General features: G+C 36.6%; 2 protein-coding genes across 3 annotated transcripts; both read left to right on the top strand.

The window, feature by feature from the left end:
- The first annotated feature begins 54,499 nt into the window (after positions 1-54,499).
- On the top strand, positions 54,500-59,138 carry LOC122594368. Of its 2 annotated transcripts, none has more exons than XM_043766834.1 (3): positions 54,500-54,815; positions 57,503-57,611; positions 58,265-59,138. In XM_043766834.1, the coding sequence occupies exon 3, from the start codon at positions 58,435-58,437 to the stop codon at positions 58,960-58,962; it is 528 nt and encodes a 175-aa protein (XP_043622769.1). In that variant the 5' UTR covers positions 54,500-54,815; positions 57,503-57,611; positions 58,265-58,434; the 3' UTR covers positions 58,963-59,138. The 2 variants fall into 2 exon arrangements, with proteins under 2 accessions (XP_043622769.1, XP_043622770.1); XM_043766835.1 differs by lacking the exon at positions 54,500-54,815 and adding an exon at positions 56,677-56,792.
- Positions 59,139-59,641: 503 nt separating this feature from the next.
- On the top strand, positions 59,642-60,814 carry LOC122591619. Its single transcript, XM_043763879.1, has one exon. It carries the CDS (start codon positions 59,642-59,644, stop codon positions 60,812-60,814), a length of 1,173 nt encoding a protein of 390 aa, XP_043619814.1.
- Positions 60,815-72,089: the final 11,275 nt, after the last annotated feature.

The following is a 72,089-nucleotide window of genomic DNA, read 5'->3' as shown; positions in this document are numbered from 1 at the left end:
ACATCACCACGAAGATAATCACATTTTTATGATCAAGTTCGTGTATACGTCATCACAAAGAAGACTTTCCCTCGTGCTGACATCACACGAAGATAATCATATAATTCATATCAAGTTCGTGTTTACGTCATGCCTTAGTATTCCTTACTTCGCGCTGACGTCATGTTGAAGATGATATGTCGATCTGAAGCAAGTTCGCGCTTATGCCATCACGTAGAGGTTTGTCCCACGTGCTTGCATTAACACGAAGATGTCTACTTCCTTGTTTAAAGATAACAAGAAACAGATTGAGTAAAGAGGTTCCAAGTTGTGTGCATCCATATTCAAAGAAGCACACAAAACAGAGTTTTTTGGCGGGAAAAATAATTTTTGCCCATGGTCTTAAAATGGCATGATTCATGGACATTTGAAGTTTGGTAGCGTTCGAAAAAATTTCGGTCCATTTTTGTGCGTTTTCGGCACGTTTTGGATGAAAATTTTCGGCAATTATCAAAATTTTCCCACAGTCTTATTAATAAAAATTTATGTGAATACCAATGTTTCACGTAAATGTGTTTTCCCATGAAAATTTGGAGGGAAAACGGGTATACCCTGTTTGGCGAAGAGCTCTAAACGTCGTGAGCTCTAAGCATTTTTTAAGAACCTCAAAAATGAGAGATACAGTAACCTATGATAGGCTGATTTTCAGAGTATTTGCAGAGAAAAGGGGGGAATAAAAATTTCAAGGTTGTTCTTCGGTGGAATAATAATTTCAAGGTTGTTCTTCGATGAGATTTCTTCAATTTTCTCAGCAAAACTCTGCATGTTGTAGAATTTACGCAGAAAATAAGGGGGAATATAATGATTCTTTCGAATTTCTCAGAATAATTCTGCAATTACTCGAGTTATATTAGCAGCAAGGGTGTTACTCAAAGTGTTACTCAGCTCAGATTAGTTATTCTGTTCGGCTTAACAAATTGATAGTGTCATTTTTAAAATACTCGAGTATTGAAGATCATAGTGTTTTCAGTTTTGATTGACACTGTTTAACAAATGATCTTCTATATAGCAGTTATGGAAGCTTTTATCGAAGTATTGGAGCAATGAAGATACAAGACATAGCTGAAACTTTGTTGAAGTATTGAAATGATGAAACTGGTTATTTGTTGTTTGAGTATTTGAAGATTGAACCTATATATATTCCATGATGTAAGGATAATAATCAGGCGATATATAAGTTTCATTGCGAGATTAAGATCTTTATGTGATTGGCGGTTTATATAACTGAAGGGGAGATCAGATAAGAAAGACTTCAGGTGATTAGTAGAGTTGTGGAGATACAAAACGGAGTTTGATGCTGCTATGGTTGAGACAGGGTCTATGGTATTACATTTTGTGATGCAGGTTGTAGAGTTTCTTATCTTTGTGATAGCTGGTTGATTTGATGCTGATTGTTGGGAATTCAACTTCTCTATTATATGCCGATTAGGCAAAGAGAGCAACAATCCTAAGTGGAAGGTGGCAATGCTTAATTCGGAGGTGGTTAACTATTGAGGGGGAGAACTACAATGAGATGTGTTGGGTTAGTTGGTTGTCATAGAGGGACAGGGACTTTGCAGTTTGAAGATCAGGATGCAACGTTAGAAGATCGAATTTCAACAAGAAGACTCGATGTCATCAGCTAAGAGGGAGCCAGTGGATTCAGGTTTTTCGGTAGCTATTGATTATCGGAGTTTATCTAGAATTGATTGCAACGGAAAAGGGGGAGTCTGTAGATGCACGTTTTGTGCATAGATTATTGTCCGTTGCAATACAATTCTATGGGCTGATTATGAAGAAGAAAAGATATCTTCAAGGTCGTGATGACGTCATCATTACTTCGTGATGACGTCAGCACGAAGTTGCTAGTTCGTGTGAAGGAGCTTAAAGCCCATGAACGAGATTGAAGCCCAGCCCGTTTCTACAGCCTATATATACTAGAATTAGGTTACAATTGTGTTTTAGCGATCTTAGTTGCAACAGATTTCGTTCATAGCGCACGAGGTAGAGATCTATACCTCGTGCCGGTCAGATGTATACTGATTTGGTGTAATATCCATATGATTAATGATATTCACGAGTTTTACATCTGTTCTTATCTCTTATTCTTTGTTTAGTTCGTGTTTATATGTCCATTAATTATACAGAATCCTCAAAGACGATTATGAATGGATTCCGCACGTTTGTAGTTGTTTAGATCACGATTTGAACGGTCCTCGTGTTTCAACAATTTGTTTCCTTGGAATGAAGTATCAAAACTTAAACTCTCCCCCTTGATATATGCATTGATGTTTCTTGATCAAGTATTATTATATGACTTTGAAGATCTTGAATGAAATGTGTTGATGAAGACTCTTTCGAAGCTTTACTTCTTTGTCATGAATCTTCCAATCAATCTTTCAACTTTTGTAGCTTTGATCTTTGTCATTGTGACTTAAACACTTTGGAGAGTAAACTTTTAAACAAAACTTGAATTAATCATGCTCCCCCTCAATTCATGAGTGTAAGCATTTTGGAGCATCTTTGAACATCATATCCTTATCTTTGTAATTATCCTTTTTCCAAGTCAAGAACTCAATTTATAAAATGAACAACTCAAATCTGAAAATCTGAGCTCAATTGACTGAATTTCTATTAATTGCAAATTTTCCCATGAATCCCATACACTAAATATTCTCTCTTATCTTTTATCCGTAACCTCCATACACTCACTACAACCTTCTTACTAACTCCATGTTTGCACAAATCAAGCAAAGATTTTCTTTCTCAATCAATCATAATCTTTCTCTCCCCCTCATAATGACAAAGTTGGGAACCAATGTCATTATGCAAACATTGATTGATCAAATACGAAAAGAAATATCACAAGGTAAAACTAGATTTGCATGGAGAATTATCAAACAGCAACACATCAACCCAATTCAATAGTACTAACCCAAAGAATCCTAAGGATAACTAAAATGTAGGGTTGAAGTTGTTGATACAGATGTTATAGTATGATATTGGTGGTTTTTGTGTTTGTGAGATGAGAAATGGAAAAACCGGATAAGGATGATCCGTTAACATGTTCAAAAATCAAAAGGATTAATGAAATGACCGAAAGAAATGTATGACATTTTTCGGATTTCCTATGTATCATTGAATTATGCACAAAGCAATTTTCTAACATAGTTCGGTCTTGTAGCTTTTCAATTATGAGATTGCTTCAAAGAATACTAATCATGGTCAGTGTCACCTAAGGCGTTCGATAACCACAATCTATTATCCTTAAAGACTTGTTAGGAAACATCCGAGGTCACTGATAGACTTCTCGTTCACTCAATAATCACATAAATGTAATTATGAGACCTACGTTCAATGTTGGAAAATATGTTAGCATTGGTAGGATTTCCATTTGATCATTGTGGAATATCAATTAAGATATCACTACAAATGTTCCGGCTATATCACATAGATATGCAATAATATCACAAAGATATGACTCAAATGTGTCTTAAGAAAAATGAATAAGGATCAAAATAATGATCAAGCAAGATAGCTCTAGACACAACGTGATCAAATGAAGTCGGGGACCGAAGCAGAGTGTCACCCTTTTTCAATATCAACACCTTCCAAATGAAGAGTCAATAGAAATGAGATAATCTCCGTGAGAAATAAAACAAGCATTTGTTAAGAAACACTTAAGTGGTTAGGTAAAGATGTGCATCGCTTCACTGGGTTCATGAAGTCTTTATCAAGATATCAACAAATGACATCCGATAGAAATGTGTTGTACCCGGCGATTTGAGAGTTTTAGGGAAGGGTATCATTTCTTTTAACCCTTTTCTCACAACATATCACCATAACCTCTCACTTTTCAACTTTACTCCCTCCATCCTATTTGCACGAAACCATCATCACTCAAAATACCCTTACAATCTAAAGAAAGAGTTGAATACTCCGGGGTTAGAACTTATCGGTGATGATGAAGTTCATGGAGTGAATGAATCTCTCAAGTGCAAACTAAACACCGAACTTCAATTGATGAGAATCATTTGAAAATCATCAAATGTGTGTATGAAAATGATTTAAAAACAGATTTGAAGTTTTCGAAAAATTTGAAATCACAAAACTCCCCTTAATCTTTGCAAAGGTAGATCAAAAATGTTTTTCATAGAAAGGTAGAGCAAAAATTGGTTTTTGTGAAGTCAACTAGAGTAAAATCTTTGTTGTGATATATACATGGAAAAAAAATTTGAGAGTCTAAAAGTGAACAAGATTTTAAGAAACACAAAGTTTTGCGTCAACAACAATGTTCATAGTAAGATTACTAGGGAGTACACAAAGGCGTTCAATCCTTTGCATCTTACATCAACAAGTTGGATGCAAATAACACATTTAAGCACAAATTTAACTCAATCAATTGTTCAAGATGAGACAACTCGGGAGTACACAAAGGCGTTCAATCCTTTGCTTCTCATATCAACAACTGAGAGTTTTTTGAAACATGAAATTCATTTGAAAAATTTGAAGTTGTTTGCAACAAAATCAAGACTCTTGAAGAGAATTGTTTGCAATTTTAAACAATTGAAAAATTGTCATTACACATACATATTCATATAAGACCACTTGGAAATACACAAAGGCGTTCAATTCCGCGTTATCTTATATCAATCTATATGTATAACAACACATTTTATACCAACTTTGAAATATAAATAATTTCAAATAAGAACGGATTATGCACAGAGTATGCATAAGCCATTTTGAAATAAATAGCTCAATGAAGAACGGGTTGCATACAGAATATATGCAAGCCATTTTGAAAAAGATGAAAGAAAAAAAATAAAGAAAATCTTTTTGTTATTTTTCAAAATTTTATATTTTTGTATTTGATTTTGTCTTTTCAAATTTTATATTTTGTTTTTCAAGAATGTATCAAGAACAAAATAAGTTAAAGGTTCAAGATTTAACATGCCAAGTTTAGAGATCAGAAAGTTAAACCTTTTCTCATCAAGTGGTTTAGTGATCAAATCTGCAAGCTGATAGTCAGTTCCCACAAAGTAGAGCTCGATGTCACCTTTCTCAATATGATCTTTGAGAAAATGATATCTCACATCAATATGCTTTGATCGAGAGTGGTTTATTGAGTTGACTGCAATAGCAATGGCACTTTGAGAGTCACAATAGATGGGAATATGATCATATTTCAGACCATAATCAGTAAGTTGAGTCTTCATCCATAACACTTGAGCACAACAACTAGCCGCAGCCACATATTCAGCTTCAGCTGTTGATAGTGACACACAGTTTTGTTTCTTGAAAGACCAACTCACAATTTTATCACCCAAAAATTCTAAAGTACCGAAAGTGCTCTTGCGATCAAACTTACAACCTGCATGATCTGCATCTGAATAGGCAGTTAAATTGAATCCAGTATCCCTTGGATACCAGAGACCTAAGTTGGGTGTACCCTTCAGATAACGAAATATTCGTTTCACAACTTGAAAATGTAAATGAGTTGGAGCAGCTTGATACCTAGCACACATACATGTTGCAAACATTATATCTGGGCGAGATGCTGTGAGATACAACAATGAAGCAATCATACTTCTATATCTCTTTTGGTCAAATGGTTTCCCATTTTTATCAGCATTAATATTTGTTCGAGCAGCCATTGAGGTAGAAATTGAAGAACATGTAGTCATATCAAACTTTTTTAACATGTCATGAATATATTTACCTTGTGATATAAAATACCATTTGGTAGTTGTTTGACTTGAAGACCCAAAAAGTAGTTCATTTCCCCAATCATGCTCATTTCAAAATGATTAACCATTAGAGATGAAAAGTTTCGACAAAATGTTTGACTGGTTGACCCAAAGATAATGTCATCAACATATATTTGGACAAGAAGAACATGCTTACCTTGTTTGCGAATGAATAGGGTAGGGTCAATTGTGCCTTTGGTAAAACCACCTCTAATCAAGAAAGTAGATAAGGAATCATACCATGCTCGGGGTGCTTGCTTAAGACCGTAGAGAGCCTTGTCTAACCTGTAGACATGGTTTGGTCTTTTGGGATCAACAAAACCTTCTGGTTGTTCAACGTAAACTTCTTCTTTGAGATCACCATTCAAGAAAGCTATCTTCACATCCATTTGAAACACAGTGAAGTTTCTGAATGCAGCATAAGCTAAGAAAATCCGAATGGCTTCCATTCTTGCAACTGGAGCAAAAGTTTCGTCGAAATCAACACCAGGTTGTTGGCAATAACCCTTTGCAACTAATCAAGCCTTGTTCCTTACTACCACTCCATTATCATCCTTCTTGTTCTTGAAAATCCATTTTGTGCCAATAGGTTCATTTTTCCTTGGATTCGGAACTAATCTCCATACTTTCAGTCTTTCAAACTGAGCGAGTTCGTCTTAGCTTTAACCCATTCTGGATCTCGAAGAGCTTCAGAAACAGTTTTGGGTTCAATGTTTCTAAGAGAAAGTGCAACCAAACACTCATTCACTGAAGTACGAGTAGTTACTCCGGCTTGTGGATCTCCAATAATTTGATCTGTAGGATGATCTTTTCGCATACGTGACCATTTGCGATCATGAGGAAGAGGATCTTGTTGATTGACATCAACATCATCATCATTGAAACCAGAGTTTTGCTGAGAGATGGAATCATAGCTTGGTAGAACAGCATCCTCGTAAGATGGATGATCGAAATCAAGAGGCACATATACATTTGGAGTGTTTATCGGATTGGTAGTCTGAGTAAATTGGGTAGGTTGTTCTTAAACATTCAGTGGAGAAGAATTATCAGGAGAGGATTGAGAAGAAGAATCATTAGAAGAGGATGAAGAACTACTACTTGAAGAAGTAGCATTTTGCTCAGATGAACTTGATGATGATTTATGATGGTTGTTAGGAACTGGATCATTGTTTGAAACTGGTTCAACGATGACTTGAGGTAAATCATGAATCGGTTTAGAACTGTAGAATTCTTCAAAAAGAATATCTAACTCATCACTTGTTGGAGCTGGAAACTTCTTGAATTTAGATGCCAAAGTAGAAGTTCTTGATGTAGTACTTGAAGCATTTGGATCATTACTTGTTGGTAGCAAACTGTCTTGCTCAAATATCATGCCCGACATCTCATCAAACCAAACATTCATTGTTTCTTGAATCGTATTTGTTCGGCGATTGTAGATTCGGTAGGCAATCGATGTCTTAGAATAACCAACAAAGTAACCTTCATCACCTTTCTTCTCGAACTTTCCAAGATTTTCCCGATCATTCAGAGTATAACAAACACACCCAAAGATATGAAAATAGTTGATGTTGGGCTTGTGTTTGTTAACAACCTCATAAGGAGTCTTTTCAAAACGCTGATTCATAATGGACCGATTCTGAGTGTGACAAGCAGTGTCAACAGCTTCAGCCCACATGTTGGAAAGTAACTTAGAATAAGCTAGCATGGTTCTTGCAGCTTCCACAAGTGTTTGATTTCTCCTTTCAACGACACCATTTTGTTGTGGGGTACGAACCGCAGAGAATTGGTGAGTAATGCCTTTAGATTTACAAAATTCATCAAACACGGCATTCTTGAATTCAGTTCCATTATCCGAACGAATGTATCAGACTGGAAGTTGAAGATTCACTTGAGTTGAAGTGATGAAATTGATCAGAATCTGAGTTGTTTCATCTTTTGAGGCAAGAAACTTGACCCAAGTGTATCTTGAATAATCATCAACGATAATCAAAATGTATCTCTTCCCATTTCGGCTTTGAACTTTCATTGGTCCACGAAGATCGATGTGAAGCAAATGAAGAGGTGCTAAAGAATTTGAAGATTTCTTCGGTTTATGAGAAGCTCGTTTTATCTTCCCAACGGCACAAGAAGGACAGACATGCTCACTTTCATACTTATAGTCTGGCAAGCCTTCAACAAGATGCTTATTGACTAAAGTAATGATGGTAGGAAAGTTTAGGTGAGAAAGCCTTCTATGCCACAACCAAGTATTCTTTGAAGTAGCCTTTGAAATGAGACATATATTATCGGTTGGTTGGTTATCATCAAGATTGACGGTAAAGAGGTTATCATCGCGGTCGCCACACAAAATGTCAACTCCATCTAGAGTTTGAACCTTGCAAAGAGATTGTCGAAAAAGAACATGAAGATTGTTGTGACAGAATTGTCCAACACTGAACAAGTTATGACTTAATCCTTCAACATAATGAAATTTCTTAATGACAATTCCATTGCGTTCAATATCACCATAGCCTAGGATAGGAGCGAAATTGTTGTTACCAAATCGAACAGTTCCCATGAATCGTTCGATAAAGTTCTTGAGCAATGCTTTATTGCCAGTCATGTGTTTTGAACACCCGGAGTCGAGTATCCAAACACAGATGGTTATTTCCTGCAATCAAATAGAATTAACCGACTTTAGAATTAACCAACTTTAGCACAGGCAGGGTATATAACTTAGGAAATGCATACAAACATGCTTTCGAATCAACATACTTATTAACAAGCACATTATCAACAAGCACATTTGGATCAAACAAACGAATATTAACACACGAATCAAAAGTAACATGTCTACCACCATTCAAACCATACAAATAAGGTTGAGAATTAACATTGTTTACAACATCACAAGGCATTGCCTTGGAACCATTAACATTGTTTTTCAAAAAGGATTTAAAAGATAAATTGTTTGACACATCAGAAATAAGCTTCTTCTTTCTACTCGCTTTTCTCCTTTGCCTTTTCTTCCTTTTATCAACTTTAGTGATCTTAGGTACTAAAGACTTAGCTACCCATTTAGACTCACTAATCAAGTTCTTTCCACTTGTCGGATTGACACTAAGAAGATTAGAATGAGAGTTTTGAAGCACTTTTATCTTTTTAGACTCTTTTGAGGGTGTAGAAACTTCTTGTTTCTTAGGTTTATCATGAGAAAACCAGCCATATCTATCCCTATACCTAGTTGCACCATTTGAAGCATCCCTTGTTAGCAAAGCTGAGCTAGATTTAGATACTTTAGGTAATGAACTAGATTGAGAGTTAGATGAAGAAACATTTGAGTTGATTTCCAGAAGTTTCTCTTTGTTGTATTTGATTTTGGGAATGGTCTCAACTTGTTTGGTTTTGACATGCTTTTCAGAGGTAGGACACTTTGTTTTTAACTTATTGATTCTTGGTTTGGTGACAGTCTTTGGTTCAGTCTTGACGAGTTTGGAAATAACCCGTTTCTTTGAATAATATGAAGTTGGAGCTTTGGAAAACGATTTTGGAGATTCCTCTTTTGATTCTGGTAGATTCAATCTTTTTCTCAGTTTCAGAATCAAAAACATATTCTCCCTCCATGAATTTATCAAAATCATTTTTGGTGAATGGTGAAACCGGAGAGATTTTTGAAAAATCAGGAATCTTGTTTTCCAACTTCACACTATGGGTAATCTCAGGAATGAAATCAACTTGAACTGACACATCTTTGGTTTCACAAGAAATTAAAGTAGAAGTATCAACACCTATACTAGCACTAAGCTTAGGGTGAACATCTAACTCTTCAAAAGAATCACAAGTGAAAAACCTAAAGTAGTACCATATCAAAACTAAACTATGTGCAAGTTCGTCATTAGATAAATCAGATTGCACATAATCATCAGCTATAGTAGCAGCAGTTTGACATGAACGCTCAAGAGAATCAGTCAAGATCTGGGTGGAGGAATCAGTAGATGAAACACAAGTAGTCTGAGTGGAATGATCTACTTCAGCACTTAGATAAGTTTGAGTAGAAACATTCACACAAACTTTCTTGGTGTCTACATCAATTAATACATTCTCTGAACTTTGATTTTGAGACTTGAGATGATCAATGATTTGTTGTTGAGAATTCACCTTTTGTTGTAAACCTTCTATTTGTTTTTGCAAAAATGTGGATGGAACATACATTTTAGTAGGTTTAGGTGAAATGCCAATTGACTCTTGGTTTTGAAAATTTGATGCTATTTCTTCTAATTTGAAAATTGAAGATTCTTTAAAATTACATGAAGCATTTATAACATCATAGTTGACCAAAAATTCAGTTTGAGGTATTTTCTAAACATCATCAGTCTCAAATTCGTCATCCAGTGGACGAATAAATTGTTGTACCATACCAAGGCGAAGAAATTTTTCATCATACAGAGGTTCAATTTGGTCTTTTGCCTTTTGTAATGATGTGATATTCTCAAATCTCAACCCATGAAGAAGTTCCGATTTGTCAATTTTCGACTTGTTGAAATAGGCGGTAAAATCCAAAAGAGGGTTTTGTTCAACTTTATATAACTTCTCTTGATAGAAAAGTAAATTCTTTTTGAATTCCTCAATTTGGTTTTTAAGATTTTCAATCTCAACACCTTTCAAAAAACAAGTATGATTTAAATCAGAAATCTTTCTTTCTAGGTCAACATTGTTTGGTTTGGATTCTTGAAGCTTTTTATTAAGAATATCAACATCCATTTGTCTAGCATTTGCTCGAAGCCACTCATTGGTCTTTTGAATTTCAAGATCTTGATTGGCTTTTTCAAGATCATGAATGTTCTTTTCAAGATTGTGATATTTATGTAATAACTTAGAATCAGGAGAAGCATTCAACTCACATTCTCTAACCAACATTTGATCTTTGTATGTTTGAAAATCTTGTTTAATAGTATCATAATCAAAAAGTAATTTTGAATATTCTTCAAAGAGTTTTGAAAATTCACTTTTAGAGAATGAAATACTATTTTTCAACTTTTTATTTTTGTTGGTTAAAGACGTGATATGAGTTGTCAAACTTGATAAAGCTAAATCAAACGACTCTTTATCTTTAACTATTGAAAAAACAGAGTGTAGATTTACCTCATCATCTGGGTATTCATCATCAGTGCTTTCAGCCTCAAAAGCTTTGTCCTTGGCTAACCTCACCATGAAGCACACATTTGCAGAGAGATCTTCATCTTCATCATCCGAGAGCAACAACCATTTATCATCTTCAGCAAGCAATGCATGACCGGCTTTCACTTGCTTTGCCAACAACATCTTCTGCTTGTAGTACTCATAGTTTCTCTTACGAGGTTGCTTGCAATCAATTGCAAAATGACCAGGATTACCACAGTTGTAGCACTTTTTGTCAGAAACTTTACCCTTCTCAACAACTTGTTTGTCATAACCTTCAACTTTCTTTTCCACATGCTTGGATCCACTTGATTCACCTTGACCATTATTCTTTGAATGATAGTGTTCCTTCTTGGGAAATGCACTTGTGGAAGAAGTACGGAGATTGTTGTTAGTTGGCCTCGCTTTGTAGTACTTTTTCTTGAAGTGCTTGGTAACTACAGCAAGAGCTTGATATAATTCGTCAGAAACACCATCTCTTGGAGCCAACATATCATCTCTTGGAGCTTGATATAACTACCATTTGCCTTTTAAGAGCTTCATAAACCTTCTTTTCAACAATTAATGCCAAAGGATCAGAAGATACAACTTCTAGCATTTTGTTCGATAAAGCTTTGTTTAGGACTTGATGTTCATTGAGTTTGAAGGATTCATGAAGATTATGGATGGAGAACTTGGCCAGATTTTGATGTTGCTTAATCTGTGTTCCATAATCTTCCCATTCAGGACCAAGAGCTTTGATGAATTTTATGTTTAACTCAATCTCTGATTTCTTGACATTGTTCTTCCTAAGTTCATTTATGACATTGCAAAATCTACAGTAGACAGCCTCTAGAAATTCATTTGGCAATTTGCTGAAGTTGTCAAACTCAGTCAGCACATTTGTCAATCTTATTGTTGAAGTCAGGTCAGATCCTTCCATTTGTCTTGCCACCTCTTCCCATATCTCCTTGGCTGTATCATAAGAATCAACAGAACCATAGATTTCATCTGGTAGTGCTTTGTATAAGCATAATCTAGCTCTGTTATCTGCAGCTGTTCGATCTTTTTGTTCAGCATTCAAAAGATCAAGAGTGAGTATAGCACCAGTAGTGGGATGGCGATGAACTGCAAGTGCATTAAGAATGGAATCTTTAAGTAGGTGACCATTTGGTTGACATTCCACATAGTCCATGAATCTTTTCTTCCATAGTCCATAAGAACCACGGTAGAGAACTGGAGGTCTTCTAATGAATTAAGAGTTGGAAAATTCAGGAACTAAAACGATCTTGGAGAAGATCGTCCTAGGTGATGATGATCGTTTTGGAAGATCGTCCTAGATGAAAGAAGTAAGAAGACTTAGTGAATATCGTCTTAGGTTTAGAAATAAAGAGACAATTCAATAAAGATCGTCTTGGAAGAGATTTGTTGAAATTTGGCTAAGTGTGGAATGAAACTGAAATTGAATTATGATTTTGTGTTTTGGAAATGGAAACTGAAATTGAATTAAAGAAATTTGAAATGAAATTGAAGAATAAAAGACTTTGGAAATGAAACCGTCTTGAATAAGATCGTTTTGGAATTTTGAAGAAGAAAATGAGACGGTCTTGTTGAAGATCGTCTTGGGTGATTGGAAAAAATTTTCTAAGTATTTTTGTGAAATCTGGACAGAGTTTTGATTTGAATTGCAAGGAATTAATTTGAGCAAAACCAATCAATAATGATCAGTTACCCAGGAAGTGTGTGATTCCCAATCACAACAACTTCAATGAATCAACCACAACAAACCAACAACCAACAGACACTGAGACGATCTTGGTCAAGATCGTCCTAGAGTCAGGTAACTGAGACGATCTTGGCAAGATCGTCTTAGTTTCTGCCAAAATTTTCAAACACAAACAACCACTTTTCTCAACAGCCACTTGCTAGAACGATCTTGTGAGGATCGTCCAACAAGCTACAACACTAAATGAATGAAAAAAAGAAGAATCAAGCACTGAGACGATCTAGAGAAGATCATCCTAGTGAAGATCATTCTGTGGTCGTCTTCTTCATCATACCAGTTTTAATAAACTCCATTGATGACTTTTAAAACTTCAATATCTTTCGATTTAGTTGGAGATAGAACTTGAAATCACTTGCAAAACGTTTGTAATTATGTCCGCAACAAATCCTTGAACAAAATTCAGCTAATAACACAACAGAATTAAAATCCAAATTTTGAGCGCCAAAAACCAATAATTCAATCTCGAGAATTCAATTGAATCGGAACTTAAAACTTGACAGAATTATGTTTTGAGCTATGAGGAATCTATTGGTGAACAAAAATTGATGATTTCATGTGATTTGAACGATGATTGATAATGAAACAGCGACGGTTTGTGAAAAACGGTTTTTGATATGATTTTAGATGAAAATTGAGATCAAAATCAGTTATGGATCGATATCAAAGTGATGTTTTGCTCTGATACCACATGATATAACACGATTTTTGCTCTGGATTCGATCTCAACAATGGCGGATCAAGTGTGTGTGTTCTTGGTGTGTTTAGTGTGTGTAAAAAATGGATCAAAGGCTTGTTCAAGGTTATAATTTTTAAGGTGTTAAGGGACTATTTATACTTCAACTATACAATTAGGCTAATTAACACTCCTAGTCCCTAAAACCTTAGAAATCATTTCACCATGTTTAACTACAAATAAGTCCACTAACTTAAATTACAATTTATCACAAGGTTATAATTTTTCTCTACCGTGGTTCTTATGGGCTATGGAAGAAAAGATTCATGTAGTTATATCAAGCTCCAAGAGATGATATGTTGGCTCCAAGAGATGGTGTTTCTGACAAATTATATCAAGCTCTTGCCGCGGTTACCAAGCACTTCAAGAAAAAGTTCTACAAAGCGAGGCCAACAAACAACAATCTCCGCACTTCTTCCATAAGTGCATTTCCCAAGAAGGAACACTATCATTCAAAGAGTTATCGTCAAGGTGAATCAAGTGGATCCAAGCATGTTGTAAACAAAGTTGAAGGTTATGACAAACAAGTTGTTGAGACGGGTAAAGCTTCTGATAAAAAGTGCTACAATTGTGGGATTCCTGGTTATTTTGCAATTGATTGCAAGCAACCTCATAAGCGGAACTATGAGTACTACAAGCAGAAGATGTTGTTGGCAAAGCAAGTGGAAGCCGGTCATGCATTGCTTGCTGAAGATGACAAATGGCTGTTGCTCTCGGATGATGAAGATGAAGATCTCTCTGCAAATGTGTGCTTCATGGCGAGGTTGGCCAAGGAAAAAGCTTTTGAGGCTGAAAGCACTGATGAAGAGTACCCGGATGATGAGGTAAATCTACACTCTACTTTTTCAATAGTTAAAGATAAAGAGTCGTTTGATTTAGCTTTATCAAAATTTGACAACTCATATTACGTCTTTAGCCAACAAAAATAAGAAGTTGAAAAGTAGTATTTCATTTTCTAAAAGTGAATTTTCAAAACTCTTTGAGGAACATTCAAAATTACTTTTTGATTATGATACTATTAAACAAGATTTTCAAACATACAAAGATCAAATGTTGGTTAGAGAATGTGAGTTGAATGCCTTTCCTGATTCTAAGTTATTGCATAAATGTCACAATCTTGAAAAGACCATTCATGATCTTGAAAAAGCCAATCAAGATCTTGAAATTCAAAAGACAAATGAGTAGCTTCGGGCAAATGCTAAACAAATGGATGTTGATATTCTTAATAAAAAGCTTCAAGAATCCAAACCAAACAATGTTGAACTAGAAAGAAAGATTTCTAATTTAAATCATACTTGTTTTTTAAAAGGTGTTGAGATTGAAAATCTTAAAAACCAAATTGAGGAACTTAAAAGGAATATACTTTTCTATGAAGAGAAGTTATATAAAGTTGAACAAAACCCTCTTTTGGATTTTACCGCCTATTTCAACAAGTCGAAAATTGACAAATCGGAACTTCTTCATGGGTTGGGATTTGAGAATATCACTCCATTACAAAAGGGAAAAGACCAAATTGAACCATTGTATGATGAAAAATTTCTTCGCCTTGGTATGGTACAACAATTTATTTGTCCACTGGATGACGAATTTGAGACTGATGATGTTGAGAAAATACCTCAAACTGAATTTTTGGTTAACTATGATGCTATAAATGCTCTCTGTAATTTTAAAGAATCTTCAATTTTCAAATTAGAAGAAATAGCATCAAATTTTCAAAACCAAGAGTCAATTGGTATTTCACCTAAACCTACTAAAATGTATGTTCCATCCACAATTTCGGAAAAAGAAATAGAAGGTTTGAAACAAAAGGTGGAATCTCAACAAAATGTTATTGATCACTTAAAGTCTCAAAGTCTGAATTCGGAGGATAAATTAGCTGTTGTGAATACTAAGAAAGTTTGTATGGATGTTTCTACTCAAACTGACCTAAGTGCTTTAGTAGACCATTCCACTTAGACTACTTGTGTTTCATCTACAAATTCCTCTACTCAGACCTTGACTGATTCTCTTGAGTGTTCATGTCAAACTGCTGCTACTATAGCTGATGATTATGTGCAATCTGATTTATCTTATGATGAACTTGCGCATAGTTTAGTTTTGATTTGGTACTACTATAGGTTTTTCACTTGTGATTCTCTTGAAAAGTTAGTTGTTCACCCTAAGCTTAGTGCTAGTATAGGAGTTGATACTTCTACTCTAAATTCTTGTGAAACCAAAGATGTGCCAGTTCAAGTTAATCTAATTCCTGAGACTACCCATAGTGTGAAATTGGAAACCAAGATTCCTGATTTTTCAAAAATCTCTCCGGTTAAACCATTCACAAAAGATGATTTTGATAAATTCATGGAGGGAGAATATGTTTTTGATTCTGAAACTGAGAAAAAGATTGAATCTACCAAAATCAAAGTTGAATCAAAAGAGGAATCTCCAAAATTGTTTTCCAAAGCTCCAACTTCATATTATTCAAAGAAACGAGTTATTCCCAAACTTGTCAAGACTGAACCAAAGACTGTCACAAAACCAAGAATCAATAAGTTAAAAACAAAGTGTCCTACCCTGGAAAAGCATGTCAAAACCAAACAAGTTGAGACCATTCCCAAAATCAAGTACAACAAAGTGAAGCTTCTGGAAATCAATCCAAATGTTCCTTCATCTAACTCTCAAACCAGTTCATTACCTAAAGTGTCTAAATCTAGCTCAATTTTGCTAACTAGGGATGCTTCAAATGGTGCAAGTAGGTATTGGGATAGATATAGCTGGTTTTCTCATGATAAACCTAAGAAACAAGAAGTTTCCTCACCTCCAAAAGAGTCTAAAAAGATAAAAGTGCTTCAAAACTCTCGTTCTAATCTTCTTAGTGTCAATCCAACAGGTGGAAAGAGCTTGATTAGTGAATCTAAATGGGTAGCTAAGTCTTTAGTACCTAAGATCACTAAAGTTTAGAAAAGGAAGAAAAGGCAAAGGAGAAAAGCGGGTAGTAAGAAGAAGCTTGTTTCTGATGTGTCAAACAATTTATCTTTTAAATCCTCTTTGAAAAACAATGTTAATGGTGCCAAGGCTATGCCTTGTGATGTTGTAAACAATGTTAATTCTCGTGTGTATGGTTTAAATGCTGGTAGACATGTTACTTTTGATTCGTGTATTAATGTTCGTTTGTTTAATCCAAATGTGCTTGTTGATAATGTGCTTGTTAATGCGTATGTTGATTATAAAGCATGTTTGTATGCATTTCCTATGTTATATACCCTGCCTGTTTTAACTAACCACAAAGGACCCATCTTCAAGTGGGTACCTAAAGTCGGTTAATTCTATTTGATTGCTAGGAAATAACCATCTGTGTTTGGATACTCGATTCCGGGTGTTCAAAACACATGACTGGCAATAAAGCATTGCTCAAGAACTTTATCGAACGATTCATGGGAACTATTCGATTTGGTAACAACAATTTCGCTCCTATCTTAGGCTATGGTGATATTGAACGCAATGGAATTGTCATTAAGAAAGTTCACTATGTTGAAGGATTAAGTCATAACTTGTTCAGTGTTGGACAATTCTGTGACAACAATCTTCAAGTTCTTTTTCGACAATCTCTTTGCAAAGTTCAAACTCTAGATGGAGTTGACATTTTGTGTGGCGACCGCGATGATAACCTTTTTACCGTCAATCTCGATGATAACCAACCAACCGATAATATTTGTCTCATTTCGAAAGCTACATCAAAGAATTCTTGGTTGTGGCATAGAAGGTTTTCTCACCTAAATTTTCCTACCATCAATACTTTGGTCAACAAGCATCTTGTTGAAGGCTTGCCAGTCTATAAGTATGAAAGTGAGCATGTTTGTCCTTCTTGTGCTGTTGGGAAGATTAAACGACCTTCTCATAAACCAAAGAAATCTCCTAATTCGTTAGCACCTCTTCATTTGCTTCACATGGATCTTTGTGGGCCGATGAAAGTACAAAGCCGAAATGGGAAGAGATACATCTTGATTATTGTTGATGATTATTCAAGATATACTTGGGTCAAGTTCCTTGCCTCCAAAGATGAAACAACTCAAATTCTGATCGATTTCACCACTTCTACTCAAGTAAATCTTCAACTTCCAGTTCGTTACATTCGTTCGGATAACAGAACTGAGTTCAAAAATGCCGTGTTCGATGAATTTTGTAAATCCAAAGGCATTACACACCAATTCTCTGCGGTTTGTACCCCACAACAAAATGGTGTCGTTGAAAGGAGAAATCGAACGCTTGTGGAAGCTGAAAGAACCATGCTTGCTTATTTTAAGTTGCCTTCCAACATGTGGGCTGAAGCTGTTGACACTGCTTGTCACACTCAAAATCGGTCCATTGTTAATCAGCGTTTTGAGAAGACTCCTTATGAGGTTGTTAACAAACGGAAACCCAACATCAACTATTTTCATATCTTTGGGTGTGTTTGTTATACTCTGAATGATCGGGAGAATCTTGGAAAGTTCGAGAAGAAATGTGATGAAAGTTACTTTGTTGGTTATTCCAAGACATCGATTGCCTACCGCATCTTTAATCGCCGAACAAATAGGATTCAAGAAACAATGAATGTTTGGTTTGATGAGATGTCAGGCATGATCTTTGAGCAAGAAAGTTTGCTACCAACAAGTAATGATCCAAGTGATTCAAGTACTTCATCAAGGACTTCTACTTTGGCATCTAAATTCAAGAAGTTTCCAGCTCCAACAAGTGATGAGTTAGATATTCTTTTTGAAGAATTCTACAATTCTAAACCGATTCTTGATGAAGAACCTCATGTCAATGTTGAACCAGTTTCGAACCATGATCCAGTTCCTGACAACCATCATGAATCATCATCAAGTTCTTCTGAGCAAAATGCTACTTCTTCAAGTAGTAGTTCTTCATCCTCTTCTAATGATTCTTCTTCTCAATCCTCTCCTGATAATTCTTCTTCAGTGAATGTTCAAGAACAACCTACCCAATATATCCAGACTACCAATCCGATGAACACTCCAAATGTATATGTGCCTCTTGATGTCGATCATCCATCCTACGAGGAAGCTGTTCTACCGAGATATGATTCCGACTCTCAGGAAAACTCTGGTTTTAATGATGATGATGTTGATGTCAATCAACAAGATCCTCTTCCTCATGATCGTAAATGGTCACGTATGCGAAAAGATCATCCTACAGATCAAATTATTGGAGATCCACAAGCCGGAGTAACTACTCGTACTTCAGTGAATGAGTGTTTGGTTGCACTTTCTCTTAGAAACATTGAACCCAAAACTGTTTCTAAAGCTCTTCGAGATCCAGAATGGGTTAAAGCTAAGACGAACTCGCTCAATTTGAAAGACTGAAAGTATGGAGATTAGTTCCGAATCCAAGGAAAAATGAACCTATTGGCACAAAATGGATTTTCAAGAACAAAAAGGATGATAATGGAGTGGTAGTAAGGAACAAGGCTTGATTAGTTGCAAAGGGTTATTGCCAACAACCTGGTGTTGATTTCGACGAAACTTTTGCTCCAGTTGCAAGAATGGAAGCCATTCGGATTTTCTTAGCTTATGCTGCATTCAGAAACTTCACTGTGTTTCAAATGGATGTGAAGATAGCTTTCTTGAATGGTGATCTCAAAGAAGAAGTTTACGTTGAACAACCAAAAGGTTTTGTTGATCCCAAAAGGCCAAACCATGTCTACAGGTTAGACAAGGCTCTCTACGGTCTTAAGCAAGCACCCCGCGCATGGTATGATTCCTTATCTACTTTCTTGATTAGAGGTGGCTTTAGCAAAGGCACAATTGACCCTACCCTGTTCATTCGCAAACAAGGTAAGCATGTTCTTCTTGTCCAAATATATGTTGATGACATTATCTTTGGGTCAACCAGTCAAACATTTTGTCGAAACTTTTCATCTCTAATGGTTAATCATTTTGAAATGAGCATGATTGGGGAAATGAACTACTTTTTGGGTCTTCAAGTCAAACAACTACCAAATGGTATTTTTATATCACAAGGTAAATATATTCATGACATGTTAAAAAAGTTTGATATGACTACATGTTCTTCAATTTCTACCTCAATGGCTGCTCGAACAAATATTAATGCTGATAAAAATGGGAAACCATTTAACCAAAAGAGATATAGAAGTATGATTGCTTCATTGTTGTATCTCACAGCATCTCGCCCAGATATAATGTTTGCAACATGTATGTGTGCTAGGTATCAAGCTGCTCCAACTCATTTACATTTTCAAGTTGTGAAACGAATATTTCGTTATCTGAAGGGTACACCCAACTTAGGTCTCTGGTATCCAAGGGATACTGGATTCAATTTAACTGCCTATTCAGATGCAGATCATGCAGGTTGTAAGTTTGATCGCAAGAGCACTTTCGGTACTTTAGAATTTTTGGGTGATAAAATTGTGAGTTGGTCTTTCAAGAAACAAAACTGTGTGTCACTATCAACAGCTGAAGCTGAATATGTGGCTGCGGCTAGTTGTTGTGCTCAAGTGTTATGGATGAAGACTCAGTTTACTGATTATGGTCTGAAATATGATCATATTCCCATTTATTGTGACTCTCAAAGTGCTATTGCTATTGCAGTCAACTCAGTAAACCACTCTCGATCAAAGCATATTGATGTGAGATATCATTTTCTCAAAGATCATATTGAGAAAGGTGACATCGAGCTCTACTTTGTGAAAACTGACTACAAACTTGCAGATTTGTTCACCAAACCATTGGATGAGAAAAGGTTTAACTTTCTTATCTCTAAGCTTGGCATGTTAAATCTTGAAACTTAACTTATTTTCTTCTTGATACATTCTTGAAAAACAAAATACAAAATTTGAAAAGACAAAAATCAAATACAAAAATATAAAATTTTGAAAAATAACAAAAAGATTTTCTTTATTTTTTTTCCTTTTTAAAGTGGCTTACATATGCTATGTATGTAACTCGGGCTTCATAGTTTATTTATATCTTAGTGGTTTACATATACTCTGTATGTAACCCGTGCTTAAATGATTTATTTATTACTTCATGGCTTATACATACTCTATGTATAACCCGTTCTTAAAAGTTTTATTTATTTTCAAAAGAATTATTTTTCTTGTCAAAAGATTTTGTTACTCTCAATTGTTGATATGAGAAGCGACGGATTGAACGCCTTTGTGTACTCCCTAGTTGTCTCATCTTGAACAATTGATTGAGTTAAAATTTTCTTTTTGCATCCAACTTGTTGATGTAAGATGCGAAAGATCGAACGCCTTTGTGTACTCCCTAGCAGTCTTACTATGAACATTGTTGTTGACGCAAAACTTTGTGTCTCAAAATATTTTGTTCACTTTTAGACTCTCAAATTTTTCTGTATATATCACAAAAAAGATTTGTAAGTCCCAACTATTACTAGATGGGTGCTGAAGACACCTTTATGTCGATGGTGAGTGAACTTTGCAACACAATCAACTAATCTGGATATGACCAGTTTAGATTGATTGTGTACCAGGTTAACTGGAGATAATGTATTAAGGTGACAGAATACGTAAGTTAATACAATGCAAGTATAAAAATTGGTGAGACAATATGTAATTTTCAAGTGTATTTTATTTATTGATCGTTTAAATAAAATACAAGGTTGTTGCGGAACCAAGATAATACAAGAATGTAAATATCCTAACAACCCATGAAATACAATTGATCTAAACTTGGAAATTCTCCTAAACAATCGAAACACTTAAAGTTGTGAAATGTTCCTTTTTGCGATTGAGAGAATATTGCACAAGTTCACCAATATTGCAGAATATATGTATTTGCAAAGTTGTTGAAAATGCTTGTGCAAGGACCTCTATTTATAGTCGATGATTGAGCATGGGGATCTCAACTTTGACGTACAAATATGGTTGACAGCACACAAAAGTATTGTTAAATAATCCTTTGTGTGTGCTAAATAAAGTAAGACAAAAGGTTACTTTATTCAACCACTCTACATCTTTGCACTTTAATCCAGAGATAATATTATTGTCCGGTTAAAAGGATGTAGTGTAAAAGGTTCTCCTCGTAATCAGTGTAAAGCTTTGTAAGAGCATTTACACTGGAGGATTCTCCAGTTGATTGATCTGGTAGATTGTCAACTTGGCTTCGCTGCCATTGCCAATCTCTGTCTTCCATTTGTTGTCTTTGACTTCAACTGGAAGGTCTTCAGATTCTAGTCTTCAGATCTCAACTGGAGGAAGTCATCAGTTGCTAAAACTGTACAATGCAACTGGACTTCTAATATTTCGGACAATTCTGCATGTTCTCTAGATGTCGCTGGAGAGCTCCAGTTTACAGCTTAAACTGGACCTAACAAATTCCCCCTAATTGTCTTGAAATATTGCCAAGTATTTTCAAACTTGTTTCTATACAAGTTTAAGTTTGAAATACTTGAGTTTGATAAAACCTATTAAGTTTCCAAAATATTTTTATAGATCATCAAATGTCTTGGATTTAGTTTTAATTGTTTGTAGATCTTATCAGATATCTTACTTGTGAGTTACAATCTGGCAACTTGTATTTACACAACATTTACAAAGAAGTTACAAGAAAGTAAACAAAATCACAAGCAGATAGTTAGAAGGAAAACTTAAACAGATGGCCCTTCGCCAGTTTTCCTTCTTTTTTTAACTGATGAAATTGGCTGTGTGTCCTCAAGATCAAGGCCTAATCTTTCTTCAATGTTTTCCTTGAACTTGATCAGATTTTGCAGTACATATTCCCAGCCCTTTTCAACCTTGTTCTTCCTCTGCCTCCCTTCCAGCAGCCTCAACATCTCTACATGCTCAGAATGGCCATACTGATGGACATCCAGGTTCTCAGTCGTTCTCTTAGGTCCACCAAAGTATTGTACCTCAACAACAAAATGCTTAGCACCAGGCTTGATCGAAACTTTAATATCAGTGATCTTACCTCTATTGTGCCTTCGACGCTGTACATCAGACAAATATGTGCGAGCCTCATATTCATTTGTCAGTTTAATCTTGCTCGTGCTCAGCTTTTGAGTAGCAGCTCGAATATCATCAGTTGTGGGTTCAGATGGTTCTACCCAAGTCCTTAGATTTGCATCCCTTGACAAAGCCTTTTGTTTTCTTCCTTTGGACTTGGGTGGATTCAATACTTTGCTGACCACCTTCTTTACCTGCTCAATTCTCTTGAGAATCCTTTCTGACCTAATCTCTCCGGCCTTCTCCACCGACACATTCAAACACTTGGCATCCAGTTCAGCCTCATCATCCTGATAGTGTTTGTCCAGTTCAACTTCAAGCATCTCCTTCAGTGCATTAACTATCCTTGGATCTTCTTTGATTTTCTTGTATTCAACAAGTGTCAAGCCAAGGAGTTGAGCATCAGTGACATCAACAAGAGGGGTTGGAAGATTTTTTCTTGATTCGAATTGGTTTGCCTTCATCTGTTTCTTCCTTTCCTTGACCAGGTATCCCACTCTTGCTAACTTCTGACTCTCGCTTTCAGTAACTGGAGGCAATAAATCAACATTGCCAGTCTCCAACATGGGTGCATCGGTGGCCGGTTCCATAGATTCATCAGCAACAATGGCCTTTCCCTTATCAACACTCCCCTTCACCACATCATCAAACACTTCAAACACCTGCTCACCAGCCTCAGTACTAGTAGCAACCACCATCTCCTTCCCTGCACCTGAAGTCTCCACAAGAGTGCGAGGGGCATGAACAGACCTTTCCCCCTTGGCAGCATCTAGTCCTTGCCTGATAGCTTCAAAATCGGCATGACTGGAGGGCAAGCGATCTAGAGGCAAGCGATCCATAGATCATGCGAACTGTCCTCCACAGATGATTGATCTCTTGAGATTGAGTCATAACGTTGCCACTTGTTTGCTCTTGACTCTTTAAGATTTGTTTGAGTATGGAGAGATCATCTGGAGAAAGCCCAGTTGCAGGGACTTCCTTAACTCCTTCAGGAACAACCTCCCTTTCTTTGCCAACTTCAGCGGTCAGATTTGATATAGCAGTTGAGTGTTCGGACACTTTGCTGGCCAGTGTATCCAGACTGCACCTCAACCGATCGATCTCAGATGTAATTGGAGTGAGATCGACCTGGGCGCTGTAATCTTGGTGATCTTAGACATCACCTTTTCGATCAAATTATTCTCACTGGCAGCCAAAGTTTCTTCGATCTTTAGACCCACTGAAGAGGCCAACTGACTTCTAAGCTCCGTCACATCTAGGCCAGGTTTGTTACACAGCTCTTGCACCTGCTTTTCCAGATTCTTAATATCAACCTCTGATGATCTGACAGTGCTGTTCAGCAGGTTGGATATTGAAGATGTGACTCCAGATTGAGTCAGTGCGAATGCCTCCCTTAAAGATGTTGCCAGTTGGTTGGAGGATTCCACTAACTCGTTCAGTTTGCCAAACACCAAGTCCTCATTGGCAGAGAACTTGTTGATCCCCAGGTCAACCACTTTAACATTTTGCATATGATCCTTTTGGTACCTGGAGAGGGACTTGGTGTTTTTATCGAGTGTCTTTTGAATCTCCTCAACCTTCGTGAGAAGGTTTGAGAGATCGGCTTGGAAAGACACAAATTGGCTTTCCAGTGACGGAGGAAAAGGAGTCATTGGACCAGCCCTGAAAGCTACAGGTGCAACTGGACGAGGTATGACAATATTTGGTTCTCCAGTTGCAGTAGCGTCAGTTGATAGAAGAGGAGGGGTTGTAGAAATGAAGGGAAGAGATTCAATTTGTCGTTCATGCTGAGAATGCTCAGATGTGAACGACGGTGACGGTGGTGTTAGGATGTGTCTATTTCTAGGCACACCCATAGAAGAAAGTAGTTGGCGAGAGGCGAATATAGGAGGTATATCTAAGCTTTGTAAAGTAGTTGCGGAAACTGAAACATGTGGTTCTTGGTGTTGACCAAGAAGAGAAGGGAGTTGATCAAGTACAGTTGTATCAGCCATCTCCTGGTCAGATTCAGTCTCAGATGAGTCCAAAGACTCAAGCTAAAACTCACCCTCATTTATGCCAAGATCCATAAATGTTGGGGGTGGCTGAACAAGTTGTTCAGACTCCTGATGACCAGTTTGAGTAGCCTCAATGGTTTCATCAGTTATGGGATCCGTTGCCAAGGCATCTTCTCCCTGGACAGAGGTAACAGGTGCCTCAACTACAACTGCTTTATCCTCAGTTGCAATATCACTGGCTGCGGCTTCAGAGACCATAGTCACAGGCTGTGACTGGTCAGATGTAGCAAGTCATGATCTGGATCTCCTTCTGCTTTTGGAAGATCTCCTTGCTTTAGGAACCGCTTGGACTCCAACTTCTGCCACAGTCACAACACCGGCAGACGAACTGGTGGGTCCCTCATTATTTTGAGGCCCGCCCAGTTGCCTTTCTGACTCACCAGATGGTGGTGCATCAGTTCGAGAGAATGCAAAAAGCATTCTCGGGGAAATCTGGACTTCATCAGAAGTGGACACCAGATTGTCCAAATTCCTTAAAAGTTCTGGCACAGAGAACAAGGATTGTGTATTGTTGTACTCTTCTCTGCCCAGAACATGAATGAAATAGAGGGATAAAAATCTTGAGAAGGGGATACAAGGACCCCTGTTGTCTTTCAACTTAAAAACCAGGCTTCTGAACAGGATACCAGCAAAATCCACCCTAACTCCATTCCAAAGGCACTAAGCTATCTCTGCCTGGAAGGAGTTTATCTGGTCCAATCCACCAGAACTCCCCCCCAAACTTTCCACCAAGTGGACCATAAAGAACTTCCAGGATGGTGAAAGCCCTCTCATTATAATAGATCCCTTGGTCTTTAAAACATCTCCCTCTATAACCTCCTTATTCCCCATGTCAAGAAAGACCTGACGAAAATTTATATTTGAGGGAATCACCACTGGACTTTCACCTTGTCTCCAGTAGTTGAGGTTAAGGGCCTCCCTCAACGTTCCAGTGGTGATGGTACATGGGACTGACCCATCCTTTAAAGAAAAGGAGATGGATGAGCAGTCATCGGAAAGAGAAGCAGTGTACCAGAACTCGCACAAGTAGTCGTGAAACAGCTTGTTTGGGTTCAGAGAAAAGGCATCGCTGAGGGGAGAAATCCGAAGATAGGATTGGATTTTCCCAATAAGAGAGTCAACAGCCTGGTGCCCTTGAAGAGATGCCATTGGATTATTTGGATTTAATTTGATTAGTTTTAAACTAATGGGAGCACCAGTGGCACGAGTAACATTTTGTGATGGAGTATACTCAGCAGTGAGTAGATTCACATCACGAGAACGAGATGAAGAAGAAGATGATTTAGGAGCCATTTGTGATATTGGATTTAGGGTTTTGGACTTAAAGAAGAAAGAGAGAAAGGGATCTCGAATTATGAATGATTGGAAGAGTAAATGAAAGGAATTTTGAGTGAAGTAAATGAGAAGGATATTTGGTGGGGGTATATATATAGGCAGTAAAATATTGCTAAGATATATACGAAAAGATATTTTTAGTCCCCAAATTTTGAAATAATTTGTAAAAAATTGATTTTCAGAAATTTTGAGAATTCAAAAATAGTTAATACCTCCCATCAAGCATTTAATGCTACGACGGCTGGTATTCCCACTCACCCACTAACTTCATCAATACCCATAAAAAGTGCAGTACATTTCAGCAAAAAAGTCTTGACACGTAAGACATGTCAGGTGACGTTTGTGAGTGCGAGATGAGCACTCGAGTAACATCACGTGTCACAAGTATCCACCAAGTAAAACATAACGTTATGAAATCTGGCTGACCACCAATTTGAGACAAGACCAAACTAGCAAACTGGAGAAATTGAAAATTTTCAGATGCCAGTTTCAACTGATGACTGTCAGTTGCATTTTTCAATAAAACAAATTTTAGTTTGAAAAATATTTTGAGTCTTTTCCCCCTAAAAATATGATCCATTTGATTAATGACTAGTCTTTGAGTACATCAAGGCGTTCAATATCCAACCAATCAAGGATCACCTGGACCATCCTCAACCGAAGGGCCTCTCCAGTTTAACATACCCAGTTCACTGATGAGATATTTAAAAGTTTTCTCATCAAGAGGTTTTGTAAAAACATCAGCTAACTGTTTATCAGTGGGGATGAAATGTATTTCAATGTCTCCTTTCATAACATGATCACGAATGAAGTGATACCTGATATCAATATGCTTTGTCTTTGAGTGCATTACTAGGTTGTGAGATATAGCAATTGCACTGGTGTTGTCACAAAAGATTGGGGTTCTTGTGAATTTCATACCATAATCAAGTAACTGGTTTTTGATCCAGAGAATCTGGGCACAACAACTGGCCGCAGAAATGTATTCTGCCTCAGCAGTAGACATTGAGACCGAAGTCTGCTTCTTACTGGTCCAACTCACCAGTTTTCCCCCTAGGAAGTGACATCCACCAGTTGTGGATTTTCTATCAATCTTACAACCTGCATGATCTGAATATAAATAACCCATTAGATCTAACCCTGAGCCTTTGGGATACCAAAGACCAAGGCTAGGGCACCCTTTCAGGTACCTGAAAATGCGTTTAACAGCATGCAAGTGTGATTCTTTTGGATTTGCTGAAAATCTGGCACATAGACATGTTGCAAACATTATATCTGGTCGACTGGCAGTTAAATACATCAGTGAACCAACCATTCCACGATATTCTTTTTGGTCCACTGGTTTGCCATTTGGGTTAGAGTCCAAATTTAATGGAGCTGAAATAGGTGTGGTTTTAGATGGGATAGAATCATATTTGTATTTTCTTAACAAATCTCTGACATATTTTTCTTGGTTAATAAAAATATCATCCATGGTTTGTTTGATTTGTAAACCTAAGAAAAATGTTAATTTACCCATTAAACTCATCTCATATTCTTGAGACATAATTTTCGAAAACCTTTTACACATTCCATCATCAGTTCACTCGAATATAATGTCATCAACATAAATTTATACCAGCAAGATATTACCTTTTTCTTTCAAGATAAACAAGGTATTATCTATTGGACGTCTTTGAAAACCATTTTTGAGAAGATGTTTAGTTAGAGTGTCATACCAGGCTCTTGGGGCTTGTCGAAGACCATACAAAGCTTTGTTCAGTCTATATACCCAACGAGGATGCTTTTTATTTATGAAGTCTGGATTCTGCGTAACATACATTTCTTCTTCCAAAGTGCCATTCAGAAACACACTTTTTACATCCATCTGGAAGACCTTGAATTGCAAGTGAGCAGCATAAGCCAAGAAAATTCTGATGGCTTCAAGTCTTGCAACTGGAGCAAAAGTTTCATCGAAATCAACACCTTCTGCTTGACAATAACCCTTGGCAACCAATCTTTCTTTGTTCCTTATAACGTTGCCATCTTCATCCATCTTGTTCCGGTAAACCCACCTCGTTCCAATGGGTTCTCTCTTTAACCCTGGAGGACAAGGAACAAGCTCCCAAACATTGTTCCTCTCGAACTGGTTGAGCTCTTCTTGCATAGCTTCAACCCAGCTTGGATCTGCCAAAGCCTCGTCAATCTTCTTCGGTTCAATCAGTGATAAGAAGGTGACGTTCAAGCATTGATCACTTGTGGCTCTTTTAGTCTGAACCCCACTATCTGGATTGCCAATAATCTGCTCGATGGGATGAGCAGCAGTCCATTTAGTGTATTGACTAGGTTGATATACTACAACATCAGTGCAAGACACCTGACGATCTCCAACAGATGCAGCAACTGGAGGAGGATCAGTCCAAACTACTTCAAGTTCATCATTAGTGTCAACTGAAGAGTTAACATGATTTTCTTCAAACAAAGGTATATCTTGAAGATCTGGAGAAGCTTGAACTGGTTCTGATGTTGTTGTGGCACGTACATCAGATCCAATTACCAATTTTTCAGGTAGGTTAAAACTAATAGAAGGATAAAATGAGGTGTCACTAGAGTTCTTCTTTTCCTTAACTGGTTCCAAGACTTGATGTCTGGAAACATTTTCTGGTGTAGTAACTGATTGATGAACCTGATCAGATACACCAAAATCAACTGGGACAACTGAAGATAAATCAAGGGTTGGTCTTTTGTTAATTGCTTCATTTGATTCATCGAATGTGACATGAATTGTCTCATGTACCTTTTGGAGTCTATAATTATAAACTCTATAGGCTTTTCTGATATCTGAATACCCCACAAAGACACCATCGTCAGCTTTTGCATCAAATTTTTCCAACTGACTGGAATCGTTTAAGATCTCAACTTTGACGTACAAATATGGTTGACAGCATACAAAAGTATTGTTAAATAATCCTTTGTGTGTGCTAAATAAAGTAAGACAAAAGGTTACTTTATTCAACCACTCTACATCTTTGCACTTTAATCCAGAGACAATATTATTGTCCGGTTAAAAGGATGTAGTGTAAAAGGTCCTCCTCGTAATCAGTGTAAAGCTTTGTAAGAGCATTTACACTGGAGGATTCTCCAGTTGATTGATCTGGTAGATTGTCAACTGGGCTTCGCTGCCATTGCCAATCTCTGTCTTCCATTTGTTGTCTTTGACTTCAACTGGAAGGTCTTCAGATTCTAGTCTTCAGATCTCAACTGGAGGAAGTCATCAGTTGTTAAAACTGTACAATGCAACTGGACTTCTAATATTTCGGACAATTCTGCATGTTCTCTAGATGTCGCTGGAGAGCTCCAGTTTACAGCTTAAACTGGACCTAACAAGATTTTATTCTATTTGATTTCACAAAAACCAATTTTTGCTCTACCTTTTTATAACAAACATTTTTGATCTACCTTTGCATAGATTAAGGGGGAGTTTGTGCTAAAAGAAAGAATAGGACTCTAATCGAGACAGCCAGAACTATGCTTGCAGATTCAGGGCTTCCTACTATGTTTTATGGGGAGGCAGTGAATACAGCTTGTCATATTTTAAATAGGGTTATTGTAGTTAAGCGTCATAATAAGACATGTTATGAGCTTCTACATAAGAAGAAATCGAATTTACAGAATGTTGAACCATTTGGTGTACTGTGTACTTTCTTGAAATATCTACCTCAGTCAAAGTTTGATCCAAAGGTTGAAGAGGGATTTTTCATGGGTTATAAACCGGGAACATCAATTCGACGGGTTTACAACAAACAGACCGACAAAGTTGATTTGGGAACAAATGTCAAGATTGTCAGTCATAAGCCCGCTATTCATTCTGGAAGTGGCAAAAATTTCGATTACGATAGTGTGTTTAGTTCACTACACGGTCTCGATTCTTATTCAGATCCTGAGACAGTTGATGATGTGATTATTTTAAGAGATCACATGGATAATACTTCTACATCTCCGCCTACTCGAAATGTCGATACTACTCCAACCAAAGTTCAGTCTACTACTGATATTGATGAAAGTAGTAAGGACAAGAATAATAAACCAGATTCAGATAATAGTGAACCCGAGAACAATACACCACTTACTCCGTCAAAGGTTACACTGCCTGATGATGATCCTATTACTGAAGAATCGGAAGCTGATTTTAGCTCTCCTGAGTTTAGATTAAAACGAATTTAGGAGAAAGTCTGAATGTTGATTTGGTTCCTCAATATCAACTTAATAAGGATCATCCAGTTGAAAATATTCTTGGTAATGCTACAGAACCTGTTCGAACTAGAAATCAGTTGAATAAGGATCTGACTAGTTTGTTTTGTGAAGTGAAAGACACTGGATTGATAACCGAGTATTTATATTCTGGTTTCATTTCACAAGTAGAACCTAAGAATGTTAAGGCAACACTTCAAGATCCATGTTGGGTTGAGGCTATGCAAGAAGAATTAGCTCAATTTGAAAAACTTGGAGTTTGGGAATTAGTAGATGTGCCTAGAGGTAAAGAACCAATTGGAACTTGTTGGGTATATAAATGCAAACGAGATGACAAAGGGATCGTTACTAGAAATAAAGCACGTTTGGTTGTTCAGGGGTTTGCACAATGAGAAGGATATGACTATAACAAAACTTTTGCACCAGTTGCTAGGATTGAAGCTATAAGGTTATTTTTAGCCTATGCAAGTTTCAAAGGTATAAAGGTGTATCAGTTAGACGTTAAGAGTGCCTTCTTATACGGTGAAGTTAAAGAAGAAGTGTATGTTCACCAACTACCGGGGTTTGCAGATCCGAACTATCCAAGAAGAGCATATCGTTTGGATAAGGTTTTTTATGGATTACATCAAGCACCCAGAGTGTGGTATGAGAAGTTGTCAACACATTTGTTGACAAATGGATTTACAAGAGGATCGATAGACAGCACATTGTTAAATTTTGTTATCTAAAAAGTGTCTCATGATTTGATTAAGGGTGTTTTTGAATATAAATTGAATATTTGTTATCTTAGTGCTTGTATCGATTATGGAGGTATATCTGAATGTGGGTCACATAAGTTCGCAAACTATTCAGTGGCATATTAGGCTACTCGGGTTACATGGTGATTGTCCTTGGCCAGGGTATGTCGAAAGTGTCATAACTCAAAGGAAACTGGAAGTACCGAGTGTTTAAGAGGACAAATATACCGGTAATCGTGGTTGGATCACTGTTCATAACTAATAATAAGAGACTTAGTTCTCACTTGCAGACTTATGAAAATGCTAATCTGATCTAATCTGCAAAAACTTAGAATTTCTTGTAAATAAATAAAGTAGTTTAGTTTTTATTTTAGCTATTTTTTTGTTTTTATTTTTTTTTTATGTAATAGGTGTCAGTTTGTGTGACAAACTAGTTCTTATTGCACATGAGATTTGATAAACATCTAATGATTCTGTAGAAAGTTATATGATTCTTAGTGAATTATATGAGTCTTGTTGCTTATGGTAAGTATGTTTAAAAGATGGATTTTCTAATATGGACATAAGTTGTTTAATTTAGAAAATGAAATGGATTTGAAATTGAAAAGTCAAAATATTTTTGAATGGTTTTCAAGTAAATTTTTGAAATTTCAATTGTTTTTGGTTAAGTATGCTTGACAAAGATTGGACTTGCCTTAGATCTTGTAATGATTGCTAGGTTAATATTTTGGTTGTTTTGCATATTTATGATATTTTATTGATTTTGGTGCATTGATGAAGTTTGTTAAGTGTGCAGGTTACAGATAATAAATTCATTTTACAATGAAATTGGCATCAAAATTTCAGATTGTGATTGAAGTTAAAATTGTTTTCGCTTGCTTATAGAATTGCATTGCAATGGACAATAAAAGGTGCTCAGAAATTACAAGAAACATGCTACAAGGATGGATTGCCTTCTATTTATTAACCTAAGACTTAGTGTGATAGGTTATAATTGTATTATCAAGATCACAACCTAAGATGTAATGTGATAGGTTGTTGATATGATATTTTGATGTATTGTAATGCATTATACATTAAATATGTTTTGATGTAAGTTTACATTTGTTGAGATAAACATCAATAAAGAAATGATCGATTTTATGTCAAGATAATAATGTAAGATTTATTTGATACATTATTTTGATGACAAGATAGTACGGATGATCTACGATTGCATATTCGAGTAGATACATGTTTTTAGTAACGAGTATCTACAGGTTTATGTTTCTGGAATTTTTGTAGTTTTCCTTAATGAGTTTTCTGGAAAATTTACAACATTTGGCTAAGGAAAGCAACTCGTGTGAATTAAAATCTGGAAATTCGACTTCGTTTGTGCTGACGTCAGCATGCCTTGCGCTGTCGTCATCACGAAGCCCACGAACTAAGTGTTCGGCCCGGCCCACGAAGCTCCGAATATAAATATAGGTTCTAATCTTTCATTAATTACTTTTATCCGAAAATTAACCCTAAGTAATCCACACGAACCACCTCCTTCATGCCACTATTCATTCGTTCTCTCTATTCGATCAATTTCATTCCCCTTTTCCGTTTCTTATCCAGATTTGTTGGTAAATTCATTATCTAGGATAGATTATTGATGTTTTGACTATGAAAATTAACGATTACAAGTCGTTATAATGCGCAATGTTTGAACTTTCCTTCGCGTGAACAGTACCACGAACGAACTAAGGATTGAATCTTTAGATTTTTGATGATTTGGACTAAAATTGGACATATAATTGGATTAATTGATGTTTGTACACTTTAAATCTAATAAAAGTTCACATTAACATGTTTAAAATCAAGTTCAATCGAAGAATCTATGGCTCGTTTACTATTCACACGAAGCAGATGAAGAACACAAAGAACATCCACTTCGTATTCATCTAAGTCGAATTTGTTTCAATAATTCGTTTCTGGGCATACCACGAATCAAAACAAGTCCAAGATGATATAAAAGAATTGATTTTGATTGATTATTTTATCATATGGAGATGTTTTGTTCTTCGTATTCTGGGTTCGCATGAAGGTTCGTGATGACATCATCACGAAGAGGTTTGCCTCGTGCTGACGTCACCACGAAGTAGATCGTGTGACTTAGAAAATTTTTGTAATTTTTAATCTAACTTTTCGTTTTCTTGCCGTTTTTGTCTGTTTTTGTGCAGGTATGGCAGGACAAGGTAATAATGCTCGTGTGTTCGTCAAGGATTACAATGCTGCACTCGATCTCAGTATTACACAAACGGGGTGCACACCAGAGTTTCACGGTGTCCTACAGTTTCTTGCACGTTCTCGTGTTCATTTTGTTGTGACAGAGAACCCTCCGTTGGTGATAAGTCTCATTAGGGAGTTTTGGAACTCAGCCCGTTCAGTGTAGATGGGTGATCATATGTACATTCGCACTACTGTTGGAGGACGTTCATTCTCGTTCTCCGCTGGAGACTTACGGACGATATTACACTTAGGTGATGTCGAGACAGAGCAAGGTCCGACTGACTTTTCAGAGGAATTATGACACGGTGCTCTTCGTCGTATGGGGTATACTGGTGCTATTACTCACCCATACTTCAGGAATCATCTTCGTGGTAAATGGAAGTTGCTAGCTTACTATTTGTTGAGGTCCATTAGTCATCGGAGTACAGGCTATGACCAGATGAATATCCAGAACGCTTCTCAGATGGTTGCTTTGGTGCTGAACAAGCCATATAGCTTTTCTCAGTACATTTTTGATAATTTAGAGAGGCAGTTGAGGTCATTTGGTACAGACAAGAAATTCTTTCTGTTTCCAAGATTTGTGATGATAATCATTCGTCACTTTGCAGCTGAATTGCCATTTGACGGTCCTACGTTCAATTTAGGTCGTCTTACTTATAAGGCATTTGTTGAGAGTATGAAGCACATGTCGGGTAGAGATCATCCGATACATGTTGATAATCCACCATTGTTCGGACATTTGATCAGTCCTAACTATGTTGCACCTAGTCAAGGTTGGGAAGATAAATAACCCATTGCTGCTGCTGCTGGTGATGATCAGGCTCAAGATAATCCTCAGGAAGAGCGAGCTGATCAATTTGAGGGACTTAATGATGTTCCTTTATATGCTGGAGATCTGGAGCATGATTCAGATATGGATGCTCTTATAGAGGATATTGATGATCCTGCAAATCTTGTTCCACCAACTTCTGGAGTTTCTAGTTCTACCGCTGCTCCAGTTGGTGATGATGTTGGTCCTTCTGAGTTACCAATTACCGTTAATGCTGGTGATGACTCAGAAGATGATGAAGAAGAGGTTGAACGATTGCCGAAGCAAAGAAGAAGACAAGGAAAAGGAGTTGACGCTGTGGAAAGACTTCCTACTTCTCAGCGATCTCAGGCTGAAGTTGATAGAGAATTTGATGCATATCAAGTCGCTATGGAGAGATCTCAAGCTACTTCATCAGTTGCTGCTTTAAGAGCTTCAGTTGTTGATGTTCCTGTTTCTGTGTCTACTACTTCTGCTTATGTTGTTGTCGGGGAGAGAAGGTCGAGACCAAAGTTTATTTTTAGAGGAATTGGTTCTCACGCACAAGTTGTCACTGAGGCTACAACTGTTACGATTCCTACTGCTCCGGAGTCTACAGTTCGTCAAGAGCAAAAGTCGACAGTTGTTGCTCCTAGGCCTTCTTCTGCTCCTATTCAGGCTACTGTTTGAAGCTACGATGCCACCTCATGCCTCTACATCAGATGTTGCTTCTACGTCACGTCCAGTTGCTCCTGTTCAAGTACAGCTGAGTCGTTTGTTTTCTGAGAAGAAGATGTTAGAGATGAGGGTTACAGCTTTGGAGAATCAGCTAAAGTTCCAAGCTGCCAAGCATCAAGAAGAGATGGACTTAATGACAGCACTTGTTCATTCTCTTGGTTCTAGACTTGACCAATTCTTGGCTCAAGGGGGAGATAAAGATGGTTGTAAGGATGATGAGCTTGCAAAGAAGACTAGAGATGATGATCATGATGATCAAGATCGAGCTCAAGGTCCAAACCAAGGACAACCAATAATTGGTGAGCCAGAGAATAGAAGTCAAGGTCAAGATGCTGGTGATGCTATGGATACAGAGACTGCAGATATTCAGGGGGAGTTGCCAAGACAAAGAGAGTTGGAGATTGCCGGTACAGCTGGTGCTAGTACTTCTAGGACTCAAGATAAAGGTAAAGCTGTGATGGCTGCTCCAAATGTAGATCCTGATGACCCAAATGATGATGATGAGGAAGATTCCAATTCAGGTAACTCCGATTCTAATTCTGATAGAATAGAAAGGGAGATTTGAGAAAAGCTAGTGAATGATCCTCATAATCTATAGAAAAAGAAAATCTTAGCAAAGGAAAATCTACTCAGGATAGTGAGTCAACTAAAACTGATTCTACTACCAATGCCTCTACAGAGTCAGATTTGCACACTTTAATTGTGCCTAGACTAGAAAAGAGATTGGGTTATGATCCACAAGCTCATATGAGAGCTAGAGCAGAGATTATGGATTATGATGATTATTATGATCCAGGATCACTTAGGGATCAAATGAAAGAACGGTCAGGGTTAACTCATACATCTTCAGAGTTAGAGTCAGATTCGGATTCAAGTTCGGATTATGAACCTTGGTGCTAATGATTTTGTTTTTGTAATGATTATAAGATAAATATGAATGTATTTGTTACATTATATTTATGATATAATATTATTGTTGCAAGATAAAATAGATAAAGATTATAAGATAAATATTAATGTAATTGTTGCATCATATTTATGATATAGTATTATGAGGAAAGATAATTTGAGACCAACTAAAGAAAGTCCAAAAAAGGACCAATGATTTTTGTAAGTTACACACCACCATCATGATCTACTACGATATACAAGACTTTTTTGTAAAAACACTAAGACTTGCATTGAGTGTTCCACCAAGACAAAGCATCTTTAGTGAAAGAGTTTGCCACATACTTGACCCTTTTTTCAGGAGTACAATCACTAATACCAATCACAGCTTCCATCTTTTCTAACCATTGAATAAACTTGACTGCTCCACCTCTACCATCATACTCTTGCACACCACAATCCTAAAAGTTTTTGTAAGTACAAGTCCTGACACCACTTCTAGGTCCCCTTGGCACAGTCCCAATACGAATTCCTTGATCAACGTCTTCATAATATTCACCATCCTGATCATCCCCTGCGTCCTCATACTGATCATCATCATACTGAGCATCTTCATTCTCTGCGTTTTGCGCATTTTGAGCATTTTGTGCAAGTATAGTATTAACCACTTAGGTAATCATGGCAATCATGGCTTGGTCTGGTTGCATGCCGGCTTGCTCATTAGTAGTTTCATTTTCAGCTCCACCACGATCTTGTTCTTGCCATTGTCCTATAACCACGCATCGTTAGTCGGGGAATAATACACTCGACGATGTTAATATCATAAGATACTCTCAGTAAGCTCTCACATCTTATGGTCTAAGGAATGCTATCTAGAACCTAAACTATTCATGCAATTCATGTCAATGCAATACATATATATACTACTAATATATAACCCTAAATCGCAGTTAAAATGTAGTCCGAATCTAACACCTACATCCGTTGCACTAGTGGTATATGTATACAGGGTGTACCAGCGGCTAACCCTCCACACCCCTAGTACATCTAATGCAAGGTCAGATCACGGTACTGGTATGCTCTCTATGTATTGGTCGGGTATGTATACAGGGTGTACCAACGGCTAACCCTCCACCTAACCAACACCCATTAAGCATCCCAGGGTAGCTACCACACTCTCACTACAAGTGCAATCACTGATGTCAATAACTGTCGCAAGGCATGGCGGTAATCATAGAACAGTTGATCAGGCTTTTCTATGATTATCGCTATGCGATACTAGTTAGTGCCATCACTTCATCTTGCTCTAATACACATAAATAATCACAACAGCACCAAAAGCACACAGTTACAGTCAAAATAAGCACAGGGATAATAAGTGTCAACAGAACATGAACTCAAAATATAAGCGACGTTAGCACGTCTAGAATGCATCCATGATTCCTATCGTAAATGCTATACGGGGTTCTTAGGTTATAGTCTAGGCTTTTCCACCAATTCTCTACAACCTGGCTCTGATACCATTCTGTAACACCCCACCGTTGGCGGAAACATGAGGTGTCATGAAAAGTACAACACGACATGGAATTATAGATACTGCTAAATGAAATAGAATATAATAAATATATTCCCAAAAACATGAGTTCAAAGTCATAACAGTGCTAAAATAGCTTATTACAACCAAGCCCTTAAAGAAATAATCCAAGGCATGTAGCCTTAAAGTCTAACAATAAATAAGGAGCACTAATCTCCGAAGTCCAGTCTAGCATAGCAGTCTTTATCCCTGATTAGCCTGAGCACCTGAAAAGTATACTAAAATGTGTCAACACAAAGGTTGGTGAGTTCGTAGGTTTTATGTCAAAAGTCTAGTCAAAGAAATAAGTCTTTTGTCGATTCTTTTAAGTCTAAACAAGTAATAGTTCAATATATAACGAGCAGAGTTACGCCATAATAAGTCCAATGTCTCAATATCTCAAAGTCCGGTCTTACGGTACCTGCCTTAGTCCAAAGTCTCAAAGTCTCAAGTCTCCAATACACACCAAAAAGCACGTCAATTAAGCACATCATTAAGCACAATGACAAACACATAATCACATACATACAAGACAGAAGCACGTCAAATGGCATAAGTAACTCTATACGCACAGGCTCAATACTGAACATAAACCGAAATCGACAAAACTGTTTAAAAAGAACAAGTATACTTTCCACCCCAAAACATGTAAAAAGAGGAGCTACGAAACTCACCTGAAAGCAGCACAAGTAAAAGTACCCTAGATCAACGAACAAGAACACGAACAATCAGATACACTCGAAACAAGCTCACTATCTGCCCAACAATCCTACATTGTTCACAAGTCACTCCATAAGAACTTAATTAATTGCACAAGTCCATGTCTTATACTAGTGTCTTAGGAAATGCCATTATATTCCGTCAAATGTCATAATATTTATAATAGTCTTATTGTCCTTACAAATCGCCCATGAAAAATGCTTCTTTTAATAATGTCCCATTCGTAATGTTTATATCTTGTCATATATTTATGTGGTATATCATTATAATATATGTTAAGTCCGATAAGTCGTTAATAATTATTATACAAGTGTATAATTTATATAATCCTTTCAAAGTCTTTTTAGATATATATATATATATATATTTAGTCATATGTCCATGCTAGATTTGATCCTTATATATAAATATATATAAGTCCATATCAATTTTAATTCTTGTATATATATATATATCTAATAATTCTTTGTGTATACATTTATATATATATTCATATCGATTTATTCTTTCAATTAAATTTTGACCCAAAACTTAATTTTGACGAACAATACCAAAACTAAAATTTTGACTAAATCAAATTTTTAATTCAAATGTAACCAAAAGTCCAAATAACCAAAAATACTTAAACTCTAATTTTTTTCCAAAAGGACCAAAACCGACTGATTAACAATCTGCCTTTGACCGATGTTTGACCGGCGTTGACCAAAACGGAAAACTCACAAACAAGTCTAGATCTAATCCGAAAAACTAATAAAAATTGCTTTTATTTTCGGATTTTTAACAATTCCGGTATATACCCATGAACAATAACCGAAATCAAAGTCTAAGCATCAAATCTAAGCCTCAATAGGTGATTTTCGGATACAAAGTAATCGGATTAAAAGTTTTCGGATCAAAAGAATCTCGGATCTAAAAGTTTCCGGACCAAGGTTCACGGATTTCATGGAGATTTCGTATATATCTTTTCGGATATAAAGATTTCTGGACCTATAGACCCCGGATCTATAGGTTTTCGGGTATACTCATAGCCAAGAACACCAAACAATCGAAAATATATATACATACTTAAATATTTCGGATCTAAACCCATATATTCACAATCAAAACCGATTTATACATATCTTTGCAAAACTTTTCGGATTCATACATGTTTATAGATATACATAGCCGAAATACTCATATAATATGTAGGAGAATTCGGTTTTTGAGAGAAGAAAGAAGAGATAGCCGATTTACATATGTATCCTTGTAAAACCTTCGTATTTAAACATGAATATTCATGTACATGACAGAAAAATCAGGGTTCTACATATATATATATAGCCAATATATATAAGTTTATATGAAGGAAATTCGTGATTTTCTAGAAGAACAACCATCTAGACACATAGATCTAACCATTACTCACCCAAATCGGAAAAGAACAAGAAGAGATTGATGATTAATGATGTAGGCCGATTGGTTTTGAGTGAGAAAGGGGGGGTGACGGCTGGAGAAGAAAAGAATGAGAGGGAGGGAGAGTGTGTGAGTGAAAAGTGAGAAAACGAGAGGTTAGGGTTAGGGTTTCTAAGGTTTTGTTGCTTACCATCCCTAACTTTGACCGATTTTGACCCATCTTTCACCTTACTAAAACTCGTTTGACTCGACCATTCAAGAAAACCCGAGACTCGTTAATTTGTTTTGTCGATCTATTTGAATGTATCTTTTCAATAGCTTTCTAATGGATATAAACATGACTATATTTGTTTATTAAATTTTTAATTGATTAAATTTTAAGTATTTTACTTAATTTTGCATTTCCACAAGACATCTAGTATTCCTCTTATTCTCGAGTCCACGTGCAATTTTTCTAAAGTCTAAATAGCTCATAAAGTCCGAAATAAACACAAATCCATTTATTTCATGATAAAGTCTTAAAGTCCAAAGACGCACATAAACGAAACCACTAAAAATGATCGGAAAAGTAATTTAGGAAAACGCTCAGATGACGGTTGTCACAGCAATGGACTTGCAGATTTCTACTGGAATAGATTCAGAGATGAAGGAATTAGAAATTTCAGTGATAGAGGTCTGAAGCCAGAAGATAGGTTGTTTAAGCCAACACCTTTGAAGAAGATTAAGCATCAAGATGGCACATTTCGTTTTAAACAGCGAAGGATTATGTGTTAAGAAGGTTCCCGCTATCAGATGGGATCAAGATATGCTGATAGAGATGACATTTTGGCAAATAGATATCAAGTCAGGCGAAGCACAAATGTTTGTTGATGATTCACAGGAACAAATGTTGCTACGCATGTATGATCAAATGCAGGTTGTCAACTTGTAAAGAGGTGATCAGAGAAGACTTTTGGATATACCTTGTTTACCAGTGGAATTTTGGAGAGTTGAAGAAAAGCGCTATCGCAACACTCTCGCACATTGTTTGCAAGAGAGAATTCATGCGAATAGCACAAGACTTTTGTTCAATGGATAGCTTTGAAGTTCAAGTTCGAAGACTTTAAAGAGATCTAGTTGCAATCGTCAAGGGGGAGTCTGTAGATGCAGATTCGTTGTGACAATCGCAACGTAGATTTGATTATTGTTTATGTTTTAAGAACTATGTTTGTAATCATTTAAATATGAACTTGTGTTGATATTTAATGATTACGTTTTGAACTTCAATATTATATCTGTTTATGTTTTGTATTGTGTTTGTGTGTTATATATTGTTTGGCAGGTACAAGAACATAGAACCAAGGTTTATAAGTGTCATAGAACACTTAAACGATGATTGGATGTTATGTACGAGCCAAACGAAGCTAAACAAAGAGCCAAATGGTCATCCCTCGTGCTGACGTCATCAGTATGAAGGAACAACCTCGTGTTGACATCAGCACGAGGCAAGTCGATTGGTTTATTGTTTCGGGCCTAATCTTCGATTAAGGCCTAAGCCCATACGATCCAATACATAACTAGTATAAATACAAGACCTAATCTACGGAATTTGGTTAATCGTTTGGTAAATCTTAGAAGATATGCACGAAATTACGAATTAAGGTTAATTATTCCTTCGTGTGATCTCCTACACGAACTACAAGCCTTGTGCATCTGCTTAGGTTGGTTAATTGCTCATTAATCGACGGAAGGCAATGGCAATCTAGTTATCTCAAGAGGATTCTGCACTTTTGACATAACGAATCACGTCTTATTAAGATCCACGCAACAATAGGGTACCTTACATGAAGTTCCGCTGACTACTGTAAACATGATTTTCTCCTTTCGTTTCCAATGTCCCTTTCCAATCGTTGTTTGCACAGATAACTTTCCTAATGGTTCAGCTGAGTCGCCGGAGTATCCTTGGACAGAAGTTCCTGCCTTTCCGAAGTTCATTCGTGACAAAGGGTTTAGTTTCCAGAATACTTCTTCGTATAGGACATTACACTCGCTGCCGGTATCCACGACCGTTTCTTTTACCTTTGAGACCTCTAATAATGCGGAAATTACTAGGGGTATCTGAAGATGTAACAAGCAATTTTAAGCTAGATTTGTGCAATTTATGGAGTTTGTGTGTGAAAAGGTGTTTGTGTGTGTATGGAGGTTAGGGATGAAGATTAGAGAGAAAATGTGTGGAATGTGTGTGTTTTTTAATTAAGAAAATGGTAAAAGTCTTACAAATTAGGTGTGGAAGGGGGTATTTATACAATAAATCTAAGATTTCACTAATGCCCCTTCCATCTCTAAAATATTACATTTTAACACCATTTTTAGGTCTAACATTCTTCCCCTTGGTGTTGAAATGTAATTCAATGTCTTTAAATACGAATTTGTTGATGAAGGTCTTCGAAGCTTTTTCATTGTCTTCAAGATCTTCCATCAAACTAATCTTTTCAGAGTAAATGCACTGCGGAAAATGGATTTGGCTCTTGAGCTTTTAAAACACTTTGCGGAAGCTTGATCTTGGCTCTTTTAGATTTGAACATGAAAGCATCTTCTTGACAATCTTAACTTTGTCACACTTCCCCTTGATTAATGAATCTCTCTCTTGAAGCATTTAGACAAACATTCTTCTTCATCACAAACTTCCCCTCGATCAAACAATCATATTTGCGTACCACCGACGCTTATGTATAGGGTGTACCCACGGCGTACCCACCACGTTAGCGATAACTATCTTCAAAGAATCAATTTAGGGGTTCATCCTTATCATCAATCAATTTTTCTTCCCCTCAACTGATGAATTCTTTTTTCTCCCCATCAAATTTTAATAAAGCACACACACTTGTACACTTGTTCCGACTTCATTGTTATCTTTCTTCCCCTCATGATGAATGTGTGGCTACATGTTCATCATGTCTCTTTGAAGTCGAAACTGGAGAATCAACCATTATGAAGTAGTAGTCCAATAAACAATATCTTTAGCCCGGGTTATACACTGACATGTGTATAAGCCATATTCATCGAATCACTTACAAACAACCTTTGGGACCCATTTTAGTGTAGGCCCAACGGTTTTTGTCTTGGCATTCAAAATGTACGTGTCATCGATTCGACGAATATAATTTGCACTCCACGGAGGATAAAAACTTGGTGTTGAGGAAAAGTGAATTTTCCGTGGGAGTAGTGGAGAAGCAAAGACATTCACTTTTTGCACTGCAAATGGTTTTGGTGCAAGATCAAATAACTCCCAAAGTGAATATTTGAATGTCCTTCACTCAGTTGACTTGGGCTTATAAACTGACTTTGGCTTAGTCTTTGTCCACTGAGCTTTTTCTTAGGAAAGGAATTGAGAGTTGTCTTCAAATGATAAGAATGGAATGAGAGACTGTGTTCCATCAATAGTAGGCTTCGAAGAATACTTTCTATCCTTGAATAAGGCATAGCTGGTAAATTGAGAAGCTTTACGTTCAGCAGGTAATGAAACTTTGATCTTTGAGCTCTTTGGGATTGACTCAGTGTAAACTTTCTTTGGATCATCAAGTTTAGTTGGAAATTCTGGACTTGTATCATGATACACTGATTCATTATCACTTTCAGTATCATCCATCTCAACTTTGTTAAAGTCTTTGAAGACTTCTCTCTCCTTGCTTAATAAAATAGTTGTCTTATCTTGCAACTCATGTTGAAGATTTGGAATGGTTTGTATCAAGACAACTTCTTTCATTTGACTTTCCACAATGTGTTCATCAAGCCTTTGAAGTGAGCTTTGCAACTCATTTGTCAATGTAGAAATTTGAGATTGCATCTCATTTGTCTTCAACTTATAACTCTTAAGAAGCTTTGAATGTTTTGTTGTTAAATTCACAAAATCATTTAGATGACCAATGCTGCAAGATTCAAGATCGGTATTCGTATCTTGTAGGCTTCTATTCTCATCTTGCAGTTGAGCATTCTTTGTTTGAAAAGCAATCACTTCTTCTTGAAGTTTAACATTCTTAGCTTGTAATGTGACTATTTCCTCTTGAAACTTGACATTTTTAGTTGCAGTTGAATGAATCAATATCTTCATTACTTGACAGGGACTTGGATAAGGTTTCGACGAACAACATGAACACAGTCCATCTTTATGAAGTTTTACTTCGGATAAAGTAGGTGTCTCGGGAGAGGAAGTTAACCACAAATTGAAGACGAAATCATTTTTTGACTGAATTTAAAAACCTTGGATATGACATTTTGTTTAGCAAAGGGTGAAATGAAATGAAAGGTATTTGTGTTTGAAATTGAAATGAAGAATGAAATTTGAGAATTTTTGAATTTCAGGTTTTCCCTCCAAATTTTTCGCACCGAAAAATGTTCTCACGAAACTTTGGATTTCATGTAAACTTTGGATATTATGATCATAGGAGCAAAAAATATTTTTCCCGCCAAAATACTTGGTTGAAACGATCTAAATGAAGATCGTTTTAGGATTGGAAATGAAACGATCTAAAAGGAATTAGGAAGTGAAACGATCTTGAAAGGAATGAAAGGTAGAACGATCTAAAAAGAGATCGTTTTGGAAACTTGTAGGTGAAACGATCTAATTTAGATCGTTTTGGAATCAAAGAGCTGAAACGATCTAAAAAGAGATCGTTTTGGTTTCACCAAAACTGAAACGATCTAAAAGAGATCGTTTTGGTTTCTTATCAGAATTTTTCAAGAAATTGAATTGACCAAAACCAATCCAAAGGTTTAAAAAAAAATTTTTAAACAACACATTTAAAGTTGTGAAGAGATTTGAAATCACAAACTCCCCCTTAATCTATACAAAGATAGAGCAAAAAGATTTTCATAGAAAAAGGTGGAGCAAAAATGATTTGTATGAAATCAAAACAGGTTTTATGAAAAGTGAACTCAATCAATTGTTCAAGATGAGATAACTCAGGAGTACACAAAGTCGTTCAATCCTTTGCTTCTCATATCAACAATTGAGAGTTTTTTGAAACAGGTGTAACAAAATTGCAATCAACATCTGGTATTACACATATACATTCATATAAGACCACTTGGAAGTACACAAGGGCGTTCAATTCCACGTTATCCTATATCAATTTATATGTATACCAACATGAATTAATTTCAATTTTGAAACATAAATAATTTTTCTTTTTAAAATTTGGTTGCATACAGAGTATATGCAAGCTATTTATAAAATAAATAACACAAATGAGCACGGGTTATACACTGAGTGTGCATAAGCCACTAAGTAATAAATACAGCATTTAAACACGGGTTACATACAGAGTATATGTAAACCAATTTTTTTTTTAAAATAAATAGTTTAATGAAGAACGGGTTGTATACAGAATATATGCAAGCCACTTATAAATAAAAAGAAAAAAAATTTAAGAAAATCTTTTTGTTATTTTTCAAAATTTTATATTTTTGTATTTGATTTTTGATTTTTCAATTTTTATAATTTTTGAAAAATGAATCAAGAATTCCTTCCATGGTAAAGGTAATTAAGGATCAAGATTTAGCATACCAAGTTTAGAGATTAAGAAATTAAACCTCTTTTCGTCCAGTGGTTTTGTGAACAAATCAGCGAGTTGGTAGTTAGTTCCCACGAAGTAGAGTTCGATGTCACCTTTCTCAACATGATCTTTGAGAAAATGATATCTCACATCAATGTGCTTTGAGCGTGAGTGATTGACTGAGTTGACAGCAATTGCAATGGCACTTTGTGAATCACAATAGATAGGGACACGATCATATTTCAGACCATAGTCGGTAAGTTGTGTTTTCATCCATAACACTTGAGCACAGCAACTAGCAGCAACCACATATTCAGCTTCTGCTGTTGACAGTGATACATAATTTTGCTTCTTGGATGACCAACTTACAATCTTATCCCCAAAGAATTGTAAAGTACCAGATGTGCTCTTGCGATCAAGCTTACAACCTGCATGATCTGCATCTGAATAGGCAGTTAAATTGAATCCAGTATCCCTTGGATACCAGAGACCAAGATTGGGTGTACCCTTTAGATAACGAAAAATTCGTTTCACAGCTTGGTAATGTAAATCAGTCGGAGCGGCTTGATACCTAGCACACATACATGTTGCAAACATTATATCTGGGCGAGATGCTGTAAATTACAACAACGAACCAATCATGCTTCTATACCTCTTTTGGTCAAATGGTTTCCCATTTTTATCAGCATTAATGTTTGTACGAGCAGCCATTGGGGTTGAAATTGAAGTACAAGTAGTCATTTCAAACTTTTTCAACATATCTTTTATGTACTTACCTTGTGATATAAAAATACCAGTTGGTAATTGTTTGATTTGTAGACCCAAAAAGTAATTCATTTCCCCAATAATGCTCATTTCAAAATGATTAACCATTAGAGATGAAAAATTTCGACAAAAAGATTGACTGGTTGACCCAAAAATAATGTCATCAACATACATTTGGACAAGTAAAACATGCTTACCTTGCTTACGAATAAACAGGGTAGGGTCAATAGTACCTTTGGTAAAGCCTCCTTTGAGTAAGAAAGTAGATAAGGAATCATACCATGCTCGGGGTTCCTGCTTTAAACCATAGAGAGCTTTGTCTAACCTGTAGACATGGTTTGGCTTCTTAGGATCAACAAAACCTTCAGGTTGCTCCACGTAAACTTCTTCTTTGAGTTCTCCATTCAAGAATGCTGTCTTCACATCCATTTGAAACACAGTGAAGTTTCTGAATGCGGCATAAGCTAAGAAAATACGAATGGCCTCCATTCTTGCAACAGGAGCGAAAGTTTCGTCGAAATCCACACCAGGTTGTTGGCAGTAACCCTTTGCAACCAATCTAGCTTTGTTCCTTACTACAACTCAATTTTCATCCTTCTTGTTCTTGAAAATCCACTTGGTGCGAATTGGTTCTTCTTTCCTTGGATTTGGAACCAATCTCCATACCTTCAGTCTCTCAAACTGAGCTAATTCATCTTGCATTGCTTTAACCCACTCTGGATCACAAAGAGCTTCAGAGACGGTTTTGGGTTCAATGTTACTCAGTGAAAGTGCAACAAGACACTCATTGACTGTAGTATGGGTAGAAACACCAGCTTGTGGATCTCCGATGATCTGTTCTGTAGGATGATCTTTGCGCATACGTGACCACTTGTTGTCATGAGGAAGAAGATCTTGTTGATGAATGTCAACATTATCATCATTAAATCCTGAGTTCTGTTGAGCAATAGAATCATAGCTTGGAAGAACTCTTTCTTCGAAATTTGGATGATCAAAATCCAGTGGCACATACACATTTGGAGTATTTGATGGATTTGTTGTTTGGGTGATTTGAGAAGGTTGTTCTTGAACATTCTTTTGAGAATAAATATCTCTCGAAGGTGTTTGTTCTTGCTCTGCAGAATTTGAGGATGATTCATGATTGTTGTCAGGAACTGATTCATTTGTTTGAATGGGGTCATTGTTCGGAATTGGTCCATTGATGACTTGAGGTTCCTTTTCTTGAATCGGTTTTGAGTTGTAGAATTCTTCGAAAAGAATATCTAGCTCTTCACTTGTTGGAGTTGGATATTTCTTGAATTTTGAGGCTAAGGTAGACGTCCTTGAGGAAGCACTTGAAGTACTTGGATCATTAATTGTTGGTAGCAAACTTTCTTGTTCAAATATCATGCCAGACATCTCATCAAACCAAACATTCATGGTTTCTTGAATCGTGTTTGTTCGACGATTGAAGATGCGATATGCAATCGATGTCTTTGAGTAACCAACAAAGTAACCTTCGTCACCTTTCCTTTCAAACTTTCCAACATTTTCCCGATCATTCAAAGTATAACAGACACACCCAAAAATATGGAAGTAATTGATGTTGGGTTTGCGTTTGTTAATAACCTCATAAGGAGTCTTCTCATGACGCTGATTGATGATGGACCGATTTTGAGTATGACAGGCAGTGTCAACAGCTTTAGCCCACATGTTTGATGGTAACTTGGAATAAGCAAGCATTGTTCTTGCTGCTTCCACCAGCGTACGGTTTCTCCTTTCAACAACACCATTTTGTTGCGGGGTTCGGACAGTAGAGAATTGGTGAGTAATGCCTTTTGATTTGCAAAATTCATTGAAGATGGCATTTTTGAACTCAGTACCGTTATCCGAACGAATATAACAGACTGGTAGTTGAAGATTCACTTGAGTGGAAGTGATGAAATCGATCAAAATTTGAGTTGTTTCATCTTTTGAAGCAAGAAACTTGACCCAAGTGTATCTTGAATAATCATCAATGATAACCAGAATATATCTCTTCCCATTTCTGCTTTGTACTTTCATAGGCCCACAAAGATCCATGTGAAGCAAATGAAGAGGTTCCAAAGTGTGTGGAGTTTTCTTTGGTTTATGAGAAGTTCTCTTGATCTTCCCAACTGCACAAGAAGGACAGACATGCTCACTCTCATATTTGTAGTCAGGCAAGCCTTCAACAAGTTGTTTGTTGACTAAAGCATTGATGGTTTGATAATTCAAGTGAGAAAGCTATCTATGCCACAACCAAGAATTTTTCGACGTAGCTTTTGAAACAAGACAGATATTATCAGTTGGTTGGTTATCATCAAGATTAACTGTGAAAAGATTATCTACACGATCTCCGCATAGGATATCAATTCCATCTAGAGTTTGGACTTTGCACAGAGATTGTCGAAAAAGAACTTGAAGATTGTTGTCACAGAACTGTCCAACACTGAACAAGTTATGACTCAGGCCTTCAACATAATGAACTTTCTTGATGACAATTCCGTTTCTTTCAATATCTCCATAACCTAGAATTGGAGCGAAATTGTTGTTTCCGAAACGAACAGTTCCCATGAATCTTTCAACAAAATTCTTGAGCAATGATTTATTGCCAGTCATGTGTTTTGAACACCCGGAATCGAGTATCCATACACAGATGGTTATTTCCTGCAATCAAAAATTTAACCGACTTTAGGTACCCACTTAAAGACGGGTCCTTTGTGGTTAGTTAATACAGGCAGGGGGTATAACTTAGGAAATGCATACAAACATGCTTTTCAATCAACATACTTGTTAACAAGCACATTATCAACAAGCACATTTGGTTTAAACAAACGAATATTAACACACGAATCAAAAGTAACATGTCTACCAGCGTTCAAACAATGCATATGAGAACAAGAATTAACATTGTTTACAACTTCACAAGGACTAGCCTTGGCACCATTAACATTGTTTAACACAAAGGACTTAAAAGATAAATTGTTTGACTCAACAGAAACATGCTTCTTCTTACTACCAGCTTTTCTTCTTCGCCTTTTCTTCTTTTTATCAACATTAGTGAACTTAGGTACTAATGACTTAGCTACCCATTTAGTCTCACTAATTAAGCTCTTTCCACCTGTCGAATTGACACTAAGAAGATTAGAACGAGAGTTTTGAAGCACTTTTATCTTTTTAGACTCTTTTGAAGGTGCAGAAACTTCTTGTTTCTTTGGTTTATCATGAGAAAACCAGCCATATCTATCCCTATACCTAGTTGCACCATTTGAAGTATCCCTAGTTAGCAAAATAGAGCTAGACTTAGACACTTTAGAAATTGAACTAGAATGAGAGCTAGACGAAGAAACATTTGAATTGAATTCCAGAAGTTTCATTTTGTTGTATTTGATTTTGGGATTTTCTGGGGTAGGACACTTTGTTTTTAACTTATTTATTCTTGGTTTGGTGACAGTCTTTGGTTCAGTCTTGATGAGTTTGGAAGTAACCCGTTTCTTTGAATAATATGAAGTTGGAGCTTTGAAAAACGATTTTGGAGATTCCTCTTTTGATTCAACTTTGATTTTGGTAGATTCAATCTTTTTTTAAGTTTCAGAATCAAAAACATATTCTCCCTCCATGAATTTATCAAAATCATTTTTGGTGAATGGTGAAACTGGAGAGATTTTTGAAAAATCAGGAGTCTTGTTTTCTAACTTCACACTATTGGTAATCTCAGGAATGAAATCAACTTGAACTGACACATCTTTGTTTTCACAAGAAAATTGAGTAGAAGTATCAACACCTATACTAGTACAAAGCTTAGGGTGAACAACTAACTCTTTAGGAAACTCGCAAGTGAAAAACCTAAAGTAGTACCATATCAAAACTAAACTATGCGCAAGTTCGTCATAGGATAAATCAGATTGCACATAATCATCAGCTATTACTGTAGCAGCATTTTGACATGAACACTCAAAAAAATCAGTCAAGGTTTGGGTGGAGGAAACAGTAGATGAAACACAAGTAGTCTGAGTGGAATGGTCTACAAAAAGACTGAAATCAGTTTGTGTAGAAACATTCACACAGACTTTCTTGATATTAACAACAATTGATTCATTCTTTGAATTCGGACTTTGAGACTATAGATTATTAATAAGTTTTTGTTGAGATTCCACCTTTTGTTGTAAACCTTCTATTTGTTTTTCCAAAAATGTGGATGGAACATACAATTTAGTTGGTTTAGGTGAAGAAACGACAGATTCTTGGTTTTGAAAATTAGATGCAATCTCTTCTAATTCAAAAATTTATGACTTTTTTTGTTTCGTAAGAAGTGTTGATGGCATCATAATTGACCAAAAATTTATTGTTTTGAATTTTCTCAACTTCATCAGTCTCAAATTCGTCATCCAATGGACGTATGAATTGTTGAACCATACCAAGTCTCAAAAAATTTTCATCATACAAGGGTTTGATCTTGTCTTTGGCTTTTTGCAATGGAGTGATATTCTCAAATCCCAACCCAAGAAGAAGTTCTGATCTATCAATCTTTGACTTATTGAAATAGGCAGTGAAATCCAAAAGAGGGTTTTGTTCAACTTTGTACAACTTTTCTTGATAGAAAAGTATATTCTTTTTATGTTCCTCAATTTGTCTTCCAAGATTTTCAATCTCAATGCCTTTTAAAAAACAGTTATGATTTAAATCAGAAACTTTTCTTTCAAGTTCAATTGTTTTTGGTGTAGCCTCTTGAAGCTTCTTATTCAGAATATCAACATCCATTTGTCTCGTATTTGCACGAAGCCATTCATTGGTCTTTTGAACTTCAAGATCTTGATTGGCTTTTTCAAGATCAAGAATGGTCTTTTCTAAATTATGACACTTTTCCAATAACTTAGAGTCAGGGGACGCATTCATTTCACATTCTTTAACCAACATTTGTTCTTTGTAGTTTTGAAATTCTTGTTTCATAGCATCATACTCAAAAAGTAGTTTAGAATTTTCTTCAAGAAGTTTTGTGTATTCCCTTTTTGAAAATACAATGCTATTTTTCAATTTCTTGTTTTTGTTGGCTAAAGAAGTGTAATGATTCGTCAAGTTTGATAAGGCAATTCTACAAGACTCTTTATCCTTAATTGATGAAAAAATAGAGTCGAGATTTACCGCATCATCGGGATATTCCTCGTCAGTGTTGTCAGCCTCCAACACTTTGTCTTTGCTCAACCTTGCCATGAAACATACATTGGCAGACAGATCTTCATCTTCATCATCAGTAAGCAAAAGCCACTTGTCATCTTCAGCAATCAAGGCTTGACCGGCTTCAACTTGCTTTGCCAGAAGCATCTTCTGCTTGTAATATTCATAGGTCTTCTTGCGAGGCTGCTTGCAATCCACAGCAAAATGACCAGGAATTCCACAGTTGTAACACTTTTTCTTTCTCCATGATTTGTTTCTCAGTTTCTGCTTTCTTGTCTCTTTTCTTGGAACCAGTTGTTTCACCTTGTTCAAAACTCTTGTGATGATATTATTCCTTCTTTGGAAATGCACTTGTTGATGAAGTTCGAAGATTGTTGTTAGTTGGCCTCGCTTTGAAATACTTTTTCTTGAAATGCTTATTCACAGCGGCAAGAGCTTGGTAGAATTCATCAGGAACACCATCTCTTGGAGCCAAGTAATCTTCTCCCTCCTCATCAGACGAAGAAACAATAGTCATTTGTCTTTTAAGAGCCTCAGAAACTTTTCGTTCAACAACCAATGCCAAAGGATCAGTAGATACAACTTCTGGCACTTTGTTGAATGAATTTTTGCTTAGAACTTTGCTCTCATTCAACTTGAAAGATTCATAAAGAGTATGCATGGTGAATTTGGTCAGATCTTGATGTTGCTTGATTTGAGTTCCATATTCTTCCCATTCGGGACCAAGTGCTTTGATAAACTTGATGTTCAGCTCAATCTCATCTTTCTTGACCTTGTTCTTTCTCAGTTCATTGATCACATTGCAAAATCTGTAGTTGACAGACTCAAGAGATTCACTTGGAGATTTCTGAAAATTGTCAAACTCAGTTAAGACATTTGTCAGTCGAATTGTTGAGGTGACATCAGAACCTTCCATTTGTCTAGCAACTTCATCCCGAATCTCCTTTGCTGTGTCGTAAGAATCAACTGAGCCATAGATCTCATCAGGAAGTGCTTGGTACAAGCATGACCTAGCTCTGTTGTCAGCAGCAGTACGATCTCTTTGTTCGGCATTCAAAAGATCAGGAGTCAAAATAGTACGGGTAGTAGGATGACGATGCATAGCAAGTCCATTGATGATTGAGTCCTTAAGCATGTGACCATTTGTCTGACGTTCCACATAATCCATGAACCTTTTCTTCCAAAGTCGATAGTTACCACGATAAAGAACTGGTGGTCTTGTATCAGTACCCAGAGACAATGCTTCACGAGTAGTCATTTGAAATTGATTTGAATTGAGAATTGAATTGATTTTGAAGAAAGTATGAAACTATGAAACGATCTGTTATTGGAATTAAAATGAAACGATCTGATTTGAAATAAGAATGAAATGATGTAGAAGAAGAGTAAATGAAACGATCTAAATGTCCAGGAATGAAATGATCTCAATGTGCAGAAATGAAACGATCTAATTTGAAACGATCTAAAATGAATTAAGAATGAAACGATTTACCCTGAAACGATTTTCAGAAAAAGAAAGATTCTAAGAGTTCTGAAATGATTTGGGCAGAGTTTTGGTATGAAATGGAATGAAATGAATTGAGCAAAACCAATCACGAAGATCAGTTACCCAAGAGTAGTATGATTCTCAAACACAACTCTTCACGAATTACATAAACCAGAGAATGTTCAAGTAAAACTTGAAACGATCTAAAAGAGATCGTTCTGGGTTCAAGGAAAATTGAAACGATCTAAAAGAGATCGTTTTGTTTTCTTTTCAGGATTTCTCAACAACTTGTGTATTTTTCAAGAAATTGAATTGACCAAAACCAATCCAAAGGATCAGTTAGCCACAATCAACTCTTCACACAACAATCACACTTGTCAAAACGATCAAAATTTGAATCGTTTTACAAGCCACAATACTGAAATGTATGTTCCAAGGAAAGAAAAAACTAAAACGATCTAAATGAGATCGTTTAGCCTCTCACAGTCGTCTTCAACCTCTGAGTATGAACACCTCCATTGACGATTTTTAAAACTTCAATATATTTTGATTTTCTGAGAACTGGAACATGAAACCACTTGCAAACAGTTTGTTTTCACCTCAGCAATGATCCGATTAACACAATTTAGCTTATAACACAACAGAATCAAATCCCAAATTTTAGCGCCAAAAACTCAAAATCTGAACTTTTGATCCAGCTCGAATTAGAATACGAAACTTGAGAGGATTATGTTATTAACTATGAAGAATCGAACGGTGAACAAACATTTGTGATTTTATGTGATTTAAGAGATTAATTTTTGAATTTTCAGTGAAGAGCAAAAACGAACAGAAACAAAAAAAAAAAACAGAATTAAATGTGATTTTTGATGAAAATGTGATTGAATTCAGTTATTGATCGAGATCAAAACTATGTTTTGCTCTGATACCATATGTAACAACACGATTTTATCACTCGAGTTCATATCAACAATGGTGTTTGGTTAGTGTGTGTGTTCTTGGTGTTTGTGTGTGTGTTGAGAGAGAATTGGGATCAAGTGTGTGTTATTCAGGTGTAATGGTATGGAATGTATGTCAAGAGTTATGCTAAAGTTATGATTTCTAAGGAATTGAGGGCTATTTATAGTTTAAACAAATCAACTATGCTAATTATCACAATTAGCCCCTCAACCTTAGAAATCATCAACACATGACTTAACAACAAGTAAGTCCATAACTTAAATTACAGTGTATCACTATTTTTGGATTTCTAACAAAAGATTCTGCCATTATATATAGGTGGAAACGTAATGCTTGGCATGTTCCCCCTATAGGCTCTCGGGGGCGCATATTCTGCCTTCTTCTTTACAATGGTGTAAATAGTTTTATCGGGGCCTTTCTTCTTGTCATCTGTATCATCTTCCTTCTTAGGATATTGCTGTTGCCTGACGCTTTTCACCAAGTGTGACAGTTTTCCTTCGTTGATTGCTTCTTCAATGGCTTTTCTGAGTTGCCATCATGCATTCGTATCATGGCCATGGTCTCTGTGAAACTCGCAATATTTTTCTGGGTCCTTCCTGTTTTTGCCAGTTAGCCTGGGGGGTGTTGGGAAGGTTTTCGCGACGCTTTCAGTGAGTAATATTTCTTTCGGGCTTTTAAATAGTTCTGGGACATTGACCTTTAGGTATCCTTTGTCATCTTTATTGTACGGGTTGTACCTTTGTAACAACCCTACTTTTTAAATATTATGTACGTGCTAGTTAGGTTGTCTATGTTCCCGCAGGCCATAGTTAAACTTGAAGCTAGTAGATAATGCCCCTAAATTAGCAATCTAAAGCTAATATTAGTTTTAAATTCAATTTAATAAAATACCATTGAACAAAAAATTTTGTTAATATTTAATCAAATTATAAATAATAAAGTAAGTCTCACAAATTCAGCTAACAAACAAAAATTCTTATAAACGTCTAACAAATTAAACACCAAGCCACTTTAAGTAAATATGACATGAGAATAAAAATTTCAATCTCATAGTATATTTATAAACTAATATGTACATAAAAGTGTTTAAAAAATAATAAGTATATATATGCCTAATATAAATACAAGTTTATAGCTAATGAGTTAAATGGTAAATAAAAACACAAATTTTATGTATGAATATATACATATACGGCTGCCCATATATATATATATATATGTAACTACAAAATTATCTTTGAAACTCTAAATGCTAGTAAATACTCATACATGTCCCTACACCAACATTACATACATATACAAATAAAACTAGTAAAATTTAAAGACCACCTTTTAAAATTTGAAGCAAAATTCGCCCCCCCCCCCCCCACCCCCATATTCCCCAAAAACGTATTGACCAATGATGGAGCAACTAGACTTACATATTTGCATAAGCCCAAGGAACATTATACTCAAACCACTCAACTTCCTTCACACATAATTATTTTACTCTTATACTCCCAAAAACTCTCACACACATCTCTATCTCTCAAAAAAAAAAAAAGGATAATAATAAAACTATCACCCTTCTTTTTCTCTTATTGTTGACGGCTCAAAAGGAAGCAAAAAAAAATCAAGACACAAACTTAATATTAACACTAATAATAATAAGGTTTTTATAAGATCAAGCAAGGGTTAATTTAAGGTAGGACTAAGGGTTGTTTTGAACAAGGATTAAGGGTTATTTGGAGCATCATGGTCACAAATTTTCTGCATATTTTCCATCTTCAAAAGTGTTCTTCAAGGGTATATATCTTCATCTCTTTACTAGTTTAATCTTGTTTTTGTTTTTATTAAAAAGGTTTTATCAAAAGTTCATGTTTTTCTTATGTTTTCTTTTGAATATACACTTGATGAGGGCAAAGTTGATAGGATCTTTCTTTCCATGCTTATGCATGTTGAATCCATGAAGAAAGATCCAAGGATTCAACTAGTTTAAGACCCAAAAGTGTAGATATAAATTATATAACTTTTAAAAATGATTGTTCCTTTGAAAGATGGTCATATTTATATTTATATTGAAGTTATATTTTCTGGAAAAATTTCATGAAAAGATGTATTTGATGTTGTCTTGTTAGATCCATAAAAGTTTGCATCAAAAAGTGTGGTTATATAATGATAGTTTGTAAAGAGACTTTTTGCATGAAAAGATGAATATGTTTTTATATGATTTTTATATATATTTTTCTGGAAATGTTCATAAAAGAATATTTTTTTTATATTGTTGAATGAAAGTATGATGAAGATTTATTGTCAAAATATTGAGATAATTGCATGCTTCTTAGATTTAAGAAGGTCGGATCTTTTGTTGGATTATGAGATAAAGCTAGGCTTGTCATAAGTAAAAAATATGTTAATTTTGATGTTAAATATTCTGGAAAAATTTACAAAATGTCAAGGATATAAAGCTTGAATCAAAACTTGTTAAAATATGCTTGAAATCGTAAACCGAAAGCTTGCAAAAATGCATTTTTAGCACATACATGCACCATAATCTTTTGAGCAAGAAAATATGATGAACCTACTGGAAATAATGTGTTTCAAAAGTATAAAAGTCAAGTCATTTGATACATGGCAATAACAAGCTCAAAAATCACCTTTTCGGGTCAAATAATCACCAACCGAAAGCACAAATTTGCACTATCACACCACCACCACTATCACGACTTGGACCACCAAAATATGATGCACTTTCTGGACAAAATGAAACAAGAGCAAAAATCCTTTTTGAAGTACCTAAATTGCTTAAGAAATGAGGCTTAAAACGTTATTTCGATAAACGATTTTTATGCTTAAAAGTTCTCAAATTACAAAGACACAAGAGAGGTTGAATTGATATAAATTTTTATTGATATAAGTTGCCTAAAAGGCCTGGGATTTTTAGACAAAAGCTTTTGTGGTGATTTGTAAGAATTTCTATGATTTAATGAATTAAAATGGTAATTAAAAGGTATATAAATTAATTAATAAATTGTATAAATTATGAATCTGATCAAAATTACATAAACAATGTTACAGGAGACCAGGACCTACTGGGGAAAAATAATTATAAGCAAAGGAACAAGAACTATACAATTTAAAAGTAAATTATCAAGTAAAAATCACTAATTAATCATTATTAGTAAATAAATAGAAATAATGCACAAATAAATGTATAAATCATAATATTACAAATAAAAAGGCTTAAATATCAGTGAGTAATCCATATATAATTATCTATGAATTTTAGGGATAATTTAAGGACTTAAAAATAATTATAAGGAATTATTTAACTAATAAATCAATAAAATAAATAGTAATTAATTAAATAATATTAAATTAAATAAATAATTATAAATCAGTAAAAGATATCAACATTAATATTATAAGAACACAAATGTCAAATGTTGTTATTAAACAAAGTATGCAATGGAAAATATATATAAAACAAAGTTAAACTACCGAAATTTCAATAAACGTACAAAGATCGTATAAATAACCTTTATCACCAAATACTTTGTAACCAAAGGAGATGAACAACATAATGTACTTGAATTTCATAATTAAACAACAACCAAAGATGGGCAAGTCTACTAGCGTACATCTCATGATCTAGTTTACTAGTTCATGCAACACACACTTGCGTTGTGTATATTTGAATACCATGGTTTAGGCTTGCTTAAGGGGTGACACCACTAGGCATTCTTCACGCATTTGAACAGCTCTCTATCACTCTCAAAACAAGTGAGTCATAGCCCCCTTTCAAACTATTTTATGTGATTAACTATCGGGGTGAAAAGCATGATATATAAATGAAATTGCTTATATATATATAATGATTTTTGATAATATGATTATGAAATGAAATTGTTTCGTATGTTCAATGTGATAAATGTTTTATGATGAGCTTGAGTTCTGTCAACCCGTTTTCTTTCGGTACACTACTATTTACTCCGAAAGTGGAGGCCTGTAGTTAGAGAGTTGCGCAACTAGGTTTCGTCCACCCACCCATAAGTGTAACGGTGGAAGGTTGGTTGCCTTCGTGACAACCTTCACTTCCAGTCCGACCATAGTGGTGCTCTAGCTACCTTAAATTTAAATGGTCGTCTCCATGGCACGACCCTATTATTATTAATACGGCACTTGATTGACAGCTTGTGCTATGAAATGAATTATATATATTGTTGGACTTGATAAAATAGTAGTAGTAGTGGCTCAAGCATTTACTCATCAAAGTTTACTTGAATTATGCCCATGTGGCTAAATGATATTGATATTATTATGTTGGTTGTTATAAGTTGAACATACGCTTTAGAGATGATTATTTGAAAGAATACTTGGAAGTTTTATGTCTCATTATCTCTATTTATATTGGAATATAAATTGGATGTTAGTTAAAAACCTATAAACTCACTCAACTCTCGTAGTTGACACTTTTTCTTTATGCTTTTCAGGTTTAGAGCATTAGGTTCGTAGCTTGGACCGCCACTTGGATTTGTGTTGCTTGTTATTCGGTGGACTTGTAATGCGGACAGTTTGTTTTTCATTATGGATTATGGTTATGTAAGGGATTCTAAAACGTCATCTTGAACTTATTGTTTTTTGATTTCGAATGATATTTGAAACTTAATGTTGATGTTTTATCTTTAAATCTTTTGTACCATGTCGTTCTGTGGCACATCGTGTTTCCGCCTTAGTCGGGGTGTTACAAAAAAATGGTATCAGAGCGCCAAGGTTATAGAGAATTTTTGCTATAACCTACGTATTTTCAAAACGAGTCGAATATTTCTTAAGCAATTGAGTTGATCATAAAGTATTCTTGTTTTACTTATGCATAGCCTGATCAACTATGCCTAATTAAAAATTTAATATGGAATGATCGAAATGGTTGTTTAAGGAATATTCAAAATGAGTCTTTTGAAAATAAAGCTTTAAAACGATTCTTGGTGCAAAAGATAAATCCAATGTTTGCTTTACTTATTCCCTTAGTTAATACCCCCACTTGGCTAGTATTACTTTGCCTATTTAGATATAATACACAAGAGCTATGCACAAGTTAAATTCTAGTCATTTCGTTGATTATATATGGTTATGCGAGTCGTGACTGTCGAGTTGATCGTTAGTAGTTTTGGTATACGTCGGTTGTGAATGGTCATGTTGTTGCTCGGTCGTCAAGCTTGGGAGTCGTCATCTTATGTTTTATGTAACTTATGTAGGAAAGGATATGTCACAAAGAAGCGGGGCATCAAGATCTTCCGGACACGCAAGAGACATTTATGCGTTTGTAGACATGGTCCGAGAAAGGCAAGAGAGGCAAGAAAGCGAGGAAACGGAGCCCACAATGGACTCCCAACAGCCCTCACGACAAGAGGAGGAGTCCTAACCAATGGAGGACCCGTCAAACGGTGATGCTAGGAGCGTTGCCTCTAGCCAACGTGTTGCCTCTAGCCAACCCGTACGCCGCTCTCCCTCACCTCCACCATCACCACCAGCTCCTAGGGCTCCTCCACCAAGACAAAATGTGGCGATGAATGTAGGCGATGGGCGATTTCCAGCCCATGACCCACACTTCCACCCGCGCCTCCCTCGCCATCATCCTTTTCACTTCGGCCCAAGACATGGAGAAGACCTCCCACGTCCCATTTTTGGGGTACCACCTCCACCTCCTATGGGAATGACACGGGAGGAAAGAGATCGAGTGTGGGGCATTGCCAATGGCTTACGTGATGCAAGGTTTCGGGTGAGAACACAAGAGGTGATGATGGAAAGGGCGTTGGGAATAATGCGCCAAACGGGAGATGAAGCGGGGATGGCTATAGATGGAATATGCCGAATCAACGAAGTGATCTTCATGATGGGATGCATTGTTTCAGCCCTTTGCTCCATTGTTGTGGCTCTTGTGCTTAGGAAATGACCCTAAGGATGTTTTATTCATAAACTTATTTGGTAGACCAATGTTTGTACTTTGTTATGATTTATTTGAACTTGTTTGTGGTTGTGTGACTATGATCACATGTTTGTAGGCATATGGCAATTTTGTAAACTGATATTGGATTATTGGAATGGAAGCTTGATGCCTTTTCACTATTATATGATGTGTAAATCCCAATGTGTTATAGTTATGCTTGTTGCAAAGTGAAAGTTACAGCAGGAAATCAGTTCTGACCACTTTTGGTAGAATGGCCATATCTGGAGTTCTATTTGGTCTGTTGACCTGATTCCAGTTGGAAGTGAAACTTAACTCATGGGGCTACATTTTATATTTTGTGAGTTTTTCCAAGTTCGTCCATCTTGAGCCACATTTTCGTGATCCAAGTTCGTACACAGATTCTGGAAAAATCTGTCTAACAACCCAAAAACAAGATTGACATGTTTTAAGCTTACCCAACCATTTGTAATTCATAGTAATAACTAGGTTGTGATTAAAGGAAGGAAAATGAATTTAGAAATATATGTATACCTATGCATACAAACGAGGCCTTATTACACTAAGTAACTTAAATGAACACGTGTGAGATCGAAAGTTGTGAGTCGGGTCTATGCCATATAATCCTATATACAAATGACTAAACTATGTTCTCCTTTGTAGAAACATGGCACCACGAAGGACCGGTGAAGAAACGAATGCTGAGGCTAGGCGCCAGGAGGAAGAGGCCCGAAGGAGGACCGAGCTAGCCGACCTCATTTCTCAACAAATCAACTCCGTTATGCCAGCCATTGTTACTCGAATTGCGGAGAGTGTGACCGCCACACTTAACACTGCCCGAAGACAAGATGGAGGAGGTAATGTGAATGATCTAAATGCTTACAAGACTTTCACTTCGTGTAACCCCAAGGAATTCTATGGGACGGAAGGTCCAGTTGGTTTGCTCACATGGTTCCAAAGCATGGAGGCCATCTTGAACATCATTGATTGTGCACCGGCCGACCGTGTCAAGTTTGCTGCTAGCAAGCTCCAAGGAAGGGCACTCGCTTGGTGGAACCTCCAAGTCACTACGAGGGGTCAAGCCGTGATGAATGCCTTGACTTGGGAGCAGCTCAAGGAAGAGATGAAGCGGGAGTATTGTCCTAGGCCAGCCGTGCAAAAGTTGGAGATAGAATTCTTGAATCATGCTATGAAAGGAATGGAGTTGGAGACATATGCAATTCCTTTCCAGGAGTTGTGTGTGCTAGTGCCTGACATGGTGAATACTGAGGCCAAGAAGGTTGAGAGGTTTATTTATGGATTGGTACCGGAAGTAAGATTGATGGTCACGGTAGCAAACCCCACTACACTAGAAGAAGCGATAAGTTTGTCAACAAGATTGGTTAATGACTTGGTTAGGACAGGGAAATACTCGCGAGGCGAGTCAAGTTCAAGGCAAGGAGGAGGAAGCCGATTTGGTGATCGTAAGGGGAATGGGCCGGATAAGAGGCAAAAGATTGTAAGGAACTATGGTGTTGCCGAAGTTAACCCCAACCCGAACCGTGGGCAGCCTACAAAGTGCAATCGTTGTGGATACAACCACCTTGGTGAGTGTAGGCGTTGCACGATTTGTAACCGATTGGGACACCTTACTGCCACTTGCCGCAATGGAGCAAGAGTTGGAGGAAACCCAGGAGTATGTCATGAATGTGGAGGTACCGATCATTGGAGGAAAGCTTGCCCTAGGTTGGGACGAGCTCAAGGAGGGCGTGGAAACATGAACAATAACCGTGGGAATTTTCGAAATGTTGGCAATCGTGGGAACCTGGAGCAAACCGAGGCAACAATGGGAATAAAGTGAACCGAGGAAATGGAGGGAATCAAGCGAACAATGGGAATCAAGGAAACAATGCAAATCAGAACTGCGGGAATCAAGGAGGTCAAGCAAGAGGACGAGTGTATGCGATGGGAGCAAATGAGGCACGTGATGACCCTAATGTCATCGTAGGTACGTTTCCGTTAAATAATGTCTATGCATCCATGTTGTTTGATTCTGAAGCCGAAAGAAGTTTTATTTCTTTTGAATTTAAGGAAATGATTGATAAGAAACCTAGTGAGCTTGATGAAACCTACTATGTTGAATATGCTAATGGAAACGAGTATAGGACTAAGGAAATTATTTTTGATTGTAAGTTAACTTTAGACGAGAAAGATTATAGTATACACTTGATTCCCATTGAGATAGGAAGTTTTGATGTGATAGTAGGAATGGATTGGTTGTCTAAAATGCGTGCTGAAATACTTTACCATGAAAAGGTCATTAAAATTCCCTTAGATAATGATGAAGTGCTTATAATACAAGGCCATAGGTCGGGAGTCCAACCCAAGATAGTGTCATCTATGAAAGTAAGGAAATATTTACGTAAAGAATATCACACATAGTTGGCACAAGTAGTGGATAAGCAAGTAAAAAGTAAGGACCCTCATAAGGTCATGGTGGTTAGGGACTTTCTAGATGTGTTCCCTGACGAACTACTTGGACTTCCACCCATGAGGCAGGTGGAGTTTACGATTGATTTAGTTCCCGGGGCAGCCCCCATAGCTAAAGCACCATACAGGTTAGCGCCCTCTGAAATGCGAAAACTTTCTGAGCAATTGCAAGAATTGCTTGATAAAGGTTTAATCCAACCTAGTTCTTCGCCATGGGGTGCTCCAATTCTTTTTGTCAAGAAGAAGGATGGATCTTTGAGGATGTGCATAGATTATAGGGAGTTGAATAAATTGACGATCAAGAATAGATATCCGCTGCCGCGAATAGACGATTTGTTCGATCAACTTCAAGGAGCGTCGCATTTCTCGAAAATCGATCTTAGATCCGGCTATCATCAATTGAGGGTAACGAGAAGAAGATGTACCTAAAACTGCTTTTAGAATGCACTATGGGCATTACAAGTTTCTGGTGATGCCATTTGGTCTCACAAATGCGCCTGCCGTTTTCATGGATTTAATGAATCGAATCTGTAGGCCATACTTGGACAAATTCGTGATAGTATTCATTGATGACATTCTGATATACTCTAAAAGTAAGGATGAACATGAGAAACATCTGAGAATAATCTTGCAGTTACTTAGAGATGAAAAGCTATACGCTAAGTTTTCTAAGTGTGAATTTTGGCTGTGACAAGTCCAATTTCTTGGACACATCGTTAACGAAGAAGGAATCCATGTAGATCCGGCTAAGATAAAAGCGATCAAGAAATGGGAGACGCCCAAGATACCTACGGAAGTGCGTAGCTTTCTAGGTTTAGCGGGCTATTATAGGAGGTTCATCCAAGGATTCCCTAAAATTGCGGTGCCTTTGACCCAATTGACCCAAAATTCGAGAGAATTCGAATGGGGTGAGGAACAAGAGCAAGCGTTCCGAACGCTTAAAAACATGTTGTGTGAAGCACCAATACTAGCCTTGCCGGATGGAATGGAAGGATATGTAGTATATTGTGATGCGTCGAATAAAGGACTTGGATGTGTGCTTATGCAAAGAGACAAGGTCATTGCCTATGCATCTAGACAATTGAAGCCACATGAACAGAATTATTCAACACACGATTTGGAGTTGGGGGTCGTGGTATTTGCCTTGAAGATATGGCGACATTATCTCTATGGCACTAAATGCACCATATTCACCGACCATAAAAGCTTGCAACACATCTTTGATCAAAAGATGTTGAACATGAGGCAAAGGTGATGGATGGAGTTGCTAAATGACTATGAGTGTGAAATAAAGTATCATCCGGGGAAGGCAAACGTCGTTGCCGATGCACTTAGTAGGAAGGTGAATACTAAAGTGCCAAGGGCAAGAATTAGCCACTTACAAGTAAGAATGTCTCTAAGAGATCGTTTCTTAGAAGACCAAGCAAAGGCCTTTGAAGGGAAGAACATTAAGGATGAAGCATTGTGTGGTATGGAAATGAGGTTTGATAAGGATGACGAAGGTATTCTATACTTCAAGGGGAGAGCTTGGGTACCGAAAGTGAATGGCTTAAGAGATGTACTTATGAGTGAGGCTCATAATACGAAGTATTCAATTCATCCGGGCGCGGATAAGATGTATCAAGGCCTAAGAAGGGATTTTTGGTGGCCTGGAATGAAAGGAGATGTAGCTCGATGTGTGAGCCGATGCATGACATGTGCGATGGTCAAGGCTGAGCACCAAAAGCCATATGGTCTTTTAAAGCAGCCAGAGATTCCTGAATGGAAGTGGGAGCAAATAGCAATGGACCTAGTGACGAAATTGCCTCGAACAAAGAAAGGTCATGATGCTATATGGGTGATTGTTGATCGTCTTACGAAATCAGCCCATTTCATTCCCATCAAAGAAGATTGGAACACCGAGCGTCTAGCTCAATTGTACGTTGAGAAGATTGTAACATTACATGGCGTGCCTTTGTCCATAATATCTGATCGGGATGGTAGATTTAACTCACGTTTCTGGGGTCATGTGCAAGAGGCAATGGGCACAACATTAGCACTAAGCACGGCTTACCACCCTCAAACAGATGGACAAAGTGAACGAACAATACAAACATTGGAAGATATGTTGAGGGCATGTGCACTCGAATTTAGTGGAAGTTGGGATGAACACTTGCCGTATGCGGAGTTTACTTACAATAATAGCTATCACTCTAGCATACAATGTGCACCGTTTGAAGCTTTATATGGACGCAAGTGTAGATCTCCTATGTATTGGATAGACACGGGCGAAAGAAGTCTAGCCACCGTCGATTTTGTCCAAGAAACAACGGACAAGGTAGCTATCATTAAGAAAAAGCTCAAAGCCGCGAGAGATCGGCAAAAGAGTTATGCGGATCAAAGAAGAAAGCCATTAGAATTTGAAGTTGGCGACAAAGTGCTCTTTTAGGTGTCGCCATGGAAAGGAACCATGAGGTTCGGTAAAAGAGGAAAGTTGTCCTCGATACATTGGGCCATTTGAAATTGTGGCTAGGATAGGCCCCGTAGCCTATAAGTTGAAGTTACCCCAAGAATTGGGAGATGTTCATGACACATTCCACGTGTCAAACTTGAAGAAATGTTTAGCGGATGATTCGAAAGTAGTCCCACTTGAGGAATTACGAGTGGAAGATAAGCTCCAATTCCGTGAGGAGCCCATAGAAGTTCTCGATTGCGATAAGAAGCGTCTTAAGAGAAGCAAGATCCCTATCGTCAAAGTTAGATGGGATACAAAACGCGGACCCGAATTTACGTGGGAACGCGAGGACTTCATATGTTAGAAATATCCGCACTTACTCCCCGAGCAAACTCAAATTCCGGGACGCAACTCTTCTAAGGGGGTAAGGATGTAACAACCCTACTTTTTAAATACTATGTATGTGCTAGTTAGGTTGTCTATGTTCCCGCAGGCCATAGTTAAACTTGAAGCTAGTAGATAATGCCCCTATATTAGCAATCTAAAGCTAATATTAGTTTTAAATTCAATTTAATAAAATACCATTGAACAAAAAATTTTGTTAATATTTAATCAAATTATAAATAATAAAGTAAGTCTCACAAATTGAGCTAACAATCAAAAATTCTTATAAACGTCTAAGAAATTAAACACCAAGCCACTTTAAGTAAATATGACATGAGAATAAAAATTTCTATCTCATAGTATATTTATAAACTAATATGTACATAAAAGTGTTTAAAAAATAATAAGTATATATATGCCTAATATAAATACAAGTTTATAGCTAATGAGTTAAATGGTAAATAAAAACACAAATTTTATGTATGAATATATACATATACGGCTGCCCATATATATATATATGTAACTACAAAATTATCTTTGAAACTCTAAATGCTAGTAAATACTCATACATGTCCCTACACCAACATTACATACATATACAAATAAAACTAGTAAAATTTAAAGACCACCTTTTAAAATTTGAAGCAAAATTCGCCCCCCCCCCCCCCCCGCCCATATTCCCCAGAAGCGTATTGACCAATGATGGAGCAACTAGACTTACATATTTGCATAAGCCCAAGGAACATTATACTCAAACCACTCAACTTCCTTCACACATAATTATTTTACTCTTTGTAGATGCAGATTCGTTGTGACAATCGCAACATAGATTTTATTATCGTTTATGTTTTAGGAACTATGTTTGTAATTATTTAAATAAGAACTTGTGTTGATATTTAATGATTACGTTTGAACTTCAATATTATATCTATTTGTGTTTTGTATTGTGTTTGTGTGTTATATATTGTTTTGCAGGTACAAGAACATAGAATCAAGGTTTATAAGTGTCGTAGAACACTTAACGATGATTGGATGATACGTACGAGCCAAACGAAGTGAAACAAAGAATCAAAGGGTCGAACCTCGTGCTGATGTCATCAGCATGTAGGACTGGCCTCGTGCTGAAGTCAGCACGAGGCAGATCGAATTGTTTATTGTTTCGGGCCTAATCTAATACATAACTAGTATAAATAACTAGTATAAATACAAGACCTAATCTACGGAATTAGGTTAATCTTGGTTAATTGTTTTGAGATTGTTTAGATATACACGAATCAAGGTTATTTGTTCCTTCGTGTGTCATCCTACACGAACCACAAGCCTTGTGCATCTCCTTGGGTTGGTTAATTGCTTATTAATCAACAAAAGGCAATAGCAATCTAGTTATCTCAAGAGGATTTCGCACTCTTGACATAACGAATCACATCTTATTACGAACTACGCAACAATAGGGCACCTTACAAGTGGTATCAGAGCCCTAAGGTTGATTACCAAAAGGTTTAAGATCGTTTAATTTGCTATTGATTGCAAATTCGTTCGAAATTCGTGTTTTTCCATTAGTTCGTGTGTAACTTCGCGCGACCTTGTGCTTACGTCAGCACGAGGTGATCCTTGCTTAGTGCCTACATCAGCACTAACCTGACTTCGTGTCAACTTCGCGCCACGTCTGCACGAACAGATCTTCGTGCTCAGGAGCGTGACCTTGTGTGTCTTCGTGTCACGTGCTTCTCGCGTGACTTCGTGTTCTTCGTGTCACGTACTCCTCGTGTGACTTCGTGCCACACGATCTACGTTGTTATTTCGTTTAATTTGTCACCAAAAGATTCGAAATGACTACCATATAATGCTCTACTTATCAGCCAGATGATCATGCATGATCATGAGGTTGGTCGTGGAAACACACCTCCAAAATTGTTCCGTATGGAAAATTATTGGATGTGGAAGAGACGTTTTGAAGACTACATTCGTATCACTGACATGGAAATGTGGGTTGTGATAACTCAAGGTTTTGATTGGCCTTCGTATGAAAAGAATGGAGTGATCGGTAGGTATACTTATGCTGATATGCCGATTGAAGAACGTAAAAGATACGCAATTGAGGGAAAGGCCTATCCACTCTTACTATGGCCTTGCCTCAAGATAGTGTACATTTGTTCAAAAAGTACACTACTTCAAAGGATTTATGGGAAGCTCTTGTAAGATATTGTGAGGGCGATGTAACCTTGAAGAAGAATCGTATCAAACTCCTGAAGCGCCAGTATGAAGCCTTTAATGGACTGAAAGGAAAATCTCTTGACGAGATTCTTATTCGATTCAATCCTTTGACCACTGAGTTGTCGTATTTTGAGGTTGTTTATCCTCAAACTGAGCTAGTTGATAAGTTTTTGGACTCATTGCCTAAGACATGGACTGATTATGTTCATCAACTTCAAGATGATCAGGAATACAGTACATGGGACTTTAAAAAGGTAGTTTCCAAGCTGAAGAACAGAGACATGAAGAGAAGAATTAAAGATACTCACTCGGATTTCACACAAGATCCATCTTTATATCATGCTAAGTCTGTTCATTTAGCAAGTTCTAGCTCGGGAAACAATGCATTTCTAAGTGGTGCAGAAGTTACACCAATAGTAGATGCTGAAGGTATTGCTGGATATGTTGCTTATGACAATACACATTCGAATGTCAAAAGCAATGTACAATCTTTTCATTCTATGCCAATGAGTATGAGTTCTGCAGAAGAAAGAATGAGTGTTTACTCAGCCTTTTGTAATGCTCATGAAGCTTTTATCGGAGGAAAGATTACTGATCCCGCAGTAATTGATGAGGATTACAATCAAATAGATCCTGATGATTTGGAAGAAATGGATCTACAATGGAAGCTAGATATGCTCACTATTAAGGTCAGAATATTCACTCAGAGAACTGGGAGACCTATAGGTAATGGCACTAAAGGCTTTAACAAATCCAAGGTGAAAAGTTATAACTGCGATGGATTTGGTCATTTTGCAAGAGAGTGTCAACGACCTAAGAGGATTGATAATACTGTTGCTGGTCGTCAAAATTACAATCAAGGCGGTATTACTCCAAGTAATCATAAAACACAAGCAATGATTACATATCCTGCTACTCCACAACAGCCAGTTTCGTCCCCATTTTCGGAGTCAAAGGCTGTTGTTGTTCAAAATCCAGATGGTACTTATCAATGGGATACACAATCTGATGATACCTCGAATCATGCTTACATGGTAGAATTATATGATGAGGTAGCTGCAACAATTGATTATGCTGTATACTCAAGTGAAGAAAGTGCATCTGAGATAGTTCAAAAGAATGTATGTAATGTTGCTGAGACCGTAAGATCTGAGAGTGAACAAATGACAGCAGTAAAAGCATCTGAAGAAAAGGAAGAGCCATCGAGTCCTGTTGATGAGATTTCTATGAAGAGCATTGAAGAACAGATGAAGAACTTCGTGATACCTGAAGGTATGACAACTGAAGACTTTGTTGCATATATGGCAGATTGCAAGACTAGATCAAATTAGGGGATCTGATTTAATAAGATCAATGTAGATGCAAAAACCTGTACCACGGGATTCAAAAGATAAATGTGGTTTGGGTATGAGTTATAATGAGGTTAGAGGTCCATTCAATGATAATTATACTGAGTCTCTAACACAGCTTACTGAAAAGATCGATATTGGTGAAATTGGTCCAATCGTTTTAGAAAAACAAAATGTTGATCCTAAGACCCCTAAAAGCTCTAAAAGCTCAATTGATAAAATTAAAGAGCTTAACAAGAAACATAAGCTTGAAAGTTCATTTGTTAAACCTGTGGATCCTAAGAATGGAGTTTATGATGCTAGTGCTTCTAAAGGATCTAGTCAAGTAAAGTCAACTTGTCCTGTCGATAAGAACATTAAATGTTTTACAATGAAAGGATGTGATACTGTTTTTACATCCAATGAAATTGATTTTGAAAAGATAAATCATGACAAGATTGATAAAGTATGGAATAAAGATGAATCTACGTCTAGTGGAGTCCCCTTAACTCCATATAAGACTTATAAGAATTCTCAAAACAAGGTACATTTTTCGGATAAAAATAAGTCAACTGGTTTATCAAAAGAGGAGTCAGCCACAATTGAACTTAAGGAATGTTTAGGCATGACTTCAGCTGAGTTTGATGTTAAAGCTAAGAAAGCAAGAGCTAAAAAATCTTGTTTCTATTTTTATGAAGTAGGAGATGTATATAGTTGTTGTCCAAATAGGAAACGGAGATGTCCAGAAAAGGGGTGACTCAGATATTGTTGCTCGTAATAATAGATCTAAGACTCCAAAACGACAGGGACCTTCACAGAATACTACTTCTAGTAGTGTAAGTCCGAGTCGTGCTCGTACACCTCAAAAGAGTAATTCACCTAGGAAGATGGCTCAACAAAATCGATCTCCTCCTTCTAGAATTAATAGTTCGTCTAAATTCTATGATCTATTAGGGAGTCAACCTAGATTTGGTACTCACTCACCAAGGAATTTACCTCCTAAGACTCGTTTCACTTCATCTAAGAAACAGTCTGTGACACCATCTTCATCCAAGGCTCCATCACAGAGCAATGGATATTGGACCGAATTGATCATTAGAGATGAATTCGGAAAACCTAAACCTCAAAAGGTTTGGGTTCCCTTCAGAAACTAACCATCTTATTGTCTGATGTGTAGGGAGAACCAAGGAAGCCTATCAGTCTTTGGTATGCTGACAGTGGATGCTCTCGGCACATGACAGGGGACAAGAATGTTTTGTCCAATTATGAAGATGTAAATGGTTCGTATGTTAGTTTCATAGGTCCCAAGGGCGGCAACATCTCGGACCAAGGTGAGTTGTCATTGGGAAGATTACGCTGGAGAAAGTCAATTATGTGGAACAGTTAGCACATAATTTATTAAGTGTTTCTCAAATTTGTGACAAGGGAAACAATGTCCATTTTAATGAGAAAGAAGCACTTATTTTGAAACCAGGATATGTTATTCCTGAAGACTGGATCCTACTGAAAGCTCCTAGGAAGAAAGACATCTATGACCTTGTGTTAGGTGTTGATGATCCAAAGGAGTCTGTTTGCTTGATATCAAAAGCAAACGAATCTGAATCTTTACTATGTCATAGAAGAATGGGACATATCAATTTCCAAAAGATGAATGACATTGTCAAACATAGTTTGGTTGAAGGCGTTCCAATGAAATGGTTTGGAATGGAAGACAAATGTGTACCTTGTCTGAAAGGTAAACAGCAAAAGTCTGCACATAAACCGAAACAAGAAAATTCTATTGTTAATCCTTTCGAGTTACTTCACATGGATTTATTTGGTCCGGTAAATGTAAGAAGTATCGGTGGGATGTACTACTGTTTGGTGGTTACTGATGATTACTCGAGATTCTCATGGGTATTCTTTCTTAAATCAAAACATGAAACTCCGCAGATTTTGATAAATTTCTTTGTCGAAACTGAAAATATTTCTGGAGTTCGTGTTAAGAGAATCAGGAGTGACAACGGAATTGAATTCAAGAATAATGTGATGGATGTCTTTTGTTTATCAAAGGGAATCCAACATCAATACAGTTCTCCATATGAACCACAACAGAATGGAGTTGCTGAAAGAAAGAATAGGACTCTAATCGAGACAGCCAGAACTATACTTGCAGATTCAGGGCTTCCTACTATGTTTTGGGCGGAGGCGGTGAATACAGCTTGTCATATTTTAAATAGGGTTACGGTAGTTAAGCGTCATAATAAGACATGTTATGAGCTTCTACATAAGAAGAAACCGAATTTACAGAATGTTGAACCATTTGGTGTACCATGTACTTTTTTGAAGTATCTACCTCAGTCAAAGTTTGATTCAAAAGTTGAATAGGGATTTCTCATGGGTTATAAACCGGGAACATCAATTCGACAGGTTTACAACAAATAGACCGGCAAAGTTGATTTGGGAACAAATGTCAAGATTGTCAGTCATAAGCCCGCTATTCATTTTGGAAGTGGCAAAAACTTCGATTACGATAGTGTGTTTAGTTCACTACATGGTCCTTATTCTTACTCAGATCCTAAGACAGTTGATGATATGATTATTTTAAGAGATCACATGGATAATACTCCTATATCTCCGCCTACTCGAAATGTCTATACTACTCCAACCAACGTTCAATCTACTACTGATGTTGATGAAAGTGGTAAGGACAAGGATAAGACACCAGATTCAGGTAATAGTGAACCCGCGAACACTACACCACTTACTCCATCGAAGGTTACACTGCCTGATGATGATCCTATTTCTAAAGAATCGGAAGATGATTTTAGCTCTCCTGAGTTTCAGATTAGAACAAATTTAGGAGAAAGTCTGAATGTTGATTCGGTTCCTCAATATCGAGTTAATAAGGATCATCCAGTTGAAAATATTCTTGGTAATGCTACAGAACCTGTTCGAATTAGAAATCAGTTGAATAAGGATCTGACTAGTTTGTTTTGTGAAGTGAAAGACACTGGATTGATAACTGAGTGTTTATATTCTGGTTTCATTTTCCAAGTAGAACCTAAGAATGTTAAGGAAGCACTTCAAGATCCATGTTGGGTTGAAGCTATGCAAGAAGAATTAGCTCAATTTGAAAAACTTCGAGTTTGGGAGTTAGTAGATGTGCCTAGAGGTAAAGAACCGATTGGAATTCGTTGGGTATATAAATGCAAACGAGATGACAAAGGGATCGTTACTAGAAATAAAGCACGTTTGGTTGTTCAGGGGTTTGCACAACGAGAAGGATATGACTATAACGAAACTTTTGCACCAGTTGCTAGGATTGAAGCTATTAGGTTATTTTTAGCCTATGCCAGTTTCAAAGGTATAAAGGTGTATCAGTTAGACGTTAAGAGTGCCTTCTTATATGGTGAAGTCAAAGAAGAAGTGTATGTTCACCAACCACCGGGGTTTGAAGATCCGAATTATCCAAGAAGAGTATATCGACTGGATAAGGCTCTTTATGGATTGTATTAAGCACCCAGAGTGTGGTATGAAAAGTTGTCGACACATTTGTTGACAAATGGTTTTACAAGAGGATCGATAGATAGCACATTGTTTGTCAAATGGAAGAAGCGAGATTATCTAATTGTGCAAGTTTACGTGGATGATATCATTTTTGGTTCATCTAATATAAAGATGTGCAAAGAGTTTGAAATGAGCATGAAAAATGTATTTGAAATGAGTGCTATGGGAGAATTACAATTTTTCCTCGGACTACAAGTAGATCAAAGGAAAGATGGATTCTTTATTCACCAGTCTAAGTATGTCGATGACATCTTGGAAAGGTTTCAAATGCTAGAGTCCAAGACATATGGTACTCCTATTCAGCAAAATCATGGTTTAGGAGTTATTGATCCGAAAGATGAACTTGTGGATGCAACTTATTATCGTGCTATTATTGGCTCATTGATGTATCTGACTGCTTCGCGTCCAGATATTATGTTCGCTGTTTGTCTTTGTGCTAGATTTCAAGCTAGTCCGAAAGAGTCACATTTGACTGCAGCAAAACGTATTCTACGTTATCTTAAGGGAAACCAAGGGCTTGGTCTATGGTATCCAATGGGAGGAACGTTTGATTTTGTTGCATATACTGATTCAGACTTTGGCGGTTGTAACAATGACAGAAAGTCTACGACTGGAGGTTGTCAGTTGTTAGGAGGAAGATCAGTATCGTGGTAATGCAAGAAGTAGACATGTGTTGCTCAGTCTTCATGTGAGGCAGAGTATATGGTTGCTGGTAGCTGTTGTTCCCAGGTATG

This window comes from Erigeron canadensis, chromosome 3, assembly GCF_010389155.1.
Source record: "Erigeron canadensis isolate Cc75 chromosome 3, C_canadensis_v1, whole genome shotgun sequence".
Classification (NCBI taxonomy): Eukaryota; Viridiplantae; Streptophyta; class Magnoliopsida; order Asterales; family Asteraceae; genus Erigeron; species Erigeron canadensis.
Note: the sequence above shows the minus strand (reverse complement) of the source record. Positions and strands in the feature narration are given on the sequence as shown.

Coding starts and splice junctions, on each gene's coding strand:
- LOC122594368 (XM_043766834.1), top strand. CDS start 58,435: ATGGAGGACCCGTCAAACGGTGATGCTAGGAGCGTTGCCTCTAGCCAA.
- LOC122591619 (XM_043763879.1), top strand. CDS start 59,642: ATGGCACCACGAAGGACCGGTGAAGAAACGAATGCTGAGGCTAGGCGC.